The 66,804-nt window shown below is 42.4% G+C and overlaps 1 long non-coding RNA gene across 1 annotated transcript; it reads right to left on the bottom strand.

The window, feature by feature from the left end:
- Positions 1–57,038: 57,038 nt before the first annotated feature.
- LOC144019408 (uncharacterized) lies at positions 57,039–58,758 on the bottom strand. The gene is made up of 3 exons (XR_013283662.1): positions 58,344–58,758; positions 57,890–57,976; positions 57,039–57,808 (listed from the first exon to the last, which is right to left on the bottom strand). It is a non-coding gene; the product is annotated as an uncharacterized LOC144019408 (long non-coding RNA).
- Between the last annotated feature and the right edge of the window lie 8,046 nt (positions 58,759–66,804).

Raw genomic sequence — 66,804 nt, 5'->3', positions numbered from 1 at the left:
TTTATTCACCTTTGAAAATTGGGAAGTTGACCTATTTCTGGCTGTGGGTGAATGGTGGCTGTGGCTCAGAGGTTAGAGATGTTAGCGCAGTAACCAGAAGATCAGCTGTTCAAATCCCAGTCTCTCCAATTTGTGCTGTTGAGTCCTTGGGCAAGGCATTTTACACACATTGCCTCCAGTTCCACTCACACTGCTGTACGGATGGTGCAAATGTTTGGTGGTGGTTGACGTCGTGTTGCTCAGGGGACACGCTGGATTTAAGTTTGTGTGTCCTGGGAGCTGGCTGCCATGATGGTTGCCCTGGACGTTGAATGCCGATTTTTCTACAGATTACATGCTATGCCCTCTTCAAAACAGGTGTGACATATCAGTGGTGATTACTATTCACTCGCGTGATCACCTGTGTATGAATTTGTATAACAAGCTGGATTGAAGTGAAACATCAAGCAATCGGAAACCTTAAATAGTCAAGGTAAGTTAAATCTTTTTTCAGAAAGACTCTAGGACCCTTATGGAGAATGGTGGACTTTTTTAATGTAGATATTTGTTTCTCTTTTGTAGACATGAGAGAGTTTGGACCAAAAAAAAAAAAAAAAGTGTGCCTCTGCCTTAAAAAAGTGGATTATGGGTAACTACTGAAAAGTATTCAACTTTATTAAAAGTAATTAATATGAAAACCTTGTGGAGTTCCTTCACTTTCACCTGATTTTGTGCCAGTGGAGGCTCTTGTTATAGGAGCCAGGCTTATTCAGTCTGTCCCACTGTCACCATTATGATGTGCTGATAAATGAATTAAATAAATGACTGCATACTCGGACTGCTCTCATTTGACCATAATTGGCTTCATCTTGTGCAGTATGTATACTGTGTTGGTGCTACTAACTGTCTTTTTTTTTTGTATTTTTGTATTTTTTTTTTTTTGTCATCCCTGTCCATGTCGCGATTGCTGGAAATGATCTGAATCCACCTGCTGAGGACAGCCATGGTGTGCATGGCTTGCGTGCATCTTGCTGTCATGTTGCTGATTCCACTGGACCTGCGTTCGCTTCTGTCCTGCCCTCCCTCCGGGACATACATAATAGTTTTTCGTTAGAGAGTCTGCTTGTCCTTATCCATCATTGTTTGAAGATTTTTCAATAATAATAATAAAAAAATCCTCATTTAAGAATGGTTTGAATGTTTCTCAGTGTCAACAATAATGAACATAAACAATATTTTTGATCTGTGGAGTAGTGTGGTTCTTAATAAAAACCCCATTAAAAAAAATAAATAAATAGTCCTTGTGCAGGTTCTAGATAAAATCCTTGAAATATAAAAGGGTTCTCAGTATAACTTACTGTGTTAGTTCTAGATGAAACCCTTGTAATATAAAAGGGTTCTCAGTGGAACTTTCGATGAAGGTTCGAGATGAAACCTTGCAATATAAAAGAGTTCTCAGTGGAACTTTCTGTGAAGGTTCTAGATGAAACCCTTGAAATACAAAATGGCTATCAGTGGAACTCACTGTTCAGGTTCTGGATGAAACTCTTGGAACATAAAAAAATAATAATAATCCGTGCGTGCTTTCAAATTGCCGCGGGAGTGACGTCACACACGTTCGCCCGGCCCCGTTTGCGACACGCCACCCCCCCGCTCTGCGATTGGCTGGAGGAGTGTAAACACTGTCTTTCCACAAAATCACCACCAAAGATTAACATAAACCCAGATTTGTAGACTCAGAAAAAGTTAAAGTGTGTACATCCTGCATTTAAAAAGTGCATTTCCCTGAGTGAAACCAGCATACTGGGCTTTTATGATGAAACACGCCGTTGGAAGACGATAGGGTAAATTCTGTAGGAGGAGTTTGTTAAAATATGACCCCTATAAAACGGCCAAACAAATGGCAACAAATTCAAAATCAAAATCGCAGACTTCCTATTAGGTTTAACAAATGAATCCAATAGACCTTTTTTGTTCGTTGGGGGATGTTACATATGCCTCCAAATTTTGGTAGCTCTAGGTGAAACGTACAATCAGGAATGCTACGTTAAGAAGGAATGTATTTTCCTTTGCAAACAGTGCATGCTACGGCAATAGCGTGCGCCGAAATAAAAAGCTTTCAATAACTTTTCATCTTCTGTATCTTAAGATTAAACACACCAGGTTTGAAGATGATCGGGTAAATTTTGTAGGCGGAGTTCGTTAAAAATATATACTGGTTTGAGTGTTGTTCTTGGTCTTGCAGAGCAGGGTGAGGTGTCTCAAGGTTGCAAATTCCACTATGACAACCTCTCTACTTCTCTTTCAATCTTTGATGAGGTGACTAAGAGCGGATAGGAAAGCTGTGGCACGATCAGGGAAACCTCTTTGTTGTTCCCTTCAAACCGATGAGTGAATTAATGAAGTTACCTCGAGGAATCTCAGAAATTTTAACACAAACAGGAAAGTAGCTGGTCTGCTGGAAAGACAACAATGTTGTGACTATACCAATAAACACAGTTGAGCAATATACCGTAACAGTGGTCAAGCGATGGAATAATGAGCAAAATGCCTTTGCATCCAATATGACTGTGGTGTCAATGTACTCATGACAGCGTCTGTGTACGCACTGTAGACAACCTATGATATTACTTGCCAGCTGTGGTCGCAGACAGCGCCATTCAATGGATAGTAGCACGTGACGGCAGTGCTACATGAATCTTTCCAAATATATGGAGTAGTGTAAATGCTGTCTGTTGGGTATTCATAATAATTGGGGCCCCCAAGCATTTAATGTGCCCCCTGTAAACCTGGGCTCTGGCGACGAGTCAGCATCATGCTCTGAGGTTGCTTTGCTTTGTGGATGGAATCATAGAGGACAAACAAGAAACAACATTGTGACAGATGAAACTTAAAACACAAGTGAGTGCACCAAAAATGACCCCCCCCCCAACCCCCTCCCACCACCACCACCACCACCACCACCACCACCACACATATGCACCCGCAGTTTGGATCTTGCTTCATTTTGTTGTTGTTCATTTTGTTGTACTTGCAAACACTGTCATAATCCTGCTCTCAGTCTGTGTGTCTGGTGTTTTTCCAAGTGAAGGGGGCGTGTCCACCTGCGCCACACCTGAGGCGCATTTCCACAATCAAGAGGTCTTTAAAAGGACTCCCGGAGCGACAGATCACTGTCGGATTATTTCTTGCACGCAGCCTTTGCTCAAGTCATTCTCTAGAGCTTTTGTTCTTGAAACTTAGTCTCGCGTTATAGTATAGTCTTGTTTTTGATTTGATAAGTTAGTATTTTTCACGTGTATCTGCCACGGCGCTTTCTGTTCGTATATAGTTAGATTGTAGTGTGTGTTATTGAGTATTGATAATGCCTGCTTGCGTTTTTTTTTTTGTTAACTCCTGTTTCTCCTTGCCTTTTGCAAGTGTTTTTTGTTGTTTAACTTTTCCGGGTATTGTGCTCGCGCTTTATGTTGTTTTTTCCTCCTGGCATCTGAGCCAACGTTTTGCGTAGTGTGGGTTGTGAATAAACCACATCAAAATTGTATTTTCCTGTATGGGCCTACGTTTTTTTGGATCCACTTTTCCACCGACAGTAGTCGGAACGTTACAAATACAGTCCACATTTTCCTGAGATGTTGACTATTTTAACCAAATAGTGATGTTGTCTTAAATGGCATAGATAGCTAAGGTGTAGAGTAAACACTTGTTGTGTTTGCATGCAGTGTCATAGAGCTGAGAGAATGCTCTACAAAGCAGATAGCAACCACTTCATAGCCTCTAAGGACCCCCCTTGTAGTTGTTGTTTTCCACTTTCAGGAGCCTGTTTAGGAAACCTGATAGAACACACGCAGATAGTAGCACGGTCTCTTATCCTCGGCTTGTCAGTAGCTGAGCGACATGAGATGTTAACATTCTATTTTGGGATTCTAAGCTTTGATGTTCTCATTGTAAAAGAAGACCCTGTAACACACAAGTAATTGATTTTTTCTCCCACCCTAAATCCTCTTCATCTTCTGTTAGAGGTTGTCTTCTCAAGAGGAAAGCTGAGCTCAAATTTCACGGCAATCATAGAAGTCCATCCATCCATCCATCCATTTTCTTGACCGCTTATTCCTCACAAGGGACGCGGGGGGTGCTGGCGCCTATCTCAGCTGGCTCTGGGCAGTAGGCGGGGGACACCCTGGACTGGTTGCCAGCCAATCGCAGGGCACTCATAGAAGGTCTATTTAAATAGTACTCAGGCTAGGGCTGAACGATTAATTGCATTTGCGATTAAACCGAAGTTTGACATCACGCGATTATGTAATCGCGGGAAGCTGCTATTTAAAGGATCATTGAAACGGAGCGGAAGGAGGGAAAGAAAGAAAGGGGTAGCAGGACAATCAGCGCTCTAACTAAAGCCTAGCGCAATAAGTGCACGTCATTTTGGTGAGTTTTTTTTGTGTCATGCGACCTTGATACGAGTGTCTAACATGTTTAACCTGTTTGAGCTTGGTTTTAAAACAATACTTCACTGTTGTGAGTTATGAAGTTTCGGCAGCCGTAGTGTCTCATGTTTTGTCATCTGAGTGTACTGTACAACTAAGGGTGTGGCAGCGGCTCATAAATATCAATCTCAATATCAGTCAATGTCAATATCAATCTCATTGGTTGTGGCTAGACATGTGAGTACTAGTACTGACATGGAATTCTCTGATTGGCTGTTGACTCCGTAATTACAGATCCTTGACATCATAGAGTCCAGACATCATATAGCTTAAAACTAGATGCTGTTACATCAAAACTAAATCAGACACGTAGACCCCTAGTGGTGCTGACACCCTTGCCCCTGTGCCTAAAGTGCCCTCTGGAAAGTTCCTTTTTTTTGAATAAACACTTTACTGAAGACAGGTCAGTGTTGACACAATCTTAGAAAAGCTACATGATTAATCGTGTGTGCGTGATTGGTTGTTTGCCCTCTATTCCTTACCTATAATCATTTTGTTGTGAAGTAGCCTATGTCTCATGCAGCACAAACAAAGGAGCATAAATTAGCAGAATAGCCACCTAATTAGCTAGTTTAAAACGCTATATGTTAATTCAATAATAGATAATGTGATAACCACCACATAGTCAGACTAATGACGGTGAAAGGAAGCTCTCTGTGATCCATGCATTGAAAAGCAATGGACTTTGGATCATTAACAATAAAGATACCCCAAATTTTTTCTGCTCGCGCCTTTACAGGCACTCGCATATGCGACACTTCAGCATATCCACTCCAAAAACTCACTGCCCGCCACTGGCTAGTAGTCACTAATCACATTCAAAAGCAGTCCAATACGTCCTCGTGGTCAAAGCATCTTAACACCTTTACCCCCAAGCAGGGGCCAAATGATCTAATTACCTAACAAACCCAGAGAAGGGCCTTTTGGCCCTGCACATTTGTATTAATTTAATCGTTCACGTATTAGCATCCACCTATCATTTGCGAATGCATACCAAGGAGGGTGCGGTTGGCCCTTCCCTCTTCGAATACCAGATGAGGTCTATTTGTCCCTGCACTTTTGAACGAGTTGTTGTCCGATCAGTTAGCCACCTATCATATGTAAATGCAGCCACTACACAGCCATTATGCTGGAATGTGCCCCATTTGTCCCACACACCAATATTCAACTGAATCTGAGGCCAAATGGACCCATTTGTCCCTTTGTTTCTTGTTGAGAACAGGCAAAGTTGAAAATTTGATTGAGTGACTAGAATGAACCCTGTTGTATTCTCGCAGTCAAACTGCAAGAAATATACAATTTTATTGTCTGGAAAATTTGATGTTTGTCATTAATTTCTGCTAACTTGTTTGTTGAAAATAATAAAAATAATAAAATAATTCTCCTTACTGTTTGTGTGTCCTTTGTATGCAAACATTTGCTATAGCATAAAATAAATGTATGTATGTGTGGCTTGTAGACTTGTAGGACTGAATCTGTATCCCAAAAAAAAAAAAAAAAGCATTTGCAACTTGTCCATTCACACCCTTATCAGATCCTCAGGATCATCCCCTGAATAAAGGTGCAAATTAGGCAGGCCAAATGGACCCAGATGTCCCAGATTGTTCTTGTGGTACATTGAAAACAATAGTGCAACACCTCCCCTCACCTCCCCCGAACGGGGACTGACAAGTTTGCCCTAATCTCCAATGTTTGGAGGTCCACTTCATCAACTTAAATCAAATGTTCTTCAGCTTGAACAGTGGCATTGTGACAACTGCAAAAGTGCTCAGAAATATTTTCTGTCACTTAAAAGCGGCAGTTCATTCTGAAATGTAAAAGAAAAATGGAAAAAACATGTTCATTTTACATTTCCCCACTCTAAAGTTAAAGGCCTGCCGGTTTCTCTCTGGAAAAGGCACTTTTTTAAATACAGGATTTAAACAAACTTCTTCTCAATTTCCAGATCAGGGTTTGTCTTCATTTCTGATGGTGATTTTGTCATTCAGCTCTGATAACTGAGTGACTGCAAAGTGTTATGCTCTCCGGTAGAACTGGAAGGTGGATCCCAAAAATGCAGAGGCACAAAGGGGTTTGGTTGACAAAAGGTTTATTTTACAGTATGATAATAAACAAAGCACTGGTCAAAGCCAGGAGAGAAAATGATTAACAAAGAAATGCTGTACACAGCCAGAAAAACTCAAAAACAAAATGCACTCGCGGGCTACAAAACCGCACTGGGCGAGGAAATAAAAGAATCAAAACAGTAGCAAAAGCGGAATAACTAAAGGCAATGTGGCAAATACCAACGCAAGAAGAAAAAAATAAATCACAAGCTGAGGAAACAAACATAAAACTACGGAACTTAAATGACTAAACAAACTCTCTGACACAAAGCCGGAGAGACAAAAACACAAAAAAAAACAAAAATATGGAGAACAACTCACATGAATACAGGAATCAAAACACAAGACTTGAAACTGACTTTAGGTTTTCGAGGTTAGAATAATACTCTTGGACGAGGACGTAGCAAGGTCAATATTCCAACAACGAGTGACTGCAGCTCTCAGCCTTACCCCGGGTTTTCACCGGATGCGGTTGTGGTGCGGTTGCGGTGCGGTGCGTCTTGACTGCGTGCTCCGGTCGCGTCAATTTTTTGGTCAATCCACACCGGCTCCGCACAGCTGCGGTCCGGCAGCTCCGTCGCCGCCCACTTCCCAACGTGTCTCGCGGGACCGCGCGCGCGCGATCATGTGGATTTTCACAACGACAAACATACAGAAAGTCTGTGCTCAACAGAGAAGCAGAAAGAGAGGTGGACTTCTTTTGATTTAACCTTTTCTTCTTCTTCTGCTATGAGATTCCATGCAGCATCCTTTTTTTGGTTGTCCTTATAAAAAGGATGTGCCGTGTCATATATTATTTTGTGGTTTTCCACCTCCAATATAAACCTCTCCTCGTCCATGTTCGCTGGCGTCTAAACCGTGAATGAGCACATGGCCCGGCGACGCCCACGTCACGTTTTGCTGAAAAGCTTGCGAAATAGGAGCTGGCGAGTGTTTTATTCTGAAAGGTAACCGGAAATTTATTTTGAAACTGCGTCGGTCTTCCTGTCCCGCTCGATGTGTTTTGTGCTAGCTTGCCATTTGCCGGAGGCCTACCGCTGCGGCGTCCGGCAAAAATAGAAAACAGGTCTATCCTTGCGGAAGGCCTGCAGCACGCCGCAGCTGAGACGCAGTCGACACGCAACGCACCCGCAAGCGGTGTAAACTGCACCATTCGAATGAATGGAATCTAATTGCTTGCGTCGCCGGACCGCACCGCAACCGCATCCGGTGTAAACCCGGGGTTAAGTAGGTGCACTGGAAGGCGCAGCAGCTTGCGGACACGCCCCTTCAATCAGACCAGGGCTGAAACAGAAACAATGGCCGTTTCTCAATACGTATTCTTGTCAGTACTTACGTCCTCGTGATGTCTTGATACGTCATCAGTCGCGGCCCAAGTACTGTTCCAATTGCAAGTACGCAAAAAGCAATAGCAATCAATGGACGGAATACCCGGATGTTGTTCTTACTGCGAGCTTCCTGCTTGTGACGCATTGCCGTAACTGTTCCACGTGACTAGATGTTATATAATTACGAGTACTATTTTAAAATATCATTTTAAATTAAATTATACATGTGATTTATCCATCGAGTCCAGGCCTTCCTGGGTGGAGTTTGCATGTTCTCCCCGTGCCCGCGTGGGTCTTCTCCGGGTACTCCGGTCTCCTCCCACATTCCAAAGACATGCATGGCAGGTTAATTGGGTGCTCCGAATCGTCCCTAGGTCTGCTTGTGAGTGTGGATGGTTGTTCGTCTCCGTGTGCCTTGCGATTGGCTGGCAACCAGTCCAGGGTGTCCCCCGCCTACTGCCCAGAGCCAGCTGAGATAGGCGCCAGCACCCCCGCGACCCTTGTGAGGAATAAGCGGTCAAGAAAAATGAATGAATGAATGAATGAATGAATGAATGAATGTGATTTATCCAATTTACGATAATATTGAATGGGGGGCAGGGGTCTGGAAAAATACTGATGAGAGTTGCAGGTTTCATTCTGATTCTTCTGAAATTGTGATGATGCATCTTATGTTCAAGTGTGCAGACCCCAAAAACATGGGAAGGAAATCAAGTTTGATTAAATTTATTCCAAAACACAGCTGCAAAAATACAATAGTAAACTTGCAAATGAAAGGAAAGAGCTTGCAAAAGGCAAGAATCAAAACCACTTTTACAAGAATACCCCCCACCCAAAAAAAATAATAAAAATAAAAAATAAAACAAGCACAGAACTGAGGTGAGACGGGAATCAAAGGTGAGGTCGAGACTAGTTGGGCAAAGTCGGTGAATCAGCAAGAGGATTAGTCAGAAAACGGGTGTACTCAGCTGCCAAAGGCAGCCTAATCAACACAAAACACAACACAAAACAGGTGTGTGGGAAGAAAGAAGAAAAAACGTGATGCTCCTCAGCTCCCATTCGTTCCTTGAAGTATGAAATGCATCTTGGGATATATTCACAGCCAAGCCTTCACCAAGCAACAACCGATGCATCCTTGGTTTAAGCTAGCAATAAAGAACGATATCCGGGAATTCAGTGTGGTCTTGGCTTATGCTTACTTTCAATTGGAACAGTACTTGGACCGCCATTGATGACATCTCGCGAAATCACAAGGATGTAAGTAAAGTTTTTAACCGATGTATGTTGCACAAACACATTTTGAAACATCCAAATAGTAGTACAAATTAGGGGTGGGACAAAAAAACGATTCGACCGAGACACGGCGGGAAGTGGTCCGGCAGCTCCGTCGCCGACCACTTCCCGCCGTGTCTCGCGTGACCGCGCACGATCATGTGGCATTAAAAGCAACGACAAACACACAGAAAGTCTGTGCTCAACAGAGAAGCAGAATGAGAGGTGGACTTTTATTATTTTGTGGCTTTCCACCAATATAAACCTCTCCTCGTCCATGTTCACTGGTGTCTAAACCGTGAATGAGCACCTCGCACGTTGACTCCAGGCCCGGCTACGCCCACATCACGTTTTGCTAGCATGCTTGCGAAATAGGAGCTGGCGAGTGTTTTATCTTGAAAGGTAACCGGAAATTTATTTTGAAACTGCGTCGGTCTTCCTGTCCCGCTCGATGTGTTTTGTGCTAGCTTGCCATTTGCCGGAGGCCTACCGCTGCGGCGTCCGGCAAAAATAGAAAATAGGTCTATCCTTGCGGAAGGGCTGTGGCACGCCGCAGCTGAGACGCAGTCGACACGCAACGCTTGCGTCGCCGGAACGCACCGCAACCGCATCTGGTGTAAACCCGGGATTATGGTTTTCATAACCATAGCAAGAGTTCTGCGCCGTGTTCTACTTGTTTTGTTTACGTTTCAGTAGCATCACTATTCAAGCTACTTCCGTGTTTACGGAGAGCTAGCAAAGTAGCGCTCAGAGACGCTTCATTCCCTGGATGTTGTAAACCTAATGCAAAGACGTTACGCACCTTTTTTTTGGGGGGGGGGGCGCCCACCGTCAACTCCGGGCTCGCGACACGGCACGCACGCGCAGTCACGCATAGCGACTGACAACATGCAACTGAAGACAGAAGCCGGTGCCGTACATCTCGGTATTTCCGATGGCTATCGAGTCCTCTCGGTGCACTTGCGCCAGGACGGCGTTGGTACTGCGCGTGACCCAAGAAGAATTGGTACTGCGCGTGAGCCAAAAGAATAACTCCCGCGACGATCCAATGCATGGATTCAAACTACACAGGTATGTCCCACAGCCAACACACCAGCTAAGCTAAAAGCACACTGCAAGTATCTCATTTCTCAGTTTGTGGCTCCCTGTCAATGTACACAACTAGCATGAGCAGCAGATAGGAGAACTGAGACGTGCCCCCGATTACGTCATCAAACTCAAAATGAACGACAGCCCAAAAAACAAAACATAAACAGCAGTGATTCCGTGGTCATCATCGTGTCTCAGATTAAAAAAACAAAAAAGATTTCATACATTAACCAAAAATGAATGTGATGGCAAAAGAAAAACAAAAATTGTTAATAAAAAGGGAAATGCACTTTTGTAAATATTTTTGCATATATTAAGTGGTTAAAATGTGTTTGATAGATTTATTGTTCCATAAGGTGGCTTCATATTTCTTTTGGCTGAACGGTGTTGTGTTGGTGTCTTTTTAAAGGTTAACTATTTATATTTCAAATTGAATTATCAGCCTTTTGTTTTCCTGATCCTTATTTTGAATTAAAAAAAAAATATATATAATTATAACTGTCAATAACAACTAATAAATATTTAAACTGATACATTTTTCAGTCATATCGCCCAGCCCTTTGTTGCGGTCTATTTAAATAATTTATTCAATATATAAAAATATAGAAGACATTTTTGTTGCTTTTTAACACATTTGTAGATACTGAAAAAATTTGTCGTGTTTTAAAGTCCCAGTGTGTAGCTCACGACCGCCATCTATCGGTCAAACAAGATAATGCAATGATTTTAAGCACACGAACTACTGCGTCCCAGAGAGACCATACTTTGCCAGCCTACCACCAATTTCACCAGAACAGAACGCAAACGACTTCTGGTATTCCCTCGAGTGATGACGTAAGTGAATTGCATTTGTTAGACATACTGTACAGATCCCTAAATTTGGGATTTAGTCATTTAATTTCATAATTAATATTTTTGCCGGCATTGTTAGGAAATACTGTACATCAGCTAATGCTAATGGCTATCTATGTTCATATTTGTTAGTGCAACTAAACCATGCAACAGAACACACAGTTATGTTATATGTTTTATAGACATTTGGACCATCTCAAAGAGGGCGAGGAGGGGGCGAGGGAGACGACGAGGAAGAGAACGCGGAAGAGAAAGCGGTGTCTCGTAACGTACAATTATGTCAGCATGGAAAAATAATCCATTCGAGCATGCATGTGAATGGCTCAAAACATACCTTTGCTTGGAATATGTGGTATTTAGATTACATCGTTTGCTGATATGTTTAGTATATCGTACAAAATAATGGTGTTAACTGAACTACACATCTGCAACTCAGACTCGTAAATCTCCCCCCGTCTTGTAACTGCTAACCACTCAGAAAAGTGCTGCTTACAAAAACAATTGAAACCCTTTACTCAGATATCGATTTGTCACCATGTTGAACAATTTTACCTAATAAATATCACTAAGCAACTTCATTAGTTTTGATTGAAGATACAGCAGCGTCCTTGTACTTCGATGTGCAGGAATTTACATGGCTTTCACAAATAGTCTTGCTCATGTAATAATGTACTTCATTGGCTCAGTGACTTTCAGTTCATTGTTTGGTACCTCATCTGACATACAATTGTTACCTTCTTGCAGAGACTCGTACAGGAAATGACCATGGAGGAACATGAAGATATGCAAGTCCAGCTGATAGACTGACACCAAGAAATACTTTTTGACACATTGCTGGCACATCAGCACCACCATGATTTCCTGTACCTGGATCCCAGACTGCAGCACCTTGGTGGACTTGTGGCAAATAAGTGACACTTTCCCAGATTCTCGAGGACAATACAAAGGTTTTTTACCTGGCATATAATTACTCCATGTATGACACTGGTTTGTTGTAGTTTGAATACAAGTGCCACCTTACTACATGTAAACTAATTAACTTAAAACAATTACAATTAGATAGATAGATAGATAGATAGATAGATAGATAGTAGGGGTGTGAATTGCCTAGTACCTGACGATTCGATTCGTATCACGATTCACAGGTCACGATTCGATTCGATACCGATTAATCCCGATACGAATGGTCACGATTCGATACCGATTAATCCCGATACGAATTTATAAGTCGATTGTTGCGATTTTTTTTTCCATTCATATTTAGAAAATACTAATCAGTAAGCTTGTAGAGTGTAAGATTTATATGAAAATGTATTATTTATTTATCTGAAATTTCAGTCTTATAGAGGTTGTAATCTGTTTCATGTTTGAACAGCATTAAAATAAAAATATTAAGGCTTAATGTGCCGTTCATATAACATTCTTCCATGCTCAAGGTGTGAATCCTAAAAAAAAAAAAAAAAAAAAAAAAAAAAAAAAAAAAAAAAAAAATCGATTCTGCCGATTATTGAATCGATTCGAGAATCGCGCGATGTAGTATCGCGATATATCGCCGAATCGATTTTTTTTTTAACACCCCTAATAGATAGATAGATAGATAGATAGATAGATAGATAGATAGATAGATAGATACAGGACTGTCTCAGAAAATTAGAATATTGTGATAAAGTCCTTTATTTTCTGCAATGCAATTAAATAAGCAAAAATACCATACATTCTGGATTCATTACAAATCAACTGAAATATTGCAAGCCTTTTATTGTTTTAATGTTGTTGATTATGACATTTTTTGTACTTGGCCTGAGGAACTATTCTAATATTTATTTTTGAGATAGGATATTCGAGTTTTCTTAAGATGTAAGCCATAAATCAGCAATATTAAAATAATAAAAGGCTTGCAATATTTCAGTTGATTTGTAATGAATCCAAAATGTATGGCATTTTTGCTTATTTATTTGCATTACAGAAAATAAAGGACTTTATCACAATATTGTAATTTTTTGAGACAGTCCTATTAGATAGATAGATAGTTTGATTGATTGATTGATTGATTGATTATTAATCCACACAAGCACCAAATCTGCATTTAAAGCTTCTCCCACACTTATACTTATTAGGACAAACAAGAAAACACCCGGGAGCCCGGAGCGTATCGCCGTCGAAGCGGCTTTCCCGCAGTGTAGAGGCGGCTTCCTGGGAGCGGCTTTGCCGCAGCTTCCCCCGGAGGCGGAGGCATTGCGAATGTCTGTCGAATATCGAATATCCAACCTAAAACTAACTTCACCGCAGGCTTCAGCATGAGCCCATGTTATTTTTTACGTCCGTGCTGTATCAGCATGCGAATCCACCTCTGACCGTGCTCCCTTTTTTTTAAGCTTCGAGCCAGGACAGCATGGTAGCATTTTCATTTCGTTCTCTTAACTCAAGAGTTATTGTTGTCATGTACACACGCTAGCATCGGTTAGCATGTTTACAGCGAGGGAATTGATTGACACACCCTTCCCTCGTCAGCACAGGTATATATATATATATATTGCTGGAGTATTAGTGAGCTTGCTGATTTGATGAGCACACGAACATCCATGTTATATGGAAGTCGGCAGATGAACGACGCTCGCCAAAAGCTTTTGGGGACGCTAATGTTTTTATCATGTCCCAACTCCTGAAAGCCCTCATTGTCCGCAACGCAGTATGGCTTAAGTGTTCAACAATAAATCGGGTTATTAAGGTCGTTATTATTACCTTTTATCTGGTTGTGGGCGTTTTAATCGGAAGAAGTCCTGTTTGTCTGTCTGTTGGTTTGAGCACCGCTGTTCCATGCCAGCTCGTCTGTACATCTGCCGTACTCACATTTGACAGTCTCTGTACATGACGTTGTTCATATAAAATTAACATCGCTTCCATACTTTGGACATTAAACTTGCCGGAGCACGTAGTGTCCGCGTCTTCCAACACTTTCCTCCCAAAACCGAAAGCAAAAGCGCTCCCTGACTCACATAACTGCAACAAGTCTCGCGTGACTTTTTTTTCCCCACCCACACACAAACACCGCTTCCCGGGTGAAGTCTCACGTGACTTAAAGCCGAGGAAATGCAGTTTAAACAGCTGGCTGGTGAATAATATTCTCATTCATCCAGGAGGACATTTTATTCTGAAGGCACTGAATCAATAGCAACTGGACTGTTTTGGTGGTTTTATAAGATTTCATATATTAGCAACACAAAACCGATTTTTGACGTCTTGATCGGGCCATCGACCGGCACAAGCTATTTTTAGACCGATACAGTGTCCGCTTGTCGGCGCACTCGCATGTTAAACTCAAAATCGGATTTCCGGTTCGAATCGGTTTTTGTTACACCCCAAGTGCGTGCATATTAACAAGGAAGAGCCTCAATATTGTTATTAGAGATTGTAGCTGGTTTATATGCAAACAAGTGAGTTAGTTCAACATAATACTTATGAGTAATATGAAAGTTTGTTTTAACAGTAAGTTTTGGTACGTGCATCTTTCAAATGTCCACAGCAACCAGTACATTAGGGAAAAGATATGAACCTGAAATTTTCAGGAGCTATTAAAATATCACTGTTAAGTCAATTACAGTCACAGGTAAGGCCATCGTCCGAGATTTGGACCCTTTAAAAGTTTTGGAAGTTTGACCTCACAACAGATGAAATCAGCCTCAACTTTGAAGATCACACTCAGCATACAATTCATTTACTGAGGCATCAGCCAAAGTTTGGTTATTTTATTGTTGCTCCTTGTGGTATTTTCCTGTTTAATTTAAATGTGGTCACAATACTGCAGTGGGAAATTTGAATTAATAATTACGTGTGAATTAAAATATTATTTGCAATTTAGTGTGGCCTGTGACAAGTAAGTTTTTTGATAACATCATGGATGGATGTTGTGTCTCAAATGCATTTGGTCAAACGCATGAAGAATGTTTCGGGATTTCACAGAGTTGTGGAGCCCACCCGTCCTTGTGGGGCCCAGACCTCTTTTTGTGGGTAAAGACTTGGTTTTACAGTTTAGGTTTCAATTGGGTTATAGTTAAGGTTAGGGGAAGGAATGGGATTAGGCAATCATTTTTGATGGTTGGGGTTAGGGGAAGGGGCTAGTAAATGCATGTCAATGAGAGGGCCCCACAAAGATAGCACCGTGAGGAGGTGTGTGCGCATGTGTGTGTGTGTAATGAACCCGGGTCCCCCCTGTAATTTCCGTCCCGACATGACATGGGTGTTCCCCACGCAGGCACGTATGGAGGACCAAAACTGCCAAAATTCGAAATAAATAAATGACTAAATAAATAAATAAATAAATGTCTTAAAGTGAAAATAAAAAAAATGCAATTCGAAAATTATATCTAAAAAAAATAAAATTATATCTAAAAAAATAAATATAAGTGGAAATAAATCCGTTTTTATTTTCACTTTTAGTCATTTATTTACTTAGACATTTATTTATTTATTTAGTCATTTGTTTATCTATTTATTTAGTGATTTATTTAGACATTTATTTAGTCAATTATTTATCTATTTCGTCATTTACTTATTTAGTCATTTTTTTATTTAGTCATTTATTTATTTAGAATTTTGGCAGTTTTGGGCCGTACTGCCAAGTCAAAATGTTATTCAAATGAGGGGGCGGTCCGAAGCGTGTCTTGGGTTGGACTCCACCGTTGCAAACTGCCTGTCATTGGCCGAGTGAGCAGCTCGGCGAACAAGGAAGTCTTGCCGGCTTGCAATGGAGAGCTACAGCAATGGTCGACGATCGTGTCCACTGCCTGCTCTCACTTGTTGTATAACAATTCAAGTCGCAAGTTGAGGTTACTAAGTGAAGAATGACTAAGTAAATAAATGACTAAATAAATGATGAAATAAATAATTGTCTAAATAAATAAATACATGTCTAAATAAATAAATTCATGTCTAAATAAATAAATAAATGACTAAAAGAGAAAATAAAAACTGATTTATTTCCATTTATATTAATTTTTTTAGATAGAATTTTCAAATTCTATTTTGTATATTCATTAATATTTTCACTTTTAGATATTTATTTATTTATTTCGTCATTTATTTATTTTGAATTTTGGCAGTTTTGGCCCTCCATAGGCACGGGGAGAACATGCAAACTCCACCCAGGAAGGCCGGAGCCTGGACTCGATCTTGCGTCCTCAGTACTGGGAGGCGGACGTGCTAACCACTCAGGCGCCTCAAATGACATACAGTAGCTTGGCATTTTCACAGGCTCGGATAATAAAAAATAAAAAAATCATAGGTATTTAACAAAAGCACTGTGAATATAAAATAGTATATTATGTTAGGCAAGGCAAGGCAAGGCAAGTTTATTTGTATAGCACATTTCATACACGAGGCAACTCAATGTGCTTTACACAAGGAAAGACAACACATAAGCATCAACAAACAGTAGTTAACATTCAGAGGAAGAAAAATAAATGAAAATAGGTTACAAAATTTACTAAAAAGAACATACAATAACAATCTTAAAACATTATTCAACAAACTTTAAAATATTTAACATAAGGAAGTTTAAAATAATAAAAAAACACTTAATTAAAGCTGTTTAAAAGTCCCAAATCAAAGGTATAAGAAAAAAGCAAAGTTTTTAACCTGGATTTAAAAGCACTTACACTCGGGGCTGACTTCACTTCTGTTGGCAGCCTATTCCATCTGTGTGCAGCATAATAGCTAAATGCAACTTCACCATGTTTGCTTCGAACTCTGGGTTCCACTAGTTGGCCCAAGTCTGTAGATCTCAGAGCCCGGCTGGGTTTGTACTCAATCAGCATTTCTTGGATATATTCAGGACCCAAACCATTTAGTGATTTATAGACGAGTAGCAGAACTTTAAAATCGATTCTACAGCTGACTGGGAGCCAGTGTAAATCCTTACAGTAATCTATTCTGCTGGAGATAAAAGCATGGATAAGCTTCTCTTGGTCTGCTTGAAGCATGCAGTCCTTCAGTCCGGATATGTTTTTCAGCTGGTAAAAGGCTGTTTTAGTGATGAATTTAATATGATTGCTGAAGGTCAGGTCTGAGTCTATTAGTACCCCAAGATTTCGAACTTGGTCTTTAGTTTCTAAAGACAGTGACTCAAGCTGTTTTTTAACAGCAATCCTCTTTTCTTTATTGCCGAAAACAATTAGCTCCGTTTTGTTTTCATTCAGCTGAAGGAAATTTTGGTTCATCCAGTTGTTAACTTGCTGTAGAGAATGACACAATACGTTAATAGAACTGCTGTCATTTGGGGACATTGATAAATGCAATTGTGTGTCATCTGCATAACTATGATAGTCAACATCGGCGTTCTGAAGCATTTGACCCAAAGGTAACATATACAGACTGAACAACAGGGGTCCAAGGACTGACCCTTGAGGGACCCCACATGTCTTGGCCTTTCGATCAGATTCAAAATTTCCAATGGTCACAAAGTAACTCCTTTCCTCCAAATAGGACCTGAACCATTTAAGGACTGTTCCATTTAATCCCACCCAAGTTTCCAGCCTGTCTAACAGTATATTATGATCAGTCGTGTCAAATGCTGCACTGAGGTCCAACAAGACGAGCACGGATACCTTCCCTTCAGCAATCATATTAAATTCATCACTAAAACAGCCTTTTACCAGCTGAAAAACATATCCAGACTGAAGGACTGCATGCTTCAAGCAGACCAAGAGAAGCTTATCCATGCTTTTATCTCCAGCAGACTATCCATCCATCCATCCATTTTCTTGACCGCTTATTCCTCACAAGGGTCGCGGGGGCTGCTGGCGCCTATCTCAGCTGGCTCTGGGCAGTAGGCGGGGGACACCCTGGACTGGTTGCCAACCAATCGCAGGGCACACAGAGACGAACAACCATCCACACTCACAAGCACACCTAGGGACAATTCGGAGCGCCCAATTAACCTGCCATGCATGTCTTTGGAATGTGGGAGGAGACCGGAGTACCCGGAGAAGACCCACGCGTGCACGGGGAGAACATGCAAACTCCACCCAGGAAGGTCCGAGCCTGGACTCGAACCGGAGACCTCAGAACTGGGAAGCCGACGTGCTAACCACTCGACTACCGTGCCGCCCCTCTCCAGCAGACTAGATTATTGTAACGGTCTTCTGACTGGACTCTCTCAAAAGAACATGAGACAATTGCAGCTCATTCAGAACGCTGCAGCTCGAGTTCTGACCAAAACAAAAAGATCAGAACATATTACTCCAGTACTTAAGGATTTACACTGGCTCCCTGTCAGCTGTAGAATCGATTTTAAAGTTCTGCTACTCGTCTATAAATCACTAAATGGTTTGGGTCCTGAATATATCCAAGAAATGCTAATTGAGTACAAGCCCAGCAGGGCTCTGAGATCTACAGACTTGGTCCAACTAGTGGAACCCAGAGTTCGAAGCAAACATGGTGAAGCTGCATTTAGCTATTATGCTGCACATAGATGGAATAGGCTACCAACAGAAGTGAAGTCAGCCCCGAGTGTAAATGCTTTTAAATCCAGGTTAATCCTTTGCTTTTTTCTTATACCTTTGATTAGGGACTTTTAAACAGCTTTAATTAAGTGGTTTTTTTTCATTATTATTTTTATTTTTATTTTTATTTTTATCATTATCATTTTAAACTTCCTTATGTTAAATTTTTTAAAGTTTGTTGAATAATGTTTTAAGATTGTTAGTTTGTAACCTATTTTCATTTATTTTTCTTCCTCTAAATGTTAACTACTGTTTCTTGATGCTTATGTGTTGTCTTTCCTCGTGTAAAGCACATTGAGTTGCCTTGTGTATGAACTGTGCTATACAAATAAACTTGCCTTGCCTTGCCTTCCCTGCATCAGTGCTCAATCTTATATCATTCAGTACTTTAATCAGAGCTGTTTCTGTACTGTGATGAGGTCGGAAACCTGACTGGAATTTATCCAAAAGTCCGTTTAAGCTCAAGAAATTGCTGAGTTGATTAAAAACCACTTTTTCAACTATTCTAGTTACGAAGGGAAGGTTTGCGATTGGTCTATAATTTGCTAGCAGGGAGACATCCAGTGTTCTCTTTTTTAGAATGGGCTTGACGGCGGCTACTTTCAGACATTTAGGAAGCTCACCTGATTGAAGTGAGCAATTAATTATTTGTTGTAAATCGATCTGAACAGATTTCACAATGGCTTTGAAAAAGCCAGATGGTATTGAGTCAAGACAGCTCGTGGAAGGTTTCAATTGCTGAACCAAGTCTATTACGGTATTTTGATCCACTGAGTCAAATTCTGTCATGGTAATTAAATTATTTCTTGGTGATTTTAAGTGCTGCATCATTTTGTTATTTTGCTGGTTTGTCACAATGTTTGACCTGATGGCTTGTACCTTTTCACTAAAGTAGCAGGCAAATTCATTGCATTTATCTGATGAGAGGAGTTCTGGCGCTGTTTGATTTGGGGGATTTGTAAGTTTGTCAACCACGGCAAATAGAGTGCGTGTATTGTTGAGGTTCCTACTAATAATTTCAGAAAAGTGTTGTTGTCTAGCTATTACTAACTCTTGGTTAAATTGACAAAGACATTGTCTGTACAGGTCAAAATGAACTTGGAGTTGAGTTTTTCTCCACTTTCGTATGGAGAGAAATTTGTGTCTTTATTTTCAATCAAACAAAAAAGGGATTTGCAATCAAAAAAAAAATTCAATCAAACAAAAAGGGGATTTGCAACCTCCAATAAATTTTAATCAAACAAAAAAGGGGATTTCAAATTAAAAAAAAAATTGCAAACAAAAAAAACCATTTCAAACATGGATTTGTATTTTAATAAAATCTTTTGCAAGCATTTTTTTTTTCGTTTTGTTTGCGAATCTGTTTTTTGGTTGCGAATCTGTTTTTTGGTTGCGGATCTGTTTTTTGATTGAAACCTGTTTTTTGGTTGCGAATCTTTTTCTGTGTTGTGTGGGCGGGGTCCTCCGTTCAACCGATGATAGAAGCCTTTTCATTGGTCAGCTTGGAAGCCGCTGCGACAACTCTCATTGGTCAGATAGGAATGGGGGTGTGACAATGTTCGTCTGACTATTTCCTGGTTCATTTTGTCCAGTCGCCGCCAGCATCTAGGTAAATATGACTCCCCCCCCCCCCCCCCCCCCCTCACTTCTCGTTTTCCGTTTTGTTTATCTGACATTTATCTAAAAGCAACCCTTGCTTTATCGTTTATCCGGTGATTTTTTCTAACCATTACAATTAACGTAATCACTCACTCAGCATTGCTTAGCCATGTTAGCTACCTAGGTAACTGATGGTCCGATACATGAGTCAGTCATGAAGCTATGTTGTTGGCAGTCAAAACACAAATATACGACTCATTGGGATAGTTGTTAGGATGAAGTTTTTTTTTTTTTTTTTTTTTATACTCATAAAGAAACCTTTGCATTTGCTTCACATACAGGCAGGGCTGGGAATCGAATTTATTTACACTAGCTACTTCCCCTAAATCTTGGATGTTTGAAGTAGAGATTCAATTCGTGATAATTCTGTGATTATTATTTATTGGTCCTGGTTGTTTACTGTACGAGTCAGGTTGAAAAAGAGGGGGAACTCATGCACCGTCAAAGCAGTGACACTGCTACTACTAGGATCCAGGCCACGTAACCGTTTGATTTTGGTTACTCTAGTCATGAATCGTGATGTTTTGTTGGTACGAGAAACGGCCCAAATAAACGGCCTGCTGAGATAGCTGTTATTATGCTTATTCATGATTATTTTATTACATTACATCATTAAATTAATACAATGCTAATTATTAATCACTTATGAGAAGTTCTGGTCATTGAAATAAGTAGCCTCTGCTACATTTATTATGTCTTGGGTGTTTGAAATACAGAGGAAGTGACTGAGCTTACATAATATAAATACATTTAGTTCCTGTGATTGTTTCATTGTAGTTTTCCTGTTTCAATAATGTTCAAAACATGTGTCAAACATAACTTTGTCAGAAAAAAAATGTACATGTTTGGTACTTAATTCAAGCACACTTTTCTTTACTTTTTAGATGCAGAAGATGAAGTTGGTGGTTGGTCACCTCTCTTCATGAGGTGATGCTGTGGATAACTGAGCAGGGCCACAAGCACCTGCTTATGTCAGACAGAGAGCAATTTAAAATATCAATAAACTTTGACCACAATTGTGAGGTACACATGCCAGGTCACACATTATGTTACCCCCTGCACAAACACCATTTCCAACTGCTCATATGAGTGATTACCATTCCTTTCAATCACATCTACTGACTGCTATCACCTTTGATGCCAGATTTGACACAGTGTAACTGAAAGGGCAAAAAAAAATCACATCCATTTTTTTTTTTTTGAGTAATTACAGGCTGTTCCTACCAAAATGTTTGTTTTAAGTTTAACAGTTCATTTTCTGAGCTTTCTTGATTTCTTGTTGGCAGGCCAATCATTTCTTGAGAAAAATGTCTGTATAAAATCTATAAAATACTGAATAATTGACTGGTTGTTAGTTCATATGCATGCTTTTTTTTATGAAATAAAAGTCAAACTGCTTTACACAGGAATTTATTTTCATTTTTGACATAAATTTAAATGACCCTTTGGGCCGCGAGACACTAGCACTAGAAGCAACATTGAGAGTCTGCAAATAAATGACGCGACCAAAACTCAAGGACTCCTTGTTTGGATTGATTTGCCGTAAAGCAACAAGTCTTTCCTCAGGTAAACGACAGTGGATGTCAGGTATAACGATCCCGTGTTCACCGTGATGGTCCAAGGGTAGTGTTTCTTCAGCTTGCTGGATCTGTAATATCAAATACATTTATGAAAGCTACAGTAACTCCAAGAACTTTTACTCATATAAAGTTTTTTCCCTCACAGTAAGTGCATACAGTTGTGCTCAGAAGTTAACATTCGGTATATACCATATGGGTATGTAAACTTCAGCGCACAACTGTACTTCAAAGGTTTGAAATTACTGCTTTAACCAATAACCAATACTGGGAAGATGTTTTGAATTCAATTACAAGAAACCTTTACATACAAAAGTAGATTAGATTCTTCATCTGAACCTTTCTAGCAATTACTTCACCGACTTCATTCATTCCTGCACCAGGTCTGGCTCTGCAACTGATGCTTGCAGCATCCCAATCATCCATAGCTGATTTGGATCAGATTTCCCTCAGTGCGCACCGGGTGGTAGTTCCAGCTCTCTGTGAAAAGGATCAAATCGGATCGAGTCGTGGTATGAAGATATAGTGAACACAGTAGAGGTGAACAGCATTTGACAGGTCAAGGAAGCCCTCTTCCTCCAATCCGTGAGGTACACTATAATAATTGCATGTTACACTCCAACGGTCTCTCCATAGACGTTCCACCCTACGATTACAAAGAAGGGAGAGGATCTTTTCAATACTGTTTACAAGTTTATGCATCCAAGTAGAAAGCATAGAGCAACAAATATGGCTGTAATCATTTTATCAAAGTATGAATTTTCAGTTTATAATTTATACTAATATTCAGTAATATGCATTATAACATTTCTAAAATGTTCAACCAGTTATGTACATAACCTCTGGTTATGTACGCTTTTACCAGCAATAAAACTGCCCTGACCTGCTCCTCTTACAGTAAACATGCATCTCGCTATGTCTACATTTTCTACCCCTTGGTCTGCTCGCACTCTAAAAGAAAAAATCTAGTCAGTGTAATTGCAAAAGTACACCTACAACTCAGATTCCCCTTCTGTTTCAATCTGACTCGTACAGTAAACAACCAGGACCAATAAATAATAATCACAGAATTATCACGAATTTAATCTCTACTTCAAACATCCAAAATTAAGGGGAAGCAGCTAGTGTAAATAAATTCGATTCCCAGTCCTGCTTGTATGTAAAGCGACTGCAAAGGTTTCTTTATGAGTTAAATTAAAAAAAAAAAAAAAAAAAAAAAAAACCTTCATACTAACCGCTATCCCAATGAGTCGTATATTTGTGTTTTGACTGCCAACAACATAGCTTCATGACTGACTCATGTATCGGACCATCAGTTACCTCCAGTGTTGCCACAGTTACCTTGAAAAAGTAACAGTTACTTTACTGATTACTTGGTTTTAAAAGTAACTAAATTGCGTTACTGATTACTTGATTTTAAAAGTAACTAAGTTAGATTAAAAGTTACTTTTTTAGTTACTTTCAGCAGCTGCCGATAACACCATCTCAACATAAAAATAATGCAGTAGAAACGGAGTTCCAAATACTTTATTGAAAGTGCATTTTTAACATGAAAATAAAGTTTTTTTTTTAATGAAAAACAAAATAGGCAGTCTCTCTTGACTTCTTGTAACGTAAATACTTTTTATAAAACAAAAAATAAAAATCTATCCAGGTTGAAAATGAAAATCCCCTAAATTCCTCTATTGTTTGTTTGTTCCGCTATTCCAGTGTGTACACATGTATCAGTTTAAATATTTATTAGTAGTTATTGACAGTTATAATTGTTTTTTGGTTTGTTTGTTTTTTCTCTTCAAAATAAGGATCAGGAAAACAAAAGGTTGATAATTTAATGTTAAATATAAATATTTAACCTTTAGACAGACACCAACACAATTAAACAGAATATTTGCACATTGTGAAGTATTTCAGAAACATAAATTTAAGACATGAAATAAACCTACCGTCCAGCCAAAAGAAATATGAAGCCACCTTATGGAACAATAAATCTATCAAACACATTTTAACCACTTAATATATGCAAAAATATTTCCAAAAGTTCATTTCCCTTTTTAATCAACAATTTTTGTATTTAACAATTGTTTTTTCTTTTGTCATCACTTTCATTTTTGGTTAATGTATCACATCTTTTTTTGTTTTTTTAATCTGAGACACGATGATGACCACAGAATCACTACTGTTTATATTTTGTTTTTTGGGCTGTCGTAATCGCGGGCACGTCTCAGTTCTCCTATCTGCTGCTCATGCTAGTTGTAGACATTGACAGGGAGCCACAAACTGAGAAATGAGATACTTGCAGTGTGCTTTTAGCTTAGCTGGTGTGTTGGCTGTGGGACATACCTGTGTCGTTTGAATCCATGCATTGGATCGTCACGGGAGTTATTCTTTTTGGCTCGCGCGCAGTACCAACGCCGGCCCGGGACATACAAGTGCACCGAGAGGACTCGATAGCCATGGGAAATACCGAGATGTACGGCACCGGCTTCTGCTAACTGTCTCCATTTGTATGTTGTCACTCGTTGCGCGCGCGCCGTGTCGCGAGCACGGAAACACGGAAGTAGCTTGAATGGTGATGCTACTGAAATGTAAACAAAACAAGTAGAGCACGGCGCAGAACTTGCTATTGTTATGAAAACCATAAAGCCTCACTCGCAACCGATACGGTCGTTTAGCTCCCCTTGACGAACGATGGTTCGGTCGAATCGTTTTTTTGTTCCACCCCTACTGAAAACGTAACTTGTCTGACGTCACTCCCCCTGGCGAGAGGGTGGAGACGACCTCATCCCATAATGCTTCACGGACCAGTTGAGGATGGAAATAAATTATTTTTTTTACCACTTTTATGGTCCATAATGCACACTTTTTTTGTTGTGTTGTGTGCCTGTTGGTTAATAAAACTAGTAGTAAAAGTATCATCACTTTTGTTTTGAATGTGCAAACCATTCATGACCAGACCATGGCTGAATTCAGTGTGGTGATCAATGACTTCTGCCTCATCTTCGTAGTTAGCAGTAGTTGTTTGTGACTGTTACAACAGTGAGATAGTTTGCATTCTTCATGAAAAATGTGGAGTAACGCATTGATTCTCTGGACAGTAACTTTAATCAGACTACTTTGTAGAATAAAGTAACGCGTTAGACTATTAGTTACTTTAGAAAGCAACTTCTTTGAGTAACGCGTTACTAAGTAACGCGTTACCGGCAACACTGGTTACCTCGCTAGCTAACATGGCTAAGCAATGCTGAGTGAGTGATTACGTTAATTGTAATGGTTAGAACAAATCACCGGATAAACGATAGATCAAGGGTTGCTTTTAGATAAATATCAGATAAACAAAACGGAAAACTAGAAGTGGGGGGGAGTCATATTTACCTCGATGCTGGCGGCGACTGGACAAAATGAACCAGGAAATAGTGAGACGAACATTGTCACACCCCCATTCCTATCTGACCAATGAAAGTTGTCGCAGCGGCTTCCAAGCTGACCAATGAAAAGGCTTCTATCATCGGTTGAACGGAGGACCCCGCCCACACAACACAGAAAAAGATTCGCAACCAAAAAACAGGTTTCAATCAAAAAACAGATCCGCAACCAAAAAACAGATTCGCAACCAAATAACAGATTCGCAAACAAAACGAAAAAAATGCTTGCATAAGATTTTATTCAAATACAAATCCTTGTTTGAAATGTTTTTTTTTTGTTTGCATTTTTAAAAAAATTTGAAATCCCCTTTTTGTTTGATTGAATTTATTTTTTTTGATTGCAAATCCCTTTTTTGTTTGATTGAAAATAAAGACACAAATTTCTCTCCATACTTTCGCTCTGCTTTTCTGCATTTAGATTTCAAAGTCATTATGTTGGTAGCACACCTCCAAGGTGTTTTAGTTCGGGATGAAATTGTCTTAGTTTTAATCGGAGCAACAGCATCCAAAACATTTGAGATTTTTGAGGTGAATTAATCCAGAAGTTCATCAACGGTCTCTGCATTTACAGTTGGTGATGCAGCCATTAATTCCATAAACATGTTGCTTCCATGCAGCTTAAATGGCTGTGGGGAATGCTGTCAATTGTCAAAATGTTATAAGTCCGGGTGTAACTGGAGTACATGGCTCATTTTTAGATCTGTTTCCAGGCAACAGATCTTTGTAATCTTTGGGTAGACACATTAATATTGTGCTGCAGGAAAATGGCTGCGAGTGGCTTTATAGCTAAGGCTACAAATATGTTTCTCTTCCACAAATATGTACCATACTGTGCTGTACTGACTAGTTGTCCTCTTCGCTTAATGGTGTGTAAAATCAAATAAACGCCTTGCTTGTTAGCCAGGTTAGCAGAAGAAGGCCAAATCCCAAGAGCATTTTCTTCACACAATTATATTTACCCCAGACCAGCCATGCCTAAGTGCTGTGCAGCAGCATATGGCCAGACTCGTGTCAGCCCAATTACAGGCATTATCTCATTCACTATTGTGAGGGACTGTTGTGCCATCTTCCATTTATTTAATTAGGCTTTTGACTTGTTACAAAATCCCAGTTTTAGCTGCAAGTGCAACATATGTGTTGGTAGATGCCGGATTCTGTTTTCAAATACAGTATTTCATGTTTTTGTTTTTTGTTTTTCTGAACTATAGCAATTTGTCAACAATTTAGCCCCGGAGATTACATTTTCATAGCACTAATCAAACCAATACACTAAAACATTCCTTACATTGCTGCCCTTTATCTGTGCAATTTACCTTGATGACTCAAAACAGCCTCTTATTCCTGGCTCCCACTCTACTTTATCACCTAATTTGCATTTTATATTGGTAAATCAAATTAAGCACCTGTAGCTTTTAACATGATTGACTGTGGCCAGAGCCGCTCGGATGTTGACCCCCAACGGCAGAAAATAAAACCAATTTTAATGGGCAGAACGGTGAGTCTGGCTCCAATTCCATTCAGCATTTCACATTCACTCAACTAATTGAACCCCACCCTCCACCCCAACACACACATTCGCCTGCTTGCAAATTGAATAAAAAAATATTCTAATAATGAATAAATAGATAAATACCTCAATTAATACATAATAAATAAACATCAGCCAACCCAGCAGCATCTCAAGCATTTAGCTTCAGTGAGTAAATCTGATATATGAACAATTTCCTCAATGCTTTGCCCGTCTATTTCAATATTGCCCAATGCTGGGCCCTCCTTCTAACATTTATCTTTGATACACAATGCTCTATATCTAATATTCATACGAATATTTAATGTAATATAATGGAAATATTTTTGTTCTATATACATATTAGGGGTGTGCTCAAAAAATTGATACGGGAATTCATCGTTGCGGGCCTCATTACAGTACAAGTATCGATACGCAGGTGTCAGAATCGATATTGCTCATTATCTTTAAATAGGCAGTTAACGTTTGCCTTTGCAGCTTGCATTGTACCTAAAAAATAAAAACCAGCAGCGTCTTTGAAGTTAATTGCCTTCAATTAATGCAAAAATAGCTCACCAGTGATTGGACACTTTGTCTTGCTAAGAAAAATGAAAGCAGAGGAAGAATATCAACATTTATTTACTTATAAACTTAACATGGCACATGTCTTAATGTACCAATTTTTCTCTATTTTGTTTAAAAATGAAATAGAATGTGTTACATGAAAATAATGCTGTTTTTATTCCCCAAATATTTCAAATAAGGCTGTAATTTTAATACTTTGATATTTTTGCTCATATCGGCTCATGCCTATTGTTCCCGGTGTGTCTGTGAAAGCTGCTCCTTGCTCTGCAGTGCGTACACATTTAGACCAGGCATGCCGCTAGATGGTAAACCCGAAGAGCTGCTAACAAAAAATATTTTTGTCAGTCAGCATAACAAACATATCCTTTAGGTATACATATGACTGTTATTATAAAAATGCAAGAAAATGAATATAATATATCGGGATACGTAGGTCAAGTATTGGGATACATATGTATCATTGATACGTATCGTATCGTGAGGTTGGCGGCAATACCCAGCCCTAATACTTATATAAACATAAAGGATGTAACTATATTCAAACATCACGATACGATATTATCACGATATGAAGGTTATGATATGGTAATTATCACGATATTGTGGGGGGGGGGATATTTAAAAAAGATCAGAATATTGTAAAAAAAATAAGAGTTCATATTAATAAAAGCACAATATTGTGCTTTTGTCCATTACAGCAATGCATATAAACCACCTACAATCTCTAATAACAATATTGAGGCACTTACTTGCTAATGCAAGCACACATTGATCGCTTCACAAGCAAATTAGGTTCCCCTTCATCTGACAATTAGCATAGATTTTAAACATAGAAGGCCAAAACATCCCTAATGAAAATTAAATTTCACAAATAACCACTAGAGGGTGCTAGAACTGCACAAATGGAAATCAACTGGACTTTTTTAACAGATGTCCATCCATCCATCCATCCATTTTCTTGACCGCTTATTCCTCACAAGGGTCGCGGGGGGTGCTGGCGCCTATCTCAGCTGGCTCTGGGCAGCAGACGGGGGACACCCCGGACTGGTTGCCATCCAATCGCAGGGCACACAGAGACGAACAACCATCCACGCTCACAAGCACACCTAGGGACAATTCGGAGCGCCCAATTAACCTGCCATGCATGTCTTTGGAATGTGGGAGGAGTACCCGGAGAAGACCCACGCGGGCACGGGGAGAACATGCAAACTCCACCCAGGAATGGCCGGAGCCTGGACTTGAACTGGAGTCCTCTGAACTGGGAGGCGACGTGCTAACCAGTAATCCACCGTGCCGCCCTTTAACAGATGTGTCCCTTTAAATATTGTGAACATGACGACGACGACGACGACATTGTGGCAGTTTTAATATCACGATATCACAATATTGCCCTTATCGTTACATCCCTAATACACATACGGTGAAGAGTAATAGATTATAGTAAATTCTCATCTAAAAAAACTGCATTGATATTTTATAATACCATATGCTTCTCTTAGTGTAAATAGATTATTATATGATCGTTTATGTAAAAAAAAAAAAAAAAGAGCATTTATGATGAGTAATACAATGGTACGATAGTGATAATGTGATACACTGATAAATAATATAGTTTCCTAGATATTTTAAAAATATTTCTATATAGATTTAAGATTACCATGTACAAAATGCTACAGATGAAAAAAAAATCTTTAATATAGAAATAATTTTGCATTATATATATACTGGTAGCCGCTGTTATATCATCTACTTTTGGGGACATTAACCTAGACATTTATTTGAATTTGTTTAAATGTCTTTAATCAATTACAGCTGTGAAAATGATTGATTTTGCTTAAGGGAAACAATTTAATAATGATTTGTGATTTCAATTAATGGTATAATATTGCATCTGCACTTGGAAATGTGCTTTGAAATAGAAATAAAAGTTACACAAGTTGACAGGGTAAGACTGGGTTGAAGAGAAAATGCTGTTCTTTCGGGAGTATTCCCACTGAGAATAATAGGTGCCAGCACAGTGCACCAGGCGCTTCCCTGTAACGTGACAGTCAGCTTAATTGCAGCTTTTAGGATCATTACTGCTCCCATGTGAATGTCAAAATGGACAAGGCTAGTGGGCCTTTGACAAACAGGCAACCACCTCCCACCAGCCGGCAGTCACAAGGAGCAGACCCATAACCAAGAGAAAAATACAGGCCTTGTTTTGTGCCTTATTTTCTTCAATCCACAAAGAGGAGAATACAACAGTATTCTTTTCCATTTTGTGTCTAGATCAAACAAATAAAGTAGAGCAGATCTGCAATATATTAGTGGTGAATCCAAAGGTACTGTATATGAACAAAATAAAATATATTTCCAGAAATCCTCATGCAAGGAAACAAAAAAATAAAACAATACACTTAACTTGAGTGGAGCAGGGTGGCACTATTGGTAAATAAGGGTTTGTTGATAGAGAGAGATGCATTTCAGATATACACGTGAAAAAAAAAAAATGACTGCACATTGGAGCTCTCAGCCCTCTCTCTTCTACCTCCAACCTTTGTGACTCCAGTTGTCATGGCTGCGAATGCCTCATGACAGATTTGCTAGTTAAGGAGCCCATTCATCATTTGAGAGCAGAAGCTTGCATCCAGCTCAAGAGCTGGAGAAAAGTGGCTCTTCAAGAACCTTGGCCTCATCCCTACAATCATCAAATGAGGTCTTCCATTGAGCATTATTGCTGACAGTGTGGAATATAATGCAAAGCACTCTTTTGCTAAAAGCACTGTCAAAAGTCTATAGTTGCCATCCTCCTGTCATTGATGCCCATCCTTCTACTTTTTTTTCGACAACACAAGTCTTCATTTTCTCAAAGATAAGCTTTCAGCTGCATTTGTTTGATTCATAGAAGATTTGCTAAATTTAAGTTGAATCTTTCGGTTTGTCGCATTTTTATCATTCCATATAACATGTATAACCAAAGAAATAACATCTGCAACAAAGGCCAATGTGTCAATTGGCATCATTTTGGTACATGTGTCATGACTCGAGTCATGCAGGAGTGTTTGGGTCTTGTCTCATGTCTGAGGTCACGTCTGGGTTAAGTTTGAGTAGAGTTCATGACCGTGCGCCAGAGTTCACGACCCGTTACGTGTCTGTTTTGGTTTTGATGTAACAGCATCCAGTTTCAACTAGTTTTAGGCTATATGATGTCTGGACTATATGATGTCAAGGATCTTTTATGCTATATGGTGTTTGTTGATGTCAGGAACTATCTGTAATTACGGAGTCAACAGCCAATCAGAGATTTCATGTCAGCTCTAGTACTCACATGTCTAGCCGCAACCAATGAGATTGATTGAATGTCTATTTAAGGGTCTGAGAATTGTGTGTGTTTTGCTGGATTATTGGTCAACTGTTCCTGTGTACCGCTCTCTTAGTTTCTGCCTCTCAATGTGAATAAATAGATAAAATCTTATTTGTGTCTGCGCCTTTGGGATCCAAACCTCTCAGCACACAACATTAAGAGCTTGTGAATAACAGATGTTAGTTCTTTTTCATTGTGAACCAGCCGTTGAGTCAGAAAAAAAAAAAAAAGACATCATCAGTCGGCGATATGTGTATCAGGTAAGAGCCTTTTCAACGATTTTCTAGCCAAGCTTGTTTTAGATCCCGTTGTTTGTGCCGATTTCCCTGGTGACCCTGGGCACACAAACCCCAGCTTTCAAAACAAGGAAGGTCAAAAATCGCTGGTGTTGTGCCTGTCTAAGTGTTTTAAAGCCAAGTGTGTTATCTTTGACACCTGAAGAGAGGCTCCAATAGCAGCAAAGGATGGCGGTTAGAACCCGACACATCAGCGTGAGTGTTTCTAGGCCAAACCGTATGTGATTTGCAGTGTTGCAGCACTGCCTTGTTTTGCACATTTATTGGAACAGAGTCGTGTGTTGAAAGCTGCCTCTGATGAATAACATTCAGATTGTCATGGAATCATTACAATTTTAAGTTGTAGTTCTAAATTTTGACGTCTATTCCAGTAACCAAAAGAAGCCACCTCATGCTCAGCTCATGATGAAAAGCAAACAGGAAATTAGTGTGTGGCGTGTGTAGCGATAATTGGTCGTCTTTTGGACGAATTAATATTCTGGACGTTACAGAGGTAAATTGTATTTACCTCGATAACCTCTAGAGGCACCACGTTGGCTTTGCTTTGGGTTAACAGGAGCAAACAATGACCAAAATCCTTTCTTCATCAATCATTTATAATCTAAAGTCGCCACACTCGATATTCAGTGGTTCGTTGTACTAACAAAAGAATAATAATCCACTCGGAAACACAGATGACTTAGGCGGAATAAAGTTAATAAAACATGCATTTATTCACGATTGCTACACTACAGAATCAAAACACTGCCTATCTAACTATTCTACCGTCAGAAGAAAAGAAATAAAATAAAGCTAATGAAAATAAGGAAGGAATGCGAATGAATAAGGAAACAGGGAAAAGAGAAATTTGACCTGCTAGATCTGTGAGATGTTTCAAACGTAAGTTGCACACAGGGGTACCAATTTGGGAATCAAACGCACACTTACGAGAATCGTTTGCGTCGAAGCGAGCAGAAACGGCGGTCTTTTTAAAAGGGGGAAAAATAGTCAATGTTCGTTGAAAAAGGCAAGAAAATCAAAAAAAGGGGCTATTCCACACGTGAGCAAGGGAGCCGCTCGGGGGCTGACGTAGTTGCGTCCCTTGATTGGTCGGCGACTCGGCGAGGTTGGTTCTGCCGGACAGCTGTCCGACTCCAGGTGTTGGAGCTCGGTCCGCTACGCGCCGGCGTGCGGGAAGGCCTAGGTGCACAACCTTGAGTCCGGCGGTACGTTGCAAGTGTACCCCGGTGCCGCTGAGTTCGCCGCTGGCGGGCAATCACCCATGGTGAAAAAAAAAAAAAAAAAAAAAAAAAAAAAGGAGTAAAAGAGTCTTTGGGGTCAGCGTTGCAGTTTGCACCTGCTTTGGCGTGGCGTGGAGCGAGTGTCTGCTCTCGTGGCAACGGTTGCTGCCAGAAAGAAAAAAAGGGGGCCACGTGTTTGGCAAGTTTCTTGGAACAAAGAGTTCGAGCAGGCTGGGAAACTTGCAGGCAGAGAGCGATCGGAAGATGATGTTGGAGGAGCGAAGTTGGAAGAGGGGGAGCGAGGGGGTCCCCTCGTCTTTTTAAAGTCTATGGGCGGGGCTTCAGTAGGTGGTGGCACACCCTTCTGTTCGCTCGCGCAGACTTTAAAAAAAAAAATTATTAAAGGGATTAATAATTTGGCATTAAATTTGGCCAGTCTAGCAAATCAGTTTTCCCACACAACCCGTTTAACACACATCGTAATTAATGCATCATAAATTAACTTGTGAGGTAATTTCTACTTGTCTAATCTGACTGAATTGAAAGATATTGATTACCTTTCATTCCTTATGGAGTACAAATGAAATAGGATGTTCATACACACAAAGACATAACATGAATCATTCGTAGTTCAGTTATCTGTCAAGAATTATCATGGTATAAATGTGTAAACTGCGGTTACTTATATGAATTGTCACTAAGGATAGTTCCAAGTTTCACCACTTGACGGTGCTGTTGCTCCATCTAGACGTTCCAGAAGGGCCCCCCTGGAAGGGCGAGACGCCAGAATATCCTTTGTGATTGATAAGAGGTCATGAACATTCCTTTGATCAGTCGTTTGTGTATCCCAAATCATTGGAGCCATTTGCTCGGGCTCCGATGGCGGGCTTGAATACACTCTTTGGGCAGACGCATAAATTCCTTTGTCACCTGGTCAGCGGCTTCAAAAGAGCTTTGTTGGTGGTTGGGTGACCACCTGCAGAGCTAACCAAGCTTAGATCCTGTCTGGGCAGTGGAATATTTATGCAACTGCAGAGAATTTGCTTTAGAAGAAGCAAACTTTAAAAAAATTAGAGGGTGGACTGGGCCATAGGCCATAGTTGTTACAGACCCCCCTTCGTCAAGCGGGATGAATCTTCAGGATGTCCAGGTTGACGGGTCCAGATGATGCGTGGCCAGGGTCCAGGCCACGGTCAGACGGCCGGAGTCCCAGTCACGCTCTGCTGCAACACTCAAGACATACCACTGGTGCAACTTTTCCCTAACCTCTGCCTGGTTATGTGTATGCAGGGTATGTCTGTGTGTTTTCAAGGTGTCTCTATGTGTATTCAGTTAACAGTGTGTGTCTAACTTGGTACTGTGTTTGCTAACTGAGGGACTCGGGTCCCAAAACAGGCGCGGGCCTGGGAAAGACGCAAGACGCGAAATTCCAAACAAAAGAAAAGGAAGAAAACTTTTCCTAAGGCTAGTATCATATTATGAGTAACTAGGGAAAACGAACAGCAAATTAAAGAAAAGAGAGAGAACGAAGAAGGGGGCTTTCACCTTCTAAAACTCAAAAACCCGGGGCTATACTACGGGCCCTAACTCTCTTTTGAAGAGGGGGATGTTGTCTCAGGCACCTGGGGGGCGGGCGTGCCACCTACACCCGCCGGGTTGGGTGAGGCCCCGCTGGTCGCTCCTCTTACTCACTTCACTAGTTTTGCACTATACACTTTGTAAATATACACATAGGGCACACAACACATTTCTTGGTGGGGTGGGGAAGTGTGGAAACACCGTCCTCACCCTTCAACTCCCCTCCAATTTTAATGCACTTCATGTCCAAGGGGAGGGGTGAGTTGGGGCGGGGAGCCATCAGGGGGATGGACTGCAGTGCCTGGCAGCGCTGTGGTCCCCCCCATCTGTGTCCCTGCCCCACCACTTTGTCCCTCCATTTCCTTTTTTAATGCACCACACATATACATATTCATTCTTTTGGGGGGATGCGGGTATATCGGAGTAGGGGAAATTTTTTCCCTCTGCTCCGACTCACCTGCTCCCAATTTTAATGCACCACATGCACACACTTGTATATACACTGGGTGGGGCCACATTCACGGTGTAAGGGTAGAGCTCGCCAGTCGGCGAGCTGGCGGACTCAGTAACAGGGTTAGGTGTCACTAGTACGCTGGCGTGACGACCGGGGCCTCTTCCCACCGGGCTCGGTGTTCTGGTGTTCCGCCTCTCCCCCGGTGCTTCCTCCTCTGCTTCCCCCCTCCCGCCGCTGTGCTCCTTTCGCACGGCTGGGGGTGGGGTGGGCACGTCTTCCCTCTCTGCGCTGCTGCCCGGGGCCGGTTTCCGAGGGTGGGGTGCGGGGGGGTCGTGGGGGGATGGGGGCTGGGGACCGGTGGGGCGCTGTGGGGGCCCGCCGGGCCTCGTTCTGTGGCCTTGGGCTCGGGGGTGTGGGCCGGGGCTGGGGCGGGGGTGTTCCGGGCGTCTGGGTCGGCTCGCCGACCGGTGTCCACTCGGGTGGCTTGGGGGTGGCGGTGCTCACTTTGCTGGACCGCGGTTGACGGCTTCTTTCTTTGGTGGTGGTCCTTATGCATGGCAGATCCATCGCGCCAGCATCTACTGAAACTCAAACAGAAGTTGCCTCTCCCTCCCACAGCCCCTTGAATCAGTGGGTGCTGGTGTCTGTGGATCTCACTTTGCCTTATCTATCCTTCCCTCCTTCCTCTCTTTAGTTTTTCCTCTGGTCACTTGAGATCTCAATTTATCTGAAGTTTGAGGTTTCTGGGGTTGGCATAAGACTCTGGTTTTGTAACCACGCAGGAGGGGTTTGGTTGGTGCTGGATTTCACTTTGATGGATTGGATGTACTGGCTTCTATGGATCTCACTCTACCTCATCGATCCTTCCTTCCTTCCTCTCTTTAGTTTTTCCTCTGGTCTCTTGAGATCTCGTTAATTTGTTGGAATTTAGAGGCTTCCGGGGTTGGCGTAAGACTTTGATTTTGTAACCATGGGGAAGGCAGGAAGTGTTTGGTCGGTGCTGGATTTCACTTTGATTTATCTTTCTTTTCTCTTTATTTTTTCTGACCTTTTCTCTGGTCTCCTGACCATTTGAACCTCACGACTCTGGCAAGAATCTGAAGTACCTGGTTAAGGCGAAGGGTAATGGGATATTTATAAGGTTTTAGGTGAATTAATGAGTATAAATTTATACGTATGTGCACGCACACGCACGCACGCACGCAAACGCACACACGCAAACGCACGCAAATGCACGCACACATACACACACAAAAAAAAAGAAAAAAAAGAGCAATGATGATAAGACGTTGAATCGGTAAGACTACCGAATGAACAATTCTGAGCTCTTTAAAAAAATAAAAAATAAAAAATAAATAATAATAAAAAAATAAAAAATAAAAAAGTAGAAAAACACAGTATGCTAACTTCTCGCAATCATTTGTAAGCAATCCTGGTTATTAAATCAAGGCAATTTCCGCCGCAAGTCCGGGTTCAACCGTTTCTGGCCGACTCACCACGGCGGTCATGCACAATATCAGGGTCGTCATCATATCACACCATCCTCTAGCAACCAACAAAGACAAGCGGATTAGCGTCACTCGGTGTGGTATCACTTAGGGGTTCGGTAGGTGTAGCGGGGTGTTGACCCCCCTTTTGCACGTCTGATACTTTTAAACATCGTAGTCAGCTAGGTCGGTCGACGGAGTTTGGCGCGTCTGTCGAGGGTGTCGGTTGGGTCGCTGACTCGGAGTCAGCTGGTGACCCCCCTTTATCAGTTTTGCGCGTATGCTGGTCCTGAGATTTGCTCGATCGCATTCTCAGACGTTCAAAACCGCAGTGACTTTTGATCTGGTTTCGGTGGACCCACCTCAGTTGGTCCCCCTGACCTCCTTTATTCATCCTAATTTGATAGGCGACGGGTGACAGTTTGTCGACGATTTCATATGGTCATGCCCACCGGGGAAGAAATTTTCGGGCGATGCCCCTCTGGGCACGCGGAGTATTAGCGTTTGGTTGCGCGAACAAGTAGTACCATACTCGATCACCTATTTCGAACTCGGTTCGTGAGGCTTTCCTATCATAGTAGGTTTTCTGACCTTCTGCACTTTGCTTAAGCCGTTGTTGAGCAAATGCAAACGTGGCTCGGAGGTGGGCTGGCAAGTCCTCTACGTACTGGGAGGCCGTGTATGCCGTGGCTAGGTTTGTTTCTCCTGGCTGGTACATCAGGTGCAGGGGGAGCGTCATTCGCCGTCCGGTCATCATTTCAAAGGGGGACACCCAGTGGATTCGTGAGGGGTGGCTCGAATTGCCATGAGGATCAGTTGGAGTCGGGTGTCCCAGTCCCGATGGTTGGAAACAACAAACTTTTTCAGCAAATTTACGACGGTGCGATTAGTCCGCTCCACCTGTCCTGATGACTGCGGGTGATGGCTAATATGCGACTGGGCCTTGATTCCGAGCATTTGCCAAAGTTGTTGCATTACCTCGGCTGTGAAGTGGGTTCCCCTGTCCGAGTTAACCCGTGAGGGCAACCCAAAACGGGAGAACACGTGGTTCATCAGCAGGCATGCAGTGGTGTGTGCGGTGTCGTTTGGAGCAGGCAGGCATTCTACCCACTTGGTGAACGCGCAAACTACTGTAAGAAAATATTTGTTCCCTCTCAGAGATCTGACCAGTGGTCCCACCCAATCAATTTGGAGATCAGACCATGGGAAGGTGACTCCTTTCTGTTGGAGTGGTGCTCGGTGACTCGGGTTTGCTGGCTGAAACTGGCAGCAAACCAGGCATCCTTTGATGTAGGTTGCCACGTCATTATGCATGCGCGGCCAGTATGCCACCTGTTGTAGTGCGGTGACAGTGGCCTTGAATCCGCGGTGGCCTGCATAAGGCGCGTCGTGGGCGTATGTTAGCAAGACCCCCCTTTGGCTCCGTGGAACCACCAACCGCAGGGCAGGTGGAGACCCGGAGTCATAAACCAGAAGGCCCCTAACGAGACGCAGCCTTTGCAACACGGAGAACAAGTCTTTGAAGTCGCTGTCGTCACTCAACGCGTCAGGCGACATGGGGTTGGCGACAGGATCAGAAAGGTGCTGAATTATTTTGAAAAGCGCGGGGTCGCCGGCCTGTTGGGCGACCAAGTCGGAGGTTCGGACAAGCGGGACGCATGCCACGGGGTTCGTGTGGGGGCGTCGCGAGACTCAGCGGCGGCCACAGCGCGGCGGCGCGTGACAACGTGGACCTCCAGGGTAGGCTGGGTGGGTTTAGCCAAGCTGTATCAAATGTCCAAGGAGTCCCGTTGAGGGCCCCTTGTTTGGCTAACGTGTCCGTTAGGTCGTTAAAATGTTTGTCAGGTCCTGGGACTTTTGAGTGTCCCCGGACCTTTTTCCAATAGACATGCATATCATTGGAGGAAACCAAATGGTCGCATGTCACAATGAAGTCGCCGTGTTTAACGGGTTTCTTCCCTGACGTAAGGAAACCATTTTGACGCCACACTGGTAGATGTGAAGGGCGAGGCGGGCATAGTTTGAGTCAGTGCAGATAATCAGCACCGTGACACCGTGTTCAACTGCCAATTTGAGTGTAATCAGGATGCCAGCGATTTCCGCATATTGAGAACAGTGGGGGCCCAATTGGAATTGCAGTGGTTTGCACGGTGTGTCGTCGACCCAAGCGATGCCCACCCCAGCCTGCAGCTGGGTTTGGTGGTGGTAAGAGCAGCCATCCACGTAAGCTGTAGGCATGTCTTTGCAGACATGTTCCTCAAAATAGCGGTGACGCGTGAATTCCGGCATCGGTGCCACGGCGATGTCTGTCGGCGGGGTCGGGGAAGTTGACACACAGTTCTGGCAAATCGCTAGATCGGTGCCCAGCGGTAACTTTGCGTTTTTCGTGTACCGGACTCGAACATCGTAACTTTGAACCCCATAAGCCAGCCGGCAATGCGCGCGTTTGTTACAACGCCGTCTCGAATACGTTGGTTATTAAGGAAAGTAACCGGATGATGGTTAGTATCAATTGTTACTTTTTGGCATCCAATGTAGTTAGAGAAATGTTTGATTGCCCATACTGTGGAAAGCAGGGCTTTTTCGCAGTCGGAGTATATTTCAACTCGGGGCCGTTCAACGTTTTACTGGCGTACGCCACAACGCGTTTATCCTGGTCGTACATTTGGTATAGACCCGCACTCAAACAATGGTAGGAGAATCCTGCTTCCAAAAAAAATTCCTTGTTGCTATCGGGGTACGCGAGACAGGGGGCGGAGCCCAGCTTTTGTTTTAGCATATTCATCGCGTTGTTTTGTTCGTCACCCCAATTGAAGTGCGTATCTTTCTTCAGCAGGTTAGTAAGAGGGCGTGCTATGTCAGCAAAGTGTTCAATGAACTGGCGCGAATAGTTGCACACGCCAAGGAAGCTGCTCAATTTTGACACATCGGTGGGGGTTTTGATGTCAAGAAGGCCTTGAATACGGCTGGATTGTGGTTCAAGCCCGACCAAGATCCCCACGTAGTTGACCTTCGAGCAACACCACTGACCTTTCAGGAGGGACAGTTTGGCGCCTGCAGAAGACAGCTGTCCAAGAACGTGGTCGATTTCCATCGAGTGGTCATCCAAAGAGGAGCTCCTCATCATAATGTCATCGACATAAATGAGGTTGCCACTGGCGGCGGCGTCAGGGCACGCCTTGTTGAGGAAGATGTTAAATTCGGCTGGCGAGTTGGCGTAGCCGAATGGACACCGGTTGAAAGTGTACTGTTTGTTGCCAAAGGTGAATGCCAACTTGTATTGATCCCTGGGGTCTACTGGGATCGTCCAGAACCCCGAAGCCACATCGATGGTGGTGAAGAATTTGGCATCTCGAACCTTGGGAAGTTCCTGTTCAAGTTGTGTCATGGGCCATCGCGAAAGAGGAACCTGTTGGTTCAGTTTGCGATAGTCGATGGTCGGCCTCCATGTGCCGTTTGGCTTCACGACTGGCCACAATGGAGCCGAATAGGTGCTGTTACAGGGGCGAATGATGCCCTTTTCCAGCATGGCGTCGATAGTCTTCTGTACTGGTTCGTAATCGGAATCTTGTACTGGCGCACGAAAGTTGGAGGAGCGCTGGGCTGAGTCGGGATGCGGACCACATGTTGTGCCGTCAACCCGCAATCCAAGGAGTCCTTGGCAAAAGAAGGTGTGTATTTCATTAACGGTGCGCAAACGTTCGCGGTCCTGTTCGGATCGGAGCACGTCGGCGCGGTGCAGAACTTCTTGGAGGTGCTCCTCGAACTCTGGGTACAGTTGAAGGTCCCCATTTGGAGTCGTGGTTGGTTGAGGTGTCTCTGGGTTTCCAGAGGGAATGCTAGAGGGCGCTGGAGGCAACGCGCTCAAGGCATAAATCACCAGTTGTTGGTCTGTCCCCAGGTCCACCCGGACGATGTCTTCATCGTTGGTTGGACCGGCAGGGTTGACCGTAACAAGCTGAGATGGCCTGGTGAGTCTTCGGCCACCGGTGTCTTCAGTCAAGAACAAGTCATATGGGATGTGTCCAACCACAGGCACCGTTAGAGTGAAGTCGTGGAAGTCGGAACGGATGAGCAGGCCCAGACGGGTCGCTTTTGGTATGCGAACGTCGTACGCAAGGGGGTTGTGAACCAAGATCAGAGTGGTGAGGGAGGCGTCCACGATGGGCATGGCCTCCAAGAGTAACGACAGGTTCATGAATTCCGATGAAGGTTGAAAGAAAGCGGAGCGAGCATTCAAGAACTGGTTAGCTCGCGCCACCAAGCGAACCGGAATGTTGATCGTGGTCGCCGGAGCGATCACTTCATCCTCGTTTAAGACTTTGCAAGCATCTGGGATGGTCTGCCCGGACTTCATGTTTGGAAGACTGGGAACACAAGCTAGAGGTTCCGAGTTGGTGAGGGACCACAGCACGTTGTTGATGGTGTCCACATGGACGGCAAGACGAACAAGCAAATCTGCACCCACGAAAAGGGTGTGAGGCGCGTCCGGGACAACCAAGAAGTAGTGGATCAGTGAGTGCTGCTTCCACTGAAGGTTTAAGGCGCACACGCCCACTGCGGTTATTGTTGGAGGAGGTTCCGTGTTCAACGGAAACCGGCAAGACTTGGAGACGAAAAGAATGTTTGGGTCGAGATCTCGCAAGTTGTCAGCGAATGCTGCAGAAATGGCTGATTTGTTAGCCCACAAGGCGAGGACAGCGTGAATTCCATGGGGCCAATGGACCAGCGTACCATCGCGACAGACTCCAGCTTTGTGTTAGTAGGTGAGAAAGCGCTAACGGTAAGTGGGCACCGCCGTAGGCGGAGCGGTCGACTATTAGCTTGTGACGCGGCGCGGAGTTGTTCGAACACCGTGTTGGACATCACCGTGATGTCTGCGGCGGGATCTACAAGGGCTTCGTAGGTTAGAGCTCGCTCCAGGGTGACGCTAAGATAGAATTTACGAGCTATCCCCCTGGTGGTGAAATCACCTAAAAGCTGTTGGAATGGTCTCACGTCATCGGTTGATCGCGATACATGCGGGTCTGCTGTATTTGGATCAACCTGCAGTACCAATATCGTTGAGTCAGAAGGCGGTTTAGTAGGTGTCTGAGTGTCGGGTACTGGAGGCTCCGCTGGTGACCTCTGCTGGTGGGTCACTTCAGTGGGCATCCGGCCGTCGGTTAGTCATAAAGACGGGTCTTTTGACGAGTCTTTTGACAATTTCAGGAGTGCCTTCAATATGCCGTCGGCAACTGCATTGTGGTCGGTCTCGGAGTCGACTTGGCGGTTCCGGGACTCGCGGCAGGAATCGGTTGCTGGCGCGCGTTCGACTTTATCACGTTTTGGATGATAGCGCGAATCGGGCTTACCTTTAGCAAATTTGGAGCGCCGGCGGTCGTCAGCTTGCTTTTCTCCGTCCGATTTCTCGTCACGCGAGTAGTCGGTTTTGGAGTGCGGTTTCCGGTTTCGCGGGGCGCGGGACTGTTTTGACTTTTTTGATTTAGTCTGGTCTTCCCTCGGAGCAAAGGAGCAAGCTCCCTCCAGCTCCGAAGGAAGACCCACGTCCACTTTATAAATTCCTGCGTCGCCTACCTTGGGGGCGGACAATTTTAGCTTTGCATAGCCCCTAGCTGCTAAGTCACGTAGCTGCGATCTATTCAGTGTCTCAGGACACAAAGCCAGTCCCAAGTAGTGGTTAAGGTTTTGTTGGAGGTTTCGGACAAACAACGTTTTAAAACCAGGATCTTCCTCCATATTGCGTTCGTTACGAGTCCCAAAATAGGCATCGCGAAGACGAATATAGAAAGTCTGAGGAGACTCCTGCTTTCCCTGTTTAACGAACATGGCGGCTTCCATGCCCGACAACCCAGGAGAGCCGTCAAACTCGCGTGAGATAGCTTGGTGCAGTGCCAAGGGGTCAGACAACACATCAGCGGGCTGCCGTTCCAGCAGTCTATTGACTGCTCGGCTGGACGTCATTTTGATCAAGTACAACTTATCTTCCACGGTTGCCATTGGGAACCTCAGGAGATGATAGTTGATGTCTTTCAAGTACTCTGTTGTGTTGTGGGACCCCCCTGGTTTCGGTTCGAATTTGGCTATGTTTCGAGCCAGCTTGTCCAAATCTTTCCAGGCCATGCCCATTTGTCTCTCCAACGGGGGAGTCGACATGGGTCCACGTTGGAAACTGTCATCACCTGATGGCCCTAAAGCGTGTGGGGAGGCGCCCATTGGCGGTGCCAGGCCTAAAGTGGCGGTGGTCACTGGCGGCGTCCTCCAGGCGGCTCCGGACTCAGGTGGCAGTTTGAGCTGTGGTGCTGTGGCTCTGGGATCAGGAGGTCTGTGCGGGGGTGGAGCTCCCGGCAGGGAGGCTCCTCGGGAGACCTGATTCAACTGCTGCGCGCGTTGCAACTCATGTTTAATATGAGCTAACTCTGTCTCATATTCCTGCTGGCATTGTCGGAGGCGGGTAACCTCGGCTTCAGTCAATGCTAATTTGGTTCGCAGGTCATATGAGCGGTCCACCTCGGCATTACGTTCCTCCCTAAAGGTTTGTACCTGAACTTGGAGGCGCTTCACTTCGTCGGTTGACTGAGCTAGCGACGAACTAACCCGAAAGTAATTAGCTTCTGCTAGCCGAAGTTGGTCTTTTGACGGTCGTTCAGTCAAGTCAGTCATCTCTACTTTTAGTTTATGAATTTCATTTGCCGCGGTTCTCAGCAGTTTTTCTTGCTCTCGATTTGTCTCTTCGGCGGACGCGAGAGCTTGGGTTAACTCACCAATCTTTTGATGGGAGTCGGGAGTGAAAGCAGACTCATCTGCATCACTGCCCAGATTTTCGGCTAGTGCCGCATCTGCGCGGGCTTCTGCCTCATCCAGCTGCGTTTTAACGTCAACCAGCTGGGTCTCGATGACCTTCACTCGGTCGTGGGCGGCTTCAAGCTGTGCCGTGGCGTCACGGCTCTGCTGTCGTGCCACGTCAAGTTGGTGTTTCACTTGACAGTCCTCGGCATCGCTCACCTTCAACTGCGCGGCAAGGTTCAAAGTCAGACATCCGAGCATTCGAATGAGTGATTTGTCTTTTGGGGCTTTTGTCTCAGCGTGACTCATGAGCTGCGCGAGGTTATCATTTAGCGTATTGACATCCGCATCCCTAATAGACTCAGCGTATCCAGGTAAGAAGTCCTTGGTCAGCTCTTGCACCAGTTGAGCCAAGGTGTCTAGGCTCTCACAGGGGCTGGGAGTCTCTCGGGGTGATGCCATCTTATCAATAGCTTTTTAGACGATCAAACTTATACTAGCGTTTAATAGTTAGTTAATTAGCGTACGCAGTTAGCTAACTACCGCTATCAAGTATTATCGTCAACAATACACACTGGGTTCAAATTATCAAAAGGGAAATTGCCACAAAATCAAAAGATTTGTAGTGGGCTATGCAACCCACAGCTTACACTATAGTTGTGGAAAGTCAATTCCAGTTATCAAAACAAACAGCAACAAAAATAAAATAATAAAAAAAAAAATAAAAAATAAAAATAATAATACTAACTTCAACTTGATTCACTCAGCAAAGAATTGCTTAAATGAGGGACAGAGTAACTCTGAAATGTTACAGCGGTCAATCCGAAAAGCTAAATCAAAAAAAAAAATTAAAAATTTATTATTATTTTTTTTTTGGAAGTCGAGTTAAGAGTTGAAATTAAAATTAAATTAAATAAACAACAAAGCAGAAAAGGGGAAAATAAACTTAAAAGGGGTTAATAGTCTTAGTCAAATGACTGATTACAGTGTCAGTACAGTTTTATGCAAATGTCTTGTGGACGGGGTTTGAGACACAAAAACTGCAAAACTGTACAGAAATATTAGAGCTGCCTCTCTAATAATAGCTCATTCGAACTCACACCTTCTTATTAACTAGACACAACCGAAAAACAAAAGAACAAACAAAAACAACAAAATTAAAAATGTGGATAAAAATGAAAAAAATAAAATAAAAGAGAAGAAAATAATAATAATACTAGGTTTAACAAACCAACTAAACAAACACAACACCAGAAATTAAGTGGAATGTTAAGTCAAGAATACAGCTAGTTAGCCTAGTATGAAACTGGATAAAAGGGAATAAGAAAAAAAAAGAGAAAAACACAACAGTGTAAATAGTTCCTTTGTATTAATTTGACCCAGCAGTATGTTTTGTTGATGCAACCGTAATTTGCTCTCACGCTAGGCAGCGTAAAAGGCTAGAATGCGGTCGGCTATTACTATAATCATTAAACGCAAGCAGTCAATTGAGCCTACAAATACGTTTAATCGGACGTGGATAATTTTTTTATTATCCTTGCGTACTAACGGTGACTACAATCACTCAGTACAACGCTCGACACGGAAAACAATTCAAAAAGCAATGTGTAGTAACATTGAATCAGAATTATCGCGGAGCAAGGACCACCGGCGTTAAAAGCAGCAGTGGGGGGTCAGTTGTCTATTGGCAGCGGAGCAAGCTCAACGTGTGATATTATCACCTCAAACACTGACTGACAGCTGACAGCCTGCAAGACTCACTCCCTTTCTGCAGGCGTGGCTCAAACTCGCCAACGAGAAGGGAGGGGGAGGTACTCAACCACGCCTCCACGAGCCACACAGCTCGACTTCACAAGGACTATGGCGCCAGCTTGTGGAAATGCGTACACGGTACAGATAAGCAGCTAACGTCTTAGCGCTCTGTTAATCCGCTCGCCAAGAGCTGAAACTTTGAGTCGGCGGCTACAGAAAGCTCAATCACGACTCAAACTTCTTCCACAAACTAGGTGTAGGAGGACACGGGGAAAATGACTCAGACGTCGTTTACGTTGCTCGCGGTTAGCTACTCCGAAGCACGTAACTAGAGTCTGGTCAAAGCGATGCACCTCGGCTGTCACCTGACTTCCCACAATTTCCGGAAACACAACAACACAAAGACAAACAACTTCAAATTCAGCCAGCTGAAATTTAAAAGTTGCACAACTCGAGTTCTATCACGTACGTTTTCAAATACAAGCCACTATTTTCTCAAACGGTGACCGGCTCTTTCTTTTCTTCCATCAATCAATCCCGTTATTCTCGTTTACTTATAGCAAGCCACTCAGGTGGTAACACACGCAAGATGGCGGCTAGCAGACGCTTGATTCAACGCTGAAGGGTAAAGTCAGTGCAGTTCTATGTAAGCAGAAATGTTTTCCTTTTTACACAGAGCCAAATGATTAGGTACACTACGTGAAATGTGTTTTACTTTTCAAGTCCAAAGTCTCTTCTTATGTTATATAGCCTCACACGGCCGGCACCATTATGTAGCGATAATTGGGTCGTCTTTTGGACGAATTAATAATCTGGACGTTACAGAGGTAAATTGTATTTACCTCGATAACCTCTAGGGGCACCACGTTGGCTTTGCTTTGGGTTAACAGGAGCAAACAACGACCAAAATCCTTTCTTCATCAATCATTTATAATCTAAAGTCGCCACACTCGATATTCAGTGGTTCGTTGTACTAACAAAAGAATAATAATCCACTCGGAAACACAGATGACTTAGGCGGAATAAAGTTAATAAAACATGCATTTATTCACGATTGCTACACTACAGAATCAAAACACTGCCTATCTAACTATTCTACCGTCAGAAGAAAAGAAATAAAATAAAGCTAATGAAAATAAGGAAGGAATGCGAATGAATATGGAAACAGGGAAAAGAGAAATTTGACCTGCCAGATCTGTGAGATGTTTCAAACGTAAGTTGCACACAGGGGTACCAATTTGGGAATCAAACGCACACTTACGAGAATCGTTTGCGTCGAAGCAAGCAGAAACGGCGGTCTTTTTAAAAGGGGGAAAAATAGTCAATGTTCGTTGAAAAAGGCAAGAAAATCAAAAAAAGGGGCTATTCCACAGGTGAGCAAGGGAGCCGCTCGGGGGCTGACGTAGTTGCGCGGCTCGTCCCTTGATTGGTCGGCGACTCGGCGAGGTTGGTTCTGCCGGACAGCTGTCCGACTCCAGGTGTTGGAGCTCGGTCCGCTACGCGCCGGCGTGTGGGAAGGCCTAGGTGCACAACCTTGAGTCCGGCGGTACGTTGCAAGTGTAACCTGGTGCCGCTGAGTTCGCCGCTGGCGGGCAATCACCGATGGTGAAAAAAAAAAAAAAAAAAAAAAAAAAAAAGGAGTAAAAGAGTCTTTGTGGTCAGCGTTGCAGTTTGCACCTGCTTTGGCGTGGTGTGGAGCGAGTGTCTGCTCTCGTGGCAACGGTTGCTGCCAGAAAGAAAAAAAGGGGGCCACGTGTTTGGCAAGTTTCTTGGAACAAAGAGTTCGAGCAGGCTGGGAAACTTGCAGGTAGAGAGCGATCGGAAGATGATGTTGGAGGAGCGAAGTTGGAAGAGGAAGTTGGAAGAGGGGGAGCGAGGGGGTCCCCTCGTCTTTTTAAAGTCTATGGGCGGGGCTTCAGTAGGTGGTGGCACACCCTTCTGTTCGCTCGCGCAGACTTTAAAAAAAAAATGTATTAAAGGGATTAATAATTTGGCATTAAATTTGGTCAGTCTGGCAAATCAGTTTTCCCACACAACCCGTTTAACACACATCGTAATTAATGCATCATAAACTAACTTGTGAGGTAATTTCTACTTGTCTAATCTGACTGAACTGAAAGATATTGATTACCTTTCATTCCTTATGGAGTACAATTGAAATAGGATGTTCATACACACAAAGACACAACATGAATCATTCGTAGTTCAGTTATCTGTCAAGAATTATCATGGTATAAATGTGTAAACTGCGGTTACTTATATGAATTGTCACTAAGGATAGTTCCAAATTTCACCACTTGACGGTGCTGTTGCTCCATCTAGACGTTCCAGGAGGGCCCCCCTGGAAGGGCGAGACGCCAGAATATCCTTTGTGATTGATAAGAGGTCATGAACATTCCTTTGATCAGTCGTTTGTGTATTCCAAATCATTGGAGCCATTTGCTCGGGCTCCGGGATGGCGGGCTTGAATACACTCTTTCGGCAGACGCATAAATTCCTTTGTCACCTGGTCAGCGGCTTCAAAAGAGCTTTGTTGATGGTTGGGTGACCACCTGCAGAGCTAACCAAGCTTAGATCCTGTCTGGGCAGTGGAATATTTATGCAACTGCAGAGAATTTGCTTTAGAAGAAGCAAACTTTAAAAAAATTAGAGGGTGGACTGGGCCATAGGCCATAGTTGTTACACGTGCAACAATGGACAGTGTTCACTTGTGCAGTGGCGATTAAAAGTGTGTCTGTCAAAAAGAATGACCAGTTGGCTCAGTGTAACAGATTTAATACAAATAATTACATCATTCCAACGAAGTTGCATGACCAATGTGATGGACCGCCTCTGGATAAATGGTGTAGGATTACAATTTTTTCCAATTGCTAAAACACAATTTTGCAAACTAGGCTCATTTTAGCAAAATGATAACACAATTCACAAAACCACACACCCAAATTGCAAAACCCCTCTCATATCCTCCAAAATGAAGCACTGCAACCAAAACTACATATAGCTTTACCAAAATCAAACTTTTGTACCAAGTGGCACACGCGTCATTCATGTCACCAGATTTATGTCTCATCAACTACCAACTTTTGGTCATAATGCACAGCACTGTCATCTTTAGTATGCTTTGCCATAATACTAAAACAGTTCAAATTGTAGAACATTCTTCAGATTGTTCACAAGCACAGACATATTTGAAAATACACATATGCTGTTCAAACTTTTTAACAATTTAAATGTACTCGTTTTATTTTTCACAAGTCAGCATAGCAGATATATTTACATTGAAGTGAACAAATATATGTTCACAAAACAGTAAACAGAAAGAAAATTGCAGGAAAATATGTCTCTATATCTCTTGAACGCACCAATCATGAACATCTTTCATGTTTGAGGTGGAAGTTGTCAGAGAAACAGTTTTATCAAACCAGCACTTATTTTCAACAAAATGGGGAGCTTTTCCTTGTCCGTGATAATGACCCATTAGCTTCCTCTTTCTTCTTCTTTTGGTATTTTGCCATCCATCCATCCATCCATGCATCCATCCAAAACCAAAAATTAGGCAACCTCTCGCATCGCATTGTCAAAGTTGCTGTCTTGGCCATGAAATCCTCTACCAGCTCTATCCAGCTCTACCCATACCAACCCCCCAACTCCCTTATTCTCAGCCTCTCTTCTGCTGTCTATCTCTCTGCCACATATTCCATTGTTGTAAAAAAAAAAAAAAAAAAAAAAAAGATTTTTTTTTTTTTTTTAATCTGTGGCCTTTTTATAGTGCATTGCTTATACTTCCTGATTGAGGTGCTAACAATTAACCATTAAGGTGTTTGGCCAGGAGGCACATATATTAGCCAATTAGCTCATGTATTGAGATTTTGAATGGCAGTGTGTTGCAAAGGCAAACATGTGACCTTATGTCAGATTGTTGTGTCTTATGGTGAATTGTGTTCAGTGCATTTAAAAAGTGTCATTTTGAATGAGAAAATGTGTGTAAAGCAGAAAATGTGTTAAGAGGTTTGGAAATTTGAGAAGAGGTCTAAATCAAACAATAAAATGTATAGATAGTTATTTTTGGCCAGAATTGTGGGCCAACTCAAATGCAAATAACATGTATTTTTCATTGGCAAATTACCTGAAACTGAAGTTAGTCAAGCAATTGCACAGACTCCGCAAAAGTCCAAGGGAAAGATGTATGTGCAACAAAGGTGAGCCACGAAAGGTTACCGTATGTTGCGAAAAGGTTACATCCATGTGGAATCAACGTTTATGTTATCAAAACAATAACAATAGCGCAAAGCGAATTAATTGGTCTTTCCTGAGATAAGGTTACAGTAAATGTGTTATGTTTGTTGTTATGTTTGCACCGAGATAGTGGAAACCATTAATCCCTAGTAGTACACCCACCCACCACTTTACCAAATAAATTAATACCCCCACCCCCTTCTTTTTTTTTTTTAGTTAATCTCTTTGTGGTATAAAGTTGAGAATTCCAATGCAATTACAGGGGTCAAGGTGGCCACTGCGTTGGATGCACATTTTACAGTTTCTTCCAATTGCTAAAACACAATTTTGCAAACTAGGCTCGTTTTATCAAAATGATAACACAATTCACAAAACCACACACCCGAACTGCAAAACCCCTCTTTGGTAAACCCCTTTACCAAAATCAAACTTTTGTTCTGAGTGGCATCTTTAGTATGCTTTGCCATAATACTAAAACAGTTCAAATTGTAGAACATTCTTCAGATTGTTCACAAGCACTGACATATTTACACACATGCTGTTCAAACTTTTTAACAATTTAAATTAAGTTTTCTTCTATTTTTCACAAGTCAGTGCAACATATACACAGCAGATATGTTTACATTGGAGCAAACAAATATATTGGAATAAACCTTCCTAGGTTAACTAAACTGCAGCTTAGCTGGATGCGGCCACCACCTTTTAGGTAGGTCCGGAGTCGGAAACTGGAAATACAACAGCGCACACCTCCGAGTACAATTAGACACAAACTTGATTACAATTTGCCAAAAAACTACGCACATCACACCTATCTAAAACCAACCCCAACATCCCCCCCACCCACACCCAGTTGTAAACCCCCCCCACAGTGACTTAACTGGCCCGTTGGCCAAGACCCTTCCCCCGGGTCTAGGCTTATGGCGCTGGTCAGCTCGGCTCTCAGCGGGAAACGCCGACCCAGTGCTATGTAGTGGGACATCTCCCGACGTGGCAGACGCCCGTGGTCCTGTCTGGGAAGCAGTCTTGGAGCAGGCCCGCCAGAAATGCAGTTCGTGGGGGGCACCAAGAAAGTTCGTTACACCCCCGGGGATACGGTCCGTGCAGCTTGCACAAAGCCAGCGACGTGCCAAAGTGGCCGGATAGGCGGGACGGCATTTCAGCGCCGAACAGGTCAACCAACGGTCCAGCTCTCCTAATTCCCCGGCCCTGACTTCCACTGACCCTCACACTGGAACACTGCACTATATTCGCCGCCGGTAGCCCTATGGGCGACGAACGGCACCCACCCCTCTGTGAAAGCACGACCGCCGCCTGGATCTCTTGCACTCGCCGCGCCCATTATACCTTCGAGCTTGCTGCGCTCCCCAGACACACACCCGCAGGTTTCAGCAGGTTTCACCTTTATAGCATCCCCCAATCACCTGCAGCTGTGGCCCCACAGGTGAACACCATTCTGCTAATCCGTCTCCATGGCACCGCTCCAAGACCACTACAATATGCTCACGAAACAGTAAACTGGGAAAGAAAATTGCAGGGAAAAAAAATCTATCTATCTATCTCTCTATCTATCTATCTATCTAAGAGAGGAACCAAATTAGGCAGTGTCATGTTTTGGTTCCATGTGGTTAGGTTTTGTTTGCTTTAAAGCAGGTGTAGCGATAATTGGGTCGTCTTTTGGACGAATTAATAATCTGGACGTTACAGAGGTAAATTGTATTTACCTCGATAACCTCTGGGGCACCACGTTGTTTTTGCTTTGGGTTAACAGGAGCAAACAACGACCAAAATCCTTCTTTCATCAGTCATTGATAATCTAAAGTCGCCACACTCGATATTCAGTGGTTCGTTGTACTAACAAAAGAATAATAATCCACTCGGAAACACAGATGACTTAGGCGGAATACAGTTCATAAAACATGCATTTATTCACGATTGCTACACTACAGAATCAAAATACTGCCTATCTAACTATTCTACCGTCAGAAGAAAAGAAATAAAATAAAGCGAATGAAAATAAGGAAGGAATGCGAATGAATAAAGAAACAGGGAAAAGAGAAAATTTGACCTGCCAGATTTGTGATGTTTCAAACGTAAGTGGCACACAGTGGATACGCCGAGGTGGAAATCAAGCGCACTTACGAGACTTGGAGTTGCGTAGCAACAAACAGAAGTGGCGGCCTTTTTGACAAGGGGGAAAAATAGTCAATGTTCGTTGAAAAAGGCAAGAAAAAAAAAAAGGGTTTATTCCACAGAGCAAGGGAGCCACGCCAGGGGCCTGACGTAGTTGCGCGGCTCGTCCCTTGATTGGTTGGTCGACTTGGCGAGGTTGGTTCTGCCGGACGGCTGCCCGGTTCCAGGTGGAGTTCGGTCCGCTACGCGCCTGCGTACGGGGAAGGCCAGCCGTTGGAGGTGAGCTAGCACCGCGGCGGGGCGCCACCGAATAGCAGGTGAGGTGCTGAGCGGCTGAGGTGCGCAACCTTGAGTCCGGCGGTGCGTTGCAAGTGTACCCGGGACCGCGAAGGTCGGGCGGGTAAGCACCAATAGTGGAACAAAAAAACAAAACAACAAAACAAAAGAGTCTTTAGTCAGCGTTGCAGTTTGCACTTGCTTTGGCGTGGCGTGGAGCGAGGATCCGATCTCGTTAACGGATCCTGCCAGGAAAGAAAAAGGCCACGTGGTTTGCAAGTTTGAACAAAGAGTTCGAGCAGCCTGGGACACTTGCGGGTCTGCCAGGGAGTTTTTTTGTTGAGGCTTGTGAGAGCAGGAAGAGGGCAAGAGAGCGAGCGGGGGTCTGCTCGTCCTTTTTAAAGTCTCTGGGTGGGGCTTCAGCAGGTGATGGCACACCCTTCTGTTCGCTCGCGCAGACTTTAAGAGGAAAATTATTAAAAAGATTAATAATTTGGCATTAAATTTGGTCAGTCTGGCAAATCAGTTTTCCCACACAACCCGTTTAACACACACTATAATTAATGCATCATAAACTAACTTGTGAGGTAACTTCTACTTGTCTAATCTGACTGAGCTGAGAGATATTGATTATCTTGCATTCTTTATGGAGGACACATGAAATAGGATGTTCATACACACAAAGATATAACATGAATCATTCGTAGTTCAGTTGTCTGTCAAGAATTATCATGGTATAGATGTGTAAAATGCGGTTACTTATGTGAATTGTCACTAAGGATAGTTCCAAGTTTCGCCACTTGGAGGTGTTGTTGCTCCATCTAGACATTCCAGGAAGGGCGAGGCGCCAGAGTATCCTTTTGTGATTGATAAGAAGTCATGAACATTCCTTTGATCGGTCATTTGTGTATTCCAAACCATTGGAGCCATTTGTTCGGGCTCCGAGAAGACTGCTTGAAATACACTCCTTCGGCAGACGCATAAATTCCTTTGTCACCTGGTCAGCGGCTTCAAAAGAGTTTTGTTGGTGGCTGGGTGACCACCTGCCGAGCTGACCAGGCTTGGATCCTGTCTGGGCAGTGGAATATTCATGCACTGCAGAGAATTTGCTTTAGGAGAAGCAAACTTAAAAAAAATTAGAGGGTAGAGTGGAACTTAGGCAATAGTTGTTACACAGGGGTGTCAAACTCATATTAGCTCAGGGGCCGCATGGAGGAAAATATATTACCAAGTGGGCCGCATCGGTAAAATAACGGTGTATATAACTTAAAAACGATTGCCGTCAATTATACGCAGATTTTCGCTATGCCAGCCCTAAATTACGGCACTCAACTGTAATCATATTGTTCCAAAAAATAATACAAATGCAAATGGAACGGAGTCTGGCCTTGTTAAATCTACCTGTTTTTCATATATATATATTGTTCCCAATACACATTGCGTAGCGCAGTTAATGACGTTATAAGGACGCTAATCCTTGTCATATCTATTTGTGTTAACAGTAATTGACTTTGTGTCGTATTTAACACATTTGTCGGTCTATGAGTAAAAAATAAATAAATAAATAAATAAAATAAAAATAAAAAATAAAATAATAATAATAATAATAATTAAATAAACTGTAACTAAGTTGTGTGTAAAATAATGACATCCAGGTCGATTCCCCCGTACAGGACTGCTTGTGAAGTTACAAATTTTATATATTTTGATTGTGGCCAACTGATTAATTATTCCCACATTACACTTTTTTTTTTTTTTTTTTTTTTTTTTTTTTTTAGCTTTACAAAATTATCTCACGGGCCGGATTTAACCCCTTTGCGGGCCTAATACGGCCCGCGGGCCTTATGTTTGACACCCCTGCTTTAAAGTGTTTGTCGTGTTTTGTCCTGAGTTCTCCCCATGTCTCGTTGTTAACCTTGTCCACCTGCGTGTGTCTTCCCTTCCCAGTATGTGTTGCTAATTAGTGGCCTCTGCCTGCTGTGTTTCCCAGGTGTGTCTTGTTAGAGTCTCGTTAGTGTTGTATTTAGTCAGTAGTGTTTGGTCACGTGTGGTGGTAGCATTGTCTTGTCCTGTTGACGTGTGCTGTGCTGGCAGTGTTTACGTCTAGTCAGGTTTCTCCACCTCTCGTCAAGTTTCTCCACATCTAGTCAAGTTTCTCCCCATCTAGCCAAGTCTGTCCACGTCCTGCCAAGTTGCCCTGACAAGTCTGTCCACGTCCTGCCAAGTTGCCCTGCCAAGTCTGTCCACGTTCTACTAAGTCTGTCAAGTTTATCCACGTCATGCCAAGTCTATCCATGTCATGCCAAGTCTGTCCACGTCCTGCCAAGTTGTCCTGCCAAGTCTGTCCACGTTCTGCCAAGTCTGTCCTGCCAAGTTTGTCCACGTTCTGCTAAGTCTGTCAAGTCTATCCACGTCATGCCAAGTCTATCCACGTCATGCCAAGTCTATCCACATCATGCCAAGTCTGTCCACGTTCAGTCCAGTCATGGCAACCAGTCCGCTCACGTCCCATCCGGTCTTCTACTTGGTTTCAATCAATAAAGTTATTCTCATTCCTGTTTGTCTTCCGGCCTTGCTTTTCCGCCATTGGGTCCATCTCCGTTCAGCCACTCGCTCCACACTTCCTAACAGGCAGTCTCTCGCATCGCATTGTCAGCCCATGGTTGATGACATGATCAACTAATGTTGCTTTGAATTCATTTGAAAGTTGCTGTCTTGGCCATGAAATCCTGTACCAGCTCTATCCCTACCCTCTCACTCTTCCTCCCACTTCATTCTCACCCTCTCTTCATCTCTCGCTCTCAAACATTGTTCATTTGTGGTCTTTTTATAGTGCACTACTTATACTTCCTGATTGAGGTGCTAACAATTAACCATTGAGGTGTTTGGCCAGGGGGCACATATATTGGCCAATTAGCTTATGTATTGTCATTTTGAATGGCAGTGTTTTGCAATGGCAAACACGTGACCTTATGTCAGATTGTTGTGTCTTACCCGGGATTTACACCGGTTGCGTGTTCGGTGCGGCTGCAGTGCGGTGCGTCTTGACTGCGTGCTCCGGACGTGTCAATTTTTTGGCCAACTCACACCGCTGCACAGCTGCGGTCCGGCAGCTCCGTCGCCGACCACTTCCCGCCGTGTCTCGCGTGACCTCGCGCGGTCATGTGGTATGAACAACGACAAACACACAGAAAGTCTGTGCTCAACAGAGAAGCAGAAAGAGAGGTGGACTTTTATTATTTTGTGGCTTTCCACCTCCAATATAAACCTCTCCTCGTCCATGTTCGCTGGTGTCTAAACCGTGAATGAGCACCTCGGCCGTTAACTCCAGCCCCGGCTACGCCCACATCACCTTTTGCTAACATGCTTGCGAAATAGGAGCTGGCGAGTGTTTGATTTTGAAAGGTAACCGAAAATTTATTTTGAAACTGCGTTGGTCTTCCTGTCCCGCTCGATGTGTTTTGTGCTAGCTTGCCATTTGTCGGAGGCCGACCGATGCGGCATCCGACAAAAATAGGTCTATCCTTGCGGAAGGGCTGCAGCACGCCGCAGCTGAGACCCAGTCGACACGCAACGCACACGCAAGCGGTGTAAATTGCACATTTTGAATGAATGGAATCTAATTGGCTGCGTCGCCGGAACGCACCGCAGCCGCATCCGGTGTAAATCCCGGGTTATGCAAGTGAACCGTGTTCAGTGTGTGGCAGAATAGATGCCCCTTACCACAAGGGGGCAGAGTGCCCCTAATTAACCGTTGGGCATTATTGTGACCCGTTTTGGGCTTTTTGATGGTTCTGACCAAGTCATTTCAAAATAAGATAACGCCCAGGGGTTAAGCAGGTGCCTATAAATAGGTCAGCGCAGCGCCAGTCTGTCTCTCTTCCACTTCCTTTTCCTCCTTGACGGAGTTGACAGACGTGCGCTGATGTGGTCTGTGTGCGGGTGGTGTCGGACCCAAGTGAAGGTATGCGTGCTTTTGTTGACTTGGCCCATTCATGATTTTAGAAACTTAATCTAGTACTGCTTGGTTACAGCAACGTGGCATATGTTGGAGCGTGACTGTTCCCTGGTGTCCGGGTGGGTGCGCGGCGCTTCCTGCAGGTAGGGCGTTGGCTGTCGGCCTTGTGCAAGGGCGGGGCAGGGGAACAAGCTTTAATTGCTTTTACCCTGTTGTCCAGCCATTAAATTGTGGAGCCGCGCTGGGTATCTCCTCCCCACGCCGTGACCTTGCTATTGTGCGCTCCGGTAAGGAATATGAATTCCTTTTTTTTTTGTATTAGTTGGGAAGACCTTTTTTTTATTTCTAATTGATTAATTTGTCTTCCAGTTTGGCACTACTCCGGGTTATACTGTTGTCTTGGCTTTTTAACATCTTAAAACTGGATTTTAAACACGTTACCTTCCTGACAACTTCCCCTCCTGTCTGGGCGGCGACCTGGGTCAGCTGAACTGTTAGGACCGACCCAGGCGAAGTGTTGCCGCCGCGGAGCCCTTCTATTCCTTTAACATTTTTATCTGTTTGGATTCTTTGTTTTATATTAATAGTTTTTTTTGTTCGTTTCTTTTAACAGTATGGGTATTTTATATGTTTACGATTGTTTTTATTTTTGCTCTGCCAGATGACTTTGGGTGAAGCGGTGTGGGTTGTTTGCTTTTTTAGGGCCCGAGCAGCGACCGCTGCGAGGTCCCTATTGTTTTTGTAAAAATTATTATTATTATTATTATTAGGGCCCGAGCAGCGACCGCTGCGAGGTCCCTATTGTTTTTGTAAAAATTATTATTATTAGGGCCCGAGCAGCGACCGCTGCGAGGTCCCTATAGGTCGCTTGCACATGTCGTCACTTCCGCCTCGGATTTCTCATAGTCGCCATGCTGGGTGGCCTCCATTTACGTAGCGATTCAGTCTAACACGTATCTATCACGTTTGTTTTCTGCGTTTAAAATGGTACATTGTTGCTGCATCGTTGGCTGTTCGAACAAAGCCAAGGGGGAAAATGGTCGGTCTTTTTTCCGAATTCCGAAAATAATTAGGAACCAGGGCCTGGAGACAGAGGAGTGCGGACTCCGGAGGGAAGTCGTTACTTTGGGCTCTGTGTGCAGCGATCACTTTGTGAGCGGTAAGCTTGTTTACCTTTATTTAATGCATGAGGATTAATAACGTTTCGACCGCCCATATATGGGCAAGTTGCTTATGTTTTGGATTCATGAGCAAGCAAGTTCGGTAGTACAAGCTGGCTAGCGGACGTTAGCCGAAAGCTAACATCGAACATTTTCACCCAAGTAGTGCCAGTGCAAAGTGTTTACTGCTGAAATTGGATTGATTAGTCTTGGGCTCTTAATGCCGATGACATGTTTTTTGGTGGCAAAATGTAAACTTGGAAAAAAAGAGACAGAAGGGGCTGATGCAAGAAAACAGACCCCCGGGGGTGATGCAAGAAAACAGACCCCCGGTAGCCTACACATCATGCTAAAGAACTTATTCACGGCCACCCTACTGCGGTAAAATAACCAGTCTTTCCATATTTTATTTGTTTATATATTTGTTTATTTTAACAGGTCGCCCTGCGCCCGTTTTTCTGTCCAATCATCCCGACTGGGCTCCAACATTAAAGTTGGGTCCCAAGTTACAACATCTATGTCTCAGCCCAGTCGGTGCCAAGATATGAACGTGCACAGGAGAGACAAGCAAAGAAAAGACGACTCGAAGTGGCAGAGATTGTTGCAGTTATGCAGCCAGATGGCTCCAGTAACCTGTACCCTCAAGTACTGCTGACATCATTGACTCTGGTATGCCACTCAGAATTCATTACATGATATATTGTATGCATGAGTGAATGTATGTGTTTGTGTGTGTGTGTGTGTACACGCACCTTATATTTTAGAGACATTTGGAAGTGTTTATAGAAATAAGTATTTGCCTGTAGCAATGTTCATACATTAAAAAATGCAACAAAATTTGTACATTTCTTTTACACTGACAAAAAAAACTATACTACTTTACTATATTAAACCTATTACTGGTACCGTATTTTTTTGTGATTTTTTCTTTATTTTTTTCTTTAGGGATCTCATGCCACACCGACTTGATTGCCAATGACATGATGGAAACGAAGGCGAGCATCAAAGCATTGGAGGAGGACAACATGCGACTGTTTGTTTGGCGCTAATAAAGGCAGCGTTTATACAAATTCTATTGTTGGGTTTGTTTACAAAGCTATACATAATACAAATGACAGGATTTGACTCAATGTGCAATATGGTCCCTCTTAAAGTAATGGCATAAATCTCTATTATTTCTAAAAGCACAAAAAATGAAGTGAATAATGATTAGATGTAGTAATTTCAGGGTTAAAAATTGAACTATTAATTAATGTATTTATTTTAGCACAGGTGCCTACCATCCTGAGATGACGGTATGATGTAATGTTGATGGGGTACGCAATGACTTTCATTATACTATGTACAGAGGAAAAAGTTGCTCTCTTTTAAATTTGTTTAATGTAAGACAAGTACCAGTACTGTGTTACAGTTTTCCCAATAATCCTTGTTTCACACTTGTCACAAAACCACTGTCCTTTTGGCAGTCTAGATTGGCACACTTCAAGTGATATCATTTGATTTTACAATCTGCTGCAGCACAAAAAACTACTTTATTCCGCATCTTTGAAGTACATGAGCAAGTGGTAGGTGACAGCGGCTGAGCAGGAACACTGGAAGTCCACTGCTGATCTAGTAAATGCTCTCCCGAGCAGTTCAGGTAAGGAGGGGACTTTGGGGGAAAAAAAAACTCTGGCCAAAACGAGCGATCTGGGTGGACTCGCTCAATCACACTTTGTCCACACCACAAAGTCGCAGAAGTCCGTCCAGTTAAACTCATCTGTGCCTGAATCTGAAAATATTACAAACATTGTAATGAAAATATGAAACATAGAATTAAATAAGAAACTACAAAAAGTAAAGCCATACATACCTGGTAATACTATTGGTGTTGTCGTGACAAGTGATGGGAATTGTTGCCATCTGGCACCAGACAGAAATTGGGTGTTGTGACAGCCTCCTTAACCGTGAGATCATAAGAAAAGCTGTCAGTATGCTCAGTAGTTACCATGAACACGTTTTATTGTACTGGAAACTGAAACTAAAAATACGTCCTCTGAGAGTGGTTAACCTTAACCATTTAGAATAAGTTGATTAAGTAACATGTAACTAGTGAAAGGGTAGCATTAAATTTAATTAAGCCACGGGGAGGCTGTGCAGTTACTTTTTATTCTTATACGCTCTGCCATATTTGCCTGTTATAAAATTATTAGAAAAACCACATCAGGTAAAGCCAGCTGTGCATGTAAACACAATGATAACAGGAAGCCTGAGAACAAATCAACATTTTTGTGTGCAGAACTACCAACACCATGTGGTTTACTTACGTGCAACAGCAACCGTTTCTTCTGATGCGATGTTAAAGTTTACACTCTGTATCCACCCGCTTACAAAATAATTGTAAGCCTCCAGGGATTTGTTGGCGTGTTGTGGAGCATGTTGTCAACACGAGGTAGGGAAAGATGTCCAGAGATGTCACATTTGGCCAGCAAGCTTTCTCCGTCAAAAAAAAAATCACCCTTGGTCAGGACGTAATTAGGATCAATCCCGCCACACAGAGACACCTTCTGCCTGTATCGTTGTTTTTGATCTTCCGGTAAATCGTGAAAATACTGCGAAAATGACATCAGGTTGATAAGCTCTACCGTGTAACTCGCGAGTGTACCTTGTGAACCGGCGGACACCCAATATGGCGCCCGAAGGAAAAACTCCCATGATGCATTACGATGTGCAAGCGACCTATTGTTTTTGTAAAAATTATTAGGGCCCGAGCAGCGACCGCTGCGAGGTCCCTATTGTTTTTCGTTCGAATTATTAGGGCCCGAGCAGCTACCGCTGCGAGGTCCCTATTGTTTTTCGATCGGATTATTATTATTATTATTAGGGCCCGAGCAGCGACCGCTGCGAGGTCCCTATTGTTTTTGTAAAAATTATTAGGGCCCGAGCAGCGACCGCTGCGAGGTCCCTATTGTTTTTGTAAAAATTATTATTAGGGCCCGAGCAGCGACCGCTGCGAGGTCCCTATTGTTTTTGTAAAAATTATTATTATTATTATTATTCTTCTTCTTCTTCTTCTTCTTTATTCTCCGCAAACGATCGCGATTTTGGGTACCTAAACATTCACGAAAACTCACCGAACTTTGCACACTCCTCAGGCCCGGCGAAAAATTTGATATTATTAAGTCGTCATAACAATGCGACTCGATAGCGCCCCCTAGCGTAGAAAAATAAAAACCAAGCCCGGCACGTTTGAGCTAGAGCAACAAAAATTGGCAGGCACGTGTAGCACCCCGAGACGCACAAAAAAGTCTATTGGGACCATGTAGCTAAAATGTACAGGAAGTGAGCTATGAATTTTTTAATGTCCAATTTTGGTCTATTTTGGCACATTCACTGTGGTCATGCTTTTTCCCCCTTTGCAAACATTTTTCATCCAATTGACTTCAAACTTGGCATTTATCATCTCAAGACCTGAGAGAACAACTGGGCAAAACATCTTGCCTTTTTGAAATACTATATGACGGGGGCGGGGCATCAAATATTGCCTTTAAAATTTCATTTGTCCAGAAAGAGCAAATGCTTAATAACTCCCATGTTCAAGCTCCAAAAAATCTCAAACTTCTCAGGCAACGTAATAGTCACGGCCTGAAAACATCTATATGATAAAATTCAGTTATACATATAGCGCCACCTAGTGGTTACAATAAATGTCATACTTTACGTTTTTAGCTACTGTGCTGAGCTTGTTGAAGGGATCCATTTGAAAATTGGTCAGAAAAGCCTTAAGATGTTGATCATGCCCCACACCGAATATTGTAACTTTTCGCCAAAGGGCGTGGCCGCTACGGTGACGCAAAGTCTGAAGATTTTTCGTGAAAATAAAAGCTGCATTAACTTGACCGAGATGATCCTATCTTCTCAAAATTTCACACATTTGATGAGAGTCCAGCCCTAAAGACATCTACTGACTTATATTTCATCTAACTGATAGCGCCACCTAGTGGCAATTTTTTTTTTTACGAATTTTCTTCTACGTTTTTCTCCAAACACGTTAACTGGACCTACCTCATATTTGCTCAGATGAGGGTTTCGGCCTTCATGATGTCACAACACGAAGTTTGTGAGTTTTCGCGAATTGCTGTGGGTGTGGCTAAGCGCTGTTCGCCAAGAAAACAACGCCAGTTTTGAGGGTCTAAACATGCACAGAAACTCATGAAACTTGGCACACACATCTGGCCTGGTAAAATGAGCAATATTTTATTGTTGATTGTGCTATTTTTACAAAAATGACTAAATAGCGCCCCCTCAAAATTTTTAACGAAGCAGCCCCGGTTGTACGTTTAAGCAAGAACGCCGAATATTTTTAGGTGTATGAGGGAGCCCAAGACCTACAAAAAAGTCTCTTGTACCCATATGCTAAAATGAACAGGAAGTGAGCTACAAATTTTTTAATGTCCCATTTTTGAAGGATTTTTGCACATTCACAGGGGGCAGACTTTTGCCCACTTCTCCTACACGTTTCATCCGACTGAGTTAAGACTTGGCCTGGACCATGTCAAGACCTGAGCCAACGACAGGGGGAAACATTTTGACTTTTCGAAATACTATATGATGAGGGCGGGGCATCAAAATTTGTGTTTCACAATGAAAAAGGATATGCTTGATAACTCCCCGGTACATGCTCCAAAAAATCCCAAACTTGACATGTATGTTTATCGTCAAGGCCTGAAGTTATCTCTATGACAACATTCAGTTATATATGCAGCGCCACCTAGCCCTTGAGGCATGAAAAAAAAATACCCCACATACGGTATTTTGTACAAAAAATGTAAACTCATTCTAAGTGTGATAACGAAGTCATTTATGAATATTCTTTTAGTTTCCACCACTCAAAATGTTCACTGGCATCAGACTTATCCAAACATATATATATTTTTATTTATTTTTGATAGCCTCTATGGACATTAAAAGCAATATCGTGAATGAAGGATATGCTTAATAACTCCATGGTACATGCTCCAAAAAAAATCCCACACTTGACATGTATGCTTATAATCAAGGCCTGAAGGTATCTATCTCTATGACAACATTCAGTTATAAATACAGCGCCACCTAGCCCTTGAGGCTTATATATAAAAAAAAAAAATACCCCACATACGGTATTTTGTACAAAAAATGTACACTCATTCTAAGTGTGATAACTAAGTCATTTATGAATATTCTTTTAGTTTCCACCACTCAAATTGTTCACTGGCTTCACACCGATCCAAACGTATGTACGTTTCCATTTTGTTTTATTCATTTTTGATTGCCCCTTTGGACAATAAAAGTAACATTGTGCAATGAGTACAACGAGCGATGATGTGTATATACACTTTTACAAAAAAATACCAATCAGGGCAACTCATTGCCTAAAAATAAAAAAGGACGCTGATTTTTGCAGGTCTTAACAATCACCAAAACCCGTTGAGCTTGACACACACACTGGCAAAAAAATATTCTACATGTAAACGTTTATTATGCCATTTTCAAAGAAATTTTGCTTCCAATATGCCAGTACCCCAACGTGCCAGTACCCCAACGTGCAAGTACCCCAACGTGCAAGGACCCCAACGTGGCCCGGGCTGCGAGGGCCCTTTATAGCTGCTCGCAGCTCTAGTTATTATTATTCTTCTTCTTCTTCTTCTTCTTCTTTATTCTCCGCAAACGATCGCGATTTTGGGTACCTAAACATTCACGAAAACTCACCGAACTTTGCACACTCCTCAGGCCCGGCGAAAAATTTGATATTATTAAGTCGTCATAACAATGCGACTCGATAGCGCCCCCTAGCGTAGAAAAATAAAAACCAAGCCCGGCACGTTTGAGCTAGAGCAACAAAAATTGGCAGGCACGTGTAGCACCCCGAGACGCACAAAAAAGTCTATTGGGACCATGTAGCTAAAATGTACAGGAAGTGAGCTATGAATTTTTTAATGTCCAATTTTGGCCTATTTTGGCACATTCACTGTGGTCATGCTTTTTCCCCCTTTGCAAACATTTTTCATCCAATTGACTTCAAACTTGGCATTTATCATCTCAAGACCTGAGAGAACAACTGGGCAAAACATCTTGCCTTTTTGAAATACTATATGACGGGGGCGGGGCATCAAATATTGCCTTTAAAATTTCATTTGTCCAGAAAGAGCAAATGCTTAATAACTCCCATGTTCAAGCTCCAAAAAATCTCAAACTTCTCAGGCAACGTAATAGTCACGGCCTGAAAACATCTATATGATAAAATTCAGTTATACATATAGCGCCACCTAGTGGTTACAATAAATGTCATACTTTACGTTTTTAGCTACTGTGCTGAGCTTGTTGAAGGGATCCATTTGAAAATTGGTCAGACAAGCCTTAAGATGTTGATCATGCCCCACACCGAATATTGTAACTTTTCGCCAAAGGGCGTGGCCGCTACGGTGACGCAAAGTCTGAAGATTTTTCGTGAAAATAAAAGCTGCATTAACTTGACCGAGATGATCCTATCTTCTCAAAATTTCACACATTTGATGAGAGTCCAGCCCTACAGACATCTACTGACTTATATTTCATCTAACTGATAGCGCCACCTAGTGGCAATTTTTTTTCTTACGAATTTTCTTCTATGTTTTTCTCCAAACACGTTAACTGGACCTACCTCATATTTGTTCAGATGAGGGATTCGGCCTTCATGATGTCACAACACGAAGTTTGTGAGTTTTCGCGAATCGCTGTGGGCGTGGCTAAGCACTGTTCGCCAAGAAAACAACGCCAGTTTTGAGGGTCTAAACATGCGCAGAAACTCATGAAACTTGGCACACACATCTGGCCTGGTAAAATGAACAATATTTTATTGTTGATTGTGCTATTTTTACAAAAATGACTCAATAGCGCCCCCTAGAAGTTTTTAACGAAGCAGCCCCGGTTGTACGTTTAAGCAAGAACGACGAATATTTTTAGGTGTATGAGTGAGCCCAAGACCTACAAAAAAGTCTCTTGGACCCATATGCTAAAATGAACAGGAAGTGAGCTACGAATTTTTGAATGTCCCATTTTTGACGATTTTTGCACATTCACAGGGGGCAGACTTTTGCCCACTTCTCCTACACGTTTCATCTGACTGAGTTAAGACTTGACCTGGACCATGTCAAGACCTGAGCCAACGACAGGGGGAAAAAATCTTGACCTTTCGAAATACTATATGATGAAGGCGGGGCATCAAAATTTGTGTTTCGCACTGAAAAAGGATTTGCATAATAACTCCCCGGTACATGCTCCAAAAAATCCCAAACTTGACATGTATGTTTATCGTCAAGGCCTGAAGCTATCTCTATGACAACATTCAGTTATATATGCAGCGCCACCTAGCCCTTGAGGCATAAAAAAAAAATACCCCACATACGGTATTTTGTACAAAAAATGTAAACTCATTCTAAGTGTGATAACTAAGTCATTTATGAATATTCTTTTAGTTTCCACCACTCAAAATGTTCACTGGCATCAGACTTATCCAAACATATATATATATTTTATTTATTTTTGATAGCCTCTGTGGACATTAAAAGCAATATCGTGAATGAAGGATATGCTTAATAACTCCACGGTACATGCTCCAAAAAAAATCCCACACTTGACATGTATGCTTATAATCAAGGCCTGAAGGTATCTCGATGACAACATTCAGTTATAAATACAGCGCCACCTAGCCCTTGAGGCTTATATAAAAAAAAAACCCACATACGGTATTTTGTACAAAAAAATGTAAACTCATTCTAAGTGTGATGACTAAGTCATTTATGAATATTCTTTTAGTTTCCACCACTCAAATTGTTCACTGGCTTCACACCGATCCAAACGTATGTACGTTTCCATTTTGTTTTATTCATTTTTGATTGCCCCCTTGGACAATAAAAGCAACATTGTGCAATGCGTACAACGAGCGATGATGTATATATACACTTTTACAAAAAATACCAATCAGGGCAACTCATTGCCTAAAAATAAAAAAGGACGCTGATTTTTGCAGGTCTTAACAATCACCAAAACCCGTTGAGCTTGACACACACTGGCAAAAAAAATATTCTACATGTAAACGTTTATTATGCCATTTTCAAAGAAATTTTGCTTCCAATATGCCAGTACCCCAACGTGCCAGTACCCCAACGTGCCAGTACCCTAACGTGCAAGTACCCCAACGTGCAAGGACTCCAACGTGGCCCGGGCTGCGAGGGCCCTTTATAGCTGCTCGCAGCTCTAGTTATTATTATTCTTCTTCTTCTTCTTCTTTATTCTCCGCAAACGATCGCGATTTTGGGTACCTAAACATTCACGAAAACTCACCGAACTTTGCACACTCCTCAGGCCCGGCGAAAAATTTGATATTATTAAGTCGTCATAACAATGCGACTCGATAGCGCCCCCTAGCGTAGAAAAATAAAAACCAAGCCCGGCACGTTTGAGCTAGAGCAACAAAAATTGGCAGGCACGTGTAGCACCCCGAGACGCACAAAAAAGTCTATTGGGACCATGTAGCTAAAATGTACAGGAAGTGAGCTATGAATTTTTTAATGTCCAATTTTGGCCTATTTTGGCACATTCACTGTGGTCATGCTTTTTCCCCCTTTGCAAACATTTTTCATCCAATTGACTTCAAACTTGGCATTTATCATCTCAAGACCTGAGAGAACAACTGGGCAAAACATCTTGCCTTTTTGAAATACTATATGACGGGGGCAGGGCATCAAATATTGCCTTTAAAATTTCATTTGTCCAGAAAGAGCAAATGCTTAATAACTCCCATGTTCAAGCTCCAAAAAATCTCAAACTTCTCCGGCAATGTAATAGTCACGGCCTGAAAACATCTATATGATAAAATTCAGTTATACATATAGCGCCACCTAGTGGTAACAATAAATGTCATACTTTACGTTTTTAGCTACTGCGCTGAGCTCGTTGAAGGGATCCAGTTGAAAATTGGTCAGAAAAGCCTTAAGATGTTGATCATGCCCCACACCGAATATTGTAACTTTTCGCCAAAGGGCGTGGCCGCTACGGTGCCGCAAAGTCTAAAGATTTTTCGTGACAATAAAAGCTGCATGAACTTGACCGAGATGATCCTATCTTCTCAAAATTTCACACATTTGATGAGAGTCCAGCCCTAAAGACATCTATGAACTTATATTTCATCTTACTGATAGCGCCAACTAGTGGCAATTTTTTTTCTTACGAATTTTCTTCTACGTTTTTTCTCCAAACACTTGAACTGGACCTACCTCATATTTGCTCAGATGAGGGATTCGGCTTTCATGATGTCACAACACGAAGTTTGTGAGTTTTCGCGAATCGCTGTGGGCGTGGCTAAGCACTGTTCGCCAAGAAAACAACGCCAGTTTTGAGGGTCTAAACATGCGCAGAAACTCATGAAACTTGGCACACATATCTGGCCTGGCAAAATGAGCAATATTTTATCATGTATTGTCCTATTTTTACAAAAATGACTCAATAGCGCCCCCTAGAAATTTTTAACGAAGTAGCCCCGATTGTCCATTTAAGCAAGATCTACGAAAATTTTTAGGTGTATGAGGGAGCCAAAGACCTACAAAAAAGTCTCTTGGACCCATATGCTAAAATGAACAGGAAGTGAGCTACGAATTTTTGAATGTCCCATTTTTGACGATTTTTGCACATTCACAGGGGGCAGACTTTTGCCCACTTCTCCTACACGTTTCATCTGACTGAGTTAAGACTTGACCTGGACCATGTCAAGACCTGAGCCAACGACAGGGGGAAAAATCTTGACTTTTCGAAATACTATATGATGAAGGCGGGGCATCAAATTTTGTGTTTCGCACTGAAAAAGGATGTGCTTCATAACTCCCCGGTACATGCTCCAAAAAATCCCAAACTTGACATGTATGTTTATCGTCAAGGCCTGAAGCTATCTCAATGACAACATTCAGTTATATGTGCAGCGTCACCTAGCCCTTGAGGCATAAAAAAAAATACCCCACATACGGTATTTTGTACAAAAAATGTAAACTCATTCTAAGTGTGATAACTAAGTCATTTATGAATATTCTTTTAGTTTCCACCACTCAAAATGTTCACTGGCATCAGACTTATCCAAACATATATATATTTTTATTTATTTTTGATAGCCTCTGTGGACATTAAAAGCAATATCGTGAATGAAGGATATGCTTAATAACTCCACGGTACATGCTCCAAAAAAAATCCCACACTTTACATGTATGCTTATAATCAAGGCCTGAAGGTATCTCGATGACAACATTCAGTTATAAATACAGCGCCACCTAGCCCTTGAGGCTTATAAAAAAAAAAAAAAACACATACCGTATTTTGTACAAAAAATGTAAACTCATTCTAAGTGTTATAACTAAGTCATTTATGAATATTCTTTTAGTTTCCACCACTCAAATTGTTCACTGGCTTCACACCGATCCAAACGTATGTACGTTTCCATTTTGTTTTATTCATTTTTGATTGCCCCTTTGGACAATAAAAGTAACATTGTGCAATGAGTACAACGAGCGATGATGTATATATACACTTTTACAAAAAATACCAATCAGGGAAACTCATTGCCTAAAAATAAATAAGGACGCTGATTTTTGCAGGTCTTAACAATCACCAAAACCCGTTGAGCTTGACAGACACTGGCAAAAAAAATATTCTACATGTAAACGTTTATTATGCCATTTTCAAAGAAATTTTGCTTCCAATATGCCTGTACCCCAACGTGCCAGT

The sequence above is a fragment of the Festucalex cinctus genome, chromosome 5 (genome assembly GCF_051991245.1).
Source record: "Festucalex cinctus isolate MCC-2025b chromosome 5, RoL_Fcin_1.0, whole genome shotgun sequence".
Lineage (NCBI taxonomy): Eukaryota > Metazoa > Chordata > Actinopteri > Syngnathiformes > Syngnathidae > Festucalex > Festucalex cinctus.
Note: the sequence above shows the minus strand (reverse complement) of the source record. Positions and strands in the feature narration are given on the sequence as shown.